The following is a 69,153-nucleotide window of genomic DNA, read 5'->3' on the forward strand; positions in this document are numbered from 1 at the left end:
TATTTTTAGGCCAGTTGCAGAAATCTGTTAATTATTCATTCTGTAACAGATAAACTGTGATTTAAAAGTATTTGAAAATGTACATGTGAAGTGTTCTTTGAATCAATGCCCCATTGAGCACGACAGTCTATCTTAGCATGTTAAAACTCTTAGTAAGTATCATGTCAAATAATGCAACAAGGTTTCTAGTTGCATCTGTAATGGCAATATAGAAAGCACACATTCAAAAAATACTGGACATGAAGGAAAATGGTGTTTCTTTAAAATTATGTGATTTCCCGTATTTTTCATCAAGCCCAGCCCAGCCAGCTAGTCAAGGGAGGTGAAAGTCCCACTCTACACCGTGCACTCCAGTACGGTGTGCAGTTTTGGGCGCCTCAGTGTAAGAAGGACATCAGACTGTATGTGTCCAGAGGAGGGTGACCAAGGTGGTGAAGGGTCTCAAGGACAAGACTGACAAGGAGTGGCTAAGGTCACTTGGTCTGTTCAGCTTGGAGAGAAGGTTGAGGGGTGACTTCATCGCAGCCTACAACTTCCTCAAGGGTGTAGCAGCAGAGGGAGGGGTGCTGATCTCCTCTCTCTGGTGGACAGTGACAAGACACAAGGGAATGGAATGAAGCTGTGTCAGGGGAAGTTCAGACTGGACATGAGGAAAAGGTTCTTCACTGAGAGGGTAGCCGGCCACTAGAACAGGCTCCCAGGGAAGTGGTCACAGCACCAAGCCTGCCCAAGTTCAAGGAGCATCTGGACGACATTAGTCACATGGTTTGGTTTTAAGTAGTCCTGCAAGGGACAGGGAGTTGGACTCAGTGATCCTTATGGGTTCCTTCCAACTTGAGATACTCTATGATTCGTGCACCTAATGCTGATTTTCCCCAGCACAGAGCCTGGTGCCTGCAGCAGTGGTCTCTGCATGAGCATCCCCTGGGTCCCTGCCATGGGAACTGCTCGGATCCCATCAGAGACCTTCTGCAGGTCAACACAGAAAGCAGATGAATGGGAACCTGCACCTGGCAAGTGGCTGGAGGCTGGCAGTGCCTGTGGCTGGGGTAGCAGTTCCTGCACAGAAGCCTGCCACCCAGGTCTGTGCACAAGGGTCTTGGTCTGGCAAAGGCTCTGCCCCAGCATTCCCCACCTGCTGCCCTGCAGGTGCCGCAGCAGCAGGGATGGATTGGGGCAGAAGCAGCAAGATCTGCCTGCAAGTCCCTCTTCCTGCAAGTTACAATGTAGGAACATCCATGACAGTGTTTCCAGCCTCTCTCCAGGTGCCTTGGATTGCCTCATGCACCAGGCCTGTGCGTGCTTCCCAGGATGCTGCCAGGTGATTTCCAAGGAGGCCCCGTTTCTTTTGCTGAAAATAAACCCACCCCCCAAAAAAAAGACTGATGCCTTCAGCTATTTACAACTCATTTTGGCTTGCCAAAACCACATCTCACCCACATGACTTGCCATTATTTCAGGCACAAGGCTCACCAGGTTGATGGACTTCACTGATTAACTGGGATTCAAGGGAAGCAAAGCAGATCAGCGCCACGGCCATCCTACCTGCAAATCCTGGCAGGAACCAAACCTCCCCCTCTCACTCCGAGATGTATAAACGCATGAAAGATGAGGAGGAAGGCAGGCACCCAAATCACTGTCCCTCTGTATTACGTACTGAACTGTGAGGCTGACATACAGTTGTGTACATGGTAGGTGTATTGAAAGTTGCAGCTCCTTAGAATAGCTCCCAATACAATCCACAGTGTCTGAAAGACATCAGAGGGACCGCAGTCTGCATGAATGCCTAGACAGGAGCCTCGCAGGCAATGTCAACACAGCAAAAACCTCTCTCAAGGTTTCCAGGCTCCAGAAAAAAACATCAGTAAAACTTTATTTACATGCTCACAAATGCTGAGAACTGCTTAGGGTTCCTGACACGGGAAGTTTTCCCAAATTACTCAGTATGAAAGAAGTGGGGGAGAGGCTGCAGAAGGACTTAGGGAGACACTCTTTCACATGCACAATGCATATAAGTGCAGGGATGTTCTTGCAGCTTCCCAAGAGAGGGACTGGAGGTCACCAGCAGCAGGGGAGAGCACTCCTGGCAGTAGGGCTCCTGGCACCTGTGCCTTTCCTGGCATGAATTACCAGCCTCTGAGAAAAATCTAACGGCAGCTTGAAGAGCTCAAGCTTGGGTGTGCTTTCAGTTTGCCTTTTCTTTCTTTATGCTTTTCTTTTATGGTTACAATGCCCCTATCTTTTTTTTCCAGGAAAATTATATTTCTCCTTTTAGGCTCACCCACCCTTTCAAGTAGAGGGCACAAACCACATTTCTCCTTCAGCTGCTGGGGATCAGGACAAGCTGAGGTCAGTTACTTGGTGCACCTTCCCATGCTGCCTGGCTGAGCAATTTGCTGTGCACAGCTGCAACTTGAGTGGCAAGTGCTGCACAGGGCTGGGCCCTTTGTGTCCCTGCTTTGCAAAACTTAAGGAGGAGGGCAGAGTGGACTAAGATGCTCCTGTTCTCAGGTGTCACCAGTCCTCTATGCACCACCTCCTTGAACAGGTGCTATCTTGAGGACAGGAGACCTCCCCTCCCCTCTCCTCTCTCCTTTTTTTTTTTTGCATGGAAGACTGGCATCTTTAGTGAGGAGAGCTGAAGTATCACACTAACCTGCTCAGAACATAATTACAGGTAGCCATACTGCTTCCATGTGCTGTTCCTGTCTTCACTAGGGTGCTGGCACTGAGGTGGCTAACAGAGAAGCTGCAGGACTGAACTTCAAAGAGTTCTCGTCTGGGTGTGAAGACACAACTTGCCTCTCTAGCCTTGGGGTCACTCCCAACCACCAGCCTTCATCTGGCTTTGCATTTTCCAGCTCAGCCCTGCGATGGACATTGCAAACACACTTCTCCACTGCATGTGCTCTCTTTGTACAAAATGTCTGTTTCCTACCAGTGTACTCAGGTGTGGCATCAAATCATGCCATGTTTCCTCCCTGCCAAACTCTCATACTGAGCCCTGAGGTCTCCCGCTGCACTTGTTTGTGTCTTTCTTTCCACCAGGAGATGGGCCCAGGGCAGCGCACAGGCATTTTGCAGATTTCTCAAGCTGGAGACCTGGGCAAATAAGCTGGGGCAGCCCAGTGTGGCAGGTGAACACAGGGAGACAGCAACAGCTCAATATTTAACTGTCTGCATTACTGATTACAGTGAAGGGCTGGCAAGGTAGGATGAGGTGAGCTGCAGCGAGCAGTGGAGCCTGAGTGCCCTGCCCCTGCCCTTGTTGGACCTGGACCCAGCCAAACTGCAGCGGTACCTGGCTCTGGGCCCTGCAGACTCTGCTTGAACTGAGCATTTATTTATTCCTCATTGAACTGAAGACCCCTGACATACATTCAACGCCCAGTGCTACAGAAGACAGATGCCAGGGGAATATTGGTTTCCTGACGAGGGTAACTACTTCCAAGCAGACCAGAGCTCACGTGCTGCTGTCTGGTGCTGAGCCTAAACACCAGCGACGGAAGGAGAGAAGGTGCCTTGCGCAACAGGCTGGAGCACACGCTAGGAAGGCCTTTGCTCTTCGGGGGCAGCCTCGCTGACAGCAGCCAGGACACTGCCAGGGCAAGCTAAAGCCTTTCCGTTCTGCACAGCACTGCTTCGTTTGTGTATGTACTGTGCAAGAAAGGGTTCCCCACTTACTGAGACCTAAACGGTGCGCTAGCCAGTCCCTTACAGGGAGAACTGCTAGAAAAGAACCCTCATCTCACCCATCAGAGGAAGACGACAAAACAGACAGCTGCTGTACTGGAAACCACTAAACAAGCAACTAATGCGAGCCAAACTGAGACTGCAACCAGAGCAGGAACTACACCGGCTGCCCTGCTAGTGCCACCGTCCAAGGGAACTGCACCAGGAGAGGCAGCCTCCCTACCGCAGCTTTGGTTTGAAGTCTCCCACAACTGACCAGAGGCAACAGTTTCAGAATCAAGGTCACTGAGCAGAACGGAGTCACAGTCCCAAAGACATTCAGTTGCTCATATTAGCGCTGTGGGTTATGAGCGTGACACAAGTGGGGCTTCTCACTGAGAAGCTTTAGGATTGCTCCTGCTCTTCTTCTAGGGCTTTACTTCCGGCCTCGCTTGCGGCTGGTTTTTGGAAATTTGGCTCTCCGTGAAACTTGTGGCTGCCCCTCCTCACTGCTCACGCTCTCATTGTCCACCCGCCGGGGACGACCTCTCTTACTTCTCGTTTTTTCAACTCCAGCAACGGGGAGCTTCTTAGCAGCCAGGGTCCCAGTACTCTTCTTTTTGCCCCGGGTCAAAGGATGTTTCTTCCGTTGCTTCCTCTGCTCTTCTCTCTGGCGGATTTTCATTAGCTTCTCAAAGCTTTTGGTGGTAGTTGTGTTCACATCAAACCAGTCCTGGAGGGTTCAGAAGGCAACAGGTTGGTACCCATGGCGAACATACCGTATAAAGCCTATCAGAGCTTATAACAAAAGCTGCCTCCTGGGACAAGGGCTTCCTGAAACCTGAGATCTGGAAAGGCAGCTGCCTAACAAAGATCTGCTTCCCGGTGTTCCTCCTCAGGTGTTGCCCTGTCTCAGAGGATTCAGGCTTGATTTGGCAACTGCCTGGCTAAAGGCATGGAAAAGGCTGAAGAGCTGAACCGAGCAGCAGCAGCTTGGGACAAGACACGCGAAGCAACACGCCTGTTCCCCAGACCAATGCGTGTTTAAGCAAACCAAAGGCCCCGCCAGCCTAGGACCCTGTCCCTAGCAGTGAGCAAGGAAAAAATAAAACAGGGCAAGCATCCAGCATTTCCTTCCCAAGACACCCTCCCCCCCTCCGACAGCCTGGGGTCGGAAGACTTCCATTCTGCCTCTTACCTCAGCATGCACAGAGTTGATGTGATACTTGACCCCACTCTCTGAAACGAACTCCTTCTCACACAGGAGACACTTGTATTTACCAGCCACAAAGTCTCCCTGGCACCAAAACAAAAAAATCCATCACCACTTGCTGCCAAGAAGGCTGACGCGCCTATATATTGTATTTGACTCTTGCTCAGATACAACCCAGTAGTAAGAAACTCTTGCTCGTACCAGACAATGCTTTAGCTACAGGAGCGCTGACCTTATGCGCCGGCTATGCCCACAAAGCGTACGACTGCTCTGTGAGATGTTACAAGGTCTCTGGCACCGTACCTGGAAAAAATGCTCTTGTAGCTGTGAATCTACAGCTAGGACTGCGGTTTCACTAAAAGGCAGCCCATTAAGATGCCTCCTCCTTGCCTCAAGCAGTGCTTGCAATGGCAACCCCGTTAGCACACAGCAAAGCCCTCAAACTGTGAGGAACTCGGATCAGCAGATGGCTGGGCAACAGCTTCAACAAGGAGACAGCTGAAGCACAGGGACAGTCCGGCTATCGGTATAACAGACAGTGAGGACAGGAAGGCTACCAACCAAGGTGCACGTGCCGAGGTGAGATTTGAGTCCCGAGACGCTGCCGTATACAGACTCACAACCCTGAAACGGTAAAAAAAGGGCACGTCAGCAAAACTCAAGTTAAGAAATCACTTCTTCCCACGCAACAAAGTCTTGTTCTCCAGAAGACAATTCCAAAAGGGATAAGAGAGGCAGGGGGAGGGAGACACCGAGTCCTACAAAGCCAGGATGTTTCTGCTAAAAGGACCATCAAAAGAGACATAAGCTTTCAGCAAGTGAAGTGTTTCTGAGCGCATTTCGACATCTCCAAGAGACTCCTGTCACAGTTACTTTCGCCCTCTATTAAAGCCTGAGTGCAACGACAGAGTTTGCATTCTGCCTAAAGTGCAGCAGAGATTAATTTCAGGCAGAGCACAGGGGCAAGAACAAGACGCTTCAACCTCTCCTGCCCTGCTCACGTCCCTGGGGGCACTGCATCCGCATCAGCGGTCTCAGCTAAAGGGCAGCTTTGCAGGCCTGCCCCGCGTGGAGCGTTGGGCATCACCCTCGGGATACTCGGTCCCATGCAGCCGACATCCCAGGCACTGAAACAGGAGGGAGGTGCAAGACATGCTTCTGCGTTACCCGCCGGTGAAACAGGACAGCTGCTTTCTGGAGACAGCTCCATACACAGCACCATGTTGCAATTCTTACACTTGGAAATGACGCAAGGCTGAAAATTGGGGAGAGAGTGCTGGCGATGGGGTAGGGCAGGGGGACGGCATTGTTTCTACATCCAAACCTGGATGGAAGCCGCCACTTGGCTACCTGGCAGCGGGTGTCCCCTGTATCACATCTACCACCGTCTCCACCAATGGGGACTTTTCTTCTCAGTGGATCTGACTGGTGGCTGGTGCGTGGGATTGTAAGAGACCAAGTGCACATGCATAAGCGTCCCTAGAGCAGGACAACAGCGCCATGCAAGAGTCTTCTGTAGCTCGTTTCCAGCTTTCAAAAGAAAACTTAATTGCTGTGCCAGACACAGCTCCTCTACTCTTACATTTCCATCTCTACTCCTTCCTGCTTCCGTACTTAGGTTTAGTGCACCTGCTAGGCAGGCAGGGGCCTGACATTTTGCTACTGCTCAAACCTCCAAAGGGGCCGGCTCCCAGCTGGATGGGAAAGCTGTCCAGTCTGACACCAAGTTACTGGCCCTGAAGCAGACAAACACATCCCCAGAGGCATCACCCCTCCAGCAACAGTCCAGACAGCGTCTTGGTGACACTAACCAACCGTGGAGCAGAATTTGTCGCCCACAGCGAGACAAACTGCAATGTCAGGGTTCTGGAAAGCTGTTGGCTCACACAGACCTGAGATCTGTCCCCTTGGAGGCTTCAGAAACACTTCAGGATTACCTGATTTGGGCAGTGGACTCTTCGGTACATCTTTATCTCCGTTTTCCATTTGCACAGCACGTCTTGACTAAAGGTGGGCAGTCCGGGACGAGTGTATTTCAGCTGAGATAAAGAGATGGACTTGAAAGCTGGAAGCAGCGTTGGCTACGCAGAGTGCCAAGTATGGCCCTTTCTCTCCCAGGCTGTGAGACAGAGGTGCTATTTCTTGTCCTGCGCTAACAGCCAATCCTTTCCTGTCTCACTGACTCTCCACAAACATAACTGAACCTGGAACAGCCCCCACCAAGGCCAGAATCCCCAGACTTTGACTACAACCATCCCTCTAACTGTACGTACCCCGCCCAAATCATGAACCACCCTTTACCCTTGGGTTTCTCCTACAGCCTAAAAGACGCTCCTGGAAACTCTGCTGCCTGAAAAACTACGAACTATCACTGCAGGGCAGCAGCGACCTGTAGCCTATGACTTGCCAGCAACATACTGCCTACAACTGCCTTCATTACTTGTGCCCACTGAAACTGACAGCGATACGCCTGGGAAGTCATTATAGCCTGCCTGGATGAAATACTTACACCACAGCAACTGCTGCTGTAGCCACACTGTCATCTAAGACCAGGGACAGCAACACCTGATCCCTCCCACAAGACAGTACTTCTTCAATACTTGCTTTCCGTGGGCCACTGAACACTGGCAACACTGGGTAGATGCCAGCGCAAGACTCATCCGATGTGAAGAAAGACTCAGACCCCAGACAGCATTTCTACCTTCCGGTCATCTGGAATCAAGTCCTGCAGAACTTTTCTCTTCGGCCACTCTCTGGCCAGCTCTTCTCCAGCTAGCTCATGGAGATAGTAGATTGCCGCCTTTGCAGATCTCCTCTGAACTCTGCCCGTGTTGTTTGGCTCACCTTTGATTTCCTTCAGGCTCTCTGTTCTTCTCTCCTCATGGAGGAAAGGGACCTGCAATGAGGGCCAAAGAAGGTGAGCCTCCTTCGGTAGTTCCCACTTCAGTTACACTAAAGACTGCCAAGAAATATTCTGCCAAATCCCTCACAAAAATGCTGCTGCGGCTGTGGTTCGCTCTCACAGGCACAGGACAGAAGTGCACCCCTCTAGCGAGACAGAACCCCAGATCTACTCAGAGGGGTCACAGCACTAAGGCTCAAGCAGACAGTTTCATGCAGCCGCTGGTCTTGAAAGGATCGCACCGTTCCCTCTAACGCCCTCATGGACAACAAGCAGAGTACTGCCTGCTCCGCTCCAGTGTTGGGTCTTCCAAGAGCAAAAGAAAAGCACCTCACAAGTTACACATGTTGGCGCCATTCTTCCATGGAGCAACAGTCAGGCTGGGGAAAGTTTACTGCTGCCACGGTGATTCACTATCAAAAACTTCATCCTAGTCACGGAACAGCAACAGCTGCTGCTAGAAGGAAAGTGTCAAGGACACAATACTCCAGAGAGACAGAAAAACACAAAGATTTGCCAGGCCTAAGTACCCACCCGACCAGCAGACAAACGCCTATGTGCGCTGCACGTCGGGATGGCTCAAGCACCACCAGGCTATCGGGATAACTATGGCCATTTGCACTTACCGGCCCATGCTTAGATCGCAGATGGTAGACAAGTCCTGCCTTTGATTTGTATGCTTTTCCACAGTGATGGCACTTCATAGCCATTTTCTCCAGCTCAGAAGCAGCCTTCCCACATTTTTTAACATGATACAGGTATCCCATTATGGTCGTGAAGCTGCCTGTGCAGCCCTGCCAATGCAGAAGAAAAAGGCATGGAAGAAAAATGCTCGCCAAGTGATCACATGCCCACTGTGCATAGGATCCACAGCTTGCTCACCGAAGTACTGGCACTTTTCCTGCCACACCAGAGACCATGAGGTAGCAAACCTTAACGTTCACCTGTTCAGACAGACAAAATCTGGGAGAAAGAATTGGCTCAGATGGGAGAAACTGTTTCTTACAGCTTCTTTGTAGGTAGTGCGCAACAAAAAATGTCAGGATGCGGACTGAAGAAGCAAGGTGTAAAATGAGGATGCACAAAACGGGAAGATTGAATTCAGATACAAATGCGGGAGGTGGGCAGAAAAAGAGGGAGCTTTTACACTTGCTTGGCCGGCCAGACTGTCTAGAGCAATAGCAACACTCGGGTAATGGTAAATAAAACTTTCAGCTCCTCCCAGGATACAGCTATTGCCTCCTGCTGCAGTGGAGGACAACAAAAACCCCCAATGGCTCCAGCGGATGTCACTTACTAGAGGATCTCCTGACACTGAATCCAGTGATCAACTTGACACTGAGCTTGGGAACAGAACAAATCAAACGTGCATCAGCCAGGTTTTAATATTCTTAGATGTATCCATCTAAGGGAGGCCTCCATCCCCTTCTCTAGCTGTAGCCAGTCTCAGTACTTTCAGAAACCAGAGACACGCTCACACAGTTAATTATGTGTAAAACCATCTTCCCAGCCATCACAAACAACTGAGGAAAGAGCAGAAGCACACATTCATAAAATGTGTTTGGTGCACACGAGAAACAATGCAGTGTCCTCTCGATCCCCCTTGAAGACACCAACACATGAGATACCCAAAGAGCTCCAGCTGACCCCGCTTGAGCACAGGGGTTGAACTAGGTGACCTCAGCCGGTTCCCTTGCAGCCTTAACGATCACGTAATGCTGTCAGCAGTTTATAATACTGTTGCAAGTTAACACGGTTCTCCTTTAACTTCTTCCTCCCTGACGCATTCCACTGAACGCATTTATAAAGTCATACCTTTGCTGAACCTACATTTACAGGCAAGCAGACAAGGCAGCAGAACAGAGCTCCAGGTCTTTGAGGACCCCTTCCACAGAGTGCAAGAGCTCTCGATCGCCAGGTGTAAGGTGCCTGGTTGTGTAGGGTTAGGGTCAGGAAAGCAAAGACGTGGCCAGAGCTGAACTTGGCAAAGGACACAAAAAAGAAGAAGGGCTACTCTAGGTATGTCAGCCAGAACACAAAGGTCAAAGAAAGCGTAACCCTGCGATGAACACGACCAGCAAACTGGCAACAACAGACAAGAAGACGGAGGTACTCAGCAAGTTCTCTCTCAGTCTTCACTCCTGCCGCACCTCTCGAGCGGATGGACCTCAAGGCGAGGACTGGCGCAGCAAAGTCCCTCCCGCTGGAAGAGAAGATCTGAGAAGGTCTGAGACCACCTGAGGCACCTCGGCGTACCTAAGTCTACGGGACCTGATGAGACGTAGCCCAGAGTCCTGAGGGAACTGGCTGATGTAGTTGCCAAGCTGCTCTCCCCGACACCGGAAAAGGCATGGCAGTCAGGTGAAGTCCCTGGTGAGTGGAGAAGGGCAAAACCCCCATTTTTAAAAAGGGTAGAAAGGAGGACCCTGGCAACTACCGACCTGTCAGCCTCACCTCTGTGCCTGGCAAGATCACGGAACTGATCCTCCTAGAAGCTATGTTAAGGCACATGGAGGACACGGAGGTGATTCCAGACAGCCAGCACGGCTTCACCAAAGGGCAGTCCTGCCTGACCAACCTAGTGGCCTTCTGTGATGGAGTGACCACACCAGTGGACAAAGGAAGAGCTATGGATATTACCTCTGTGGAGTTCCGTAAGGCCTCTGACACGGTCCCCCCACAACATCCTTCTCTCTAGATTGGAGAGATACGGACTTGGTGGACTACTCGGTGGGTAAGAAACTGGCTGGAATCTCACATCCAGAGAGCAGTGGTCAACAGCTCAGTGCCTGGGCAGAGATCAGTGACGAGTGGAGTCCCTCAGGGGTCCGCACTGGGTCCGCTACTGTTTAATGTCTTTGTCAGCGACACAGACAGTGGGATCGAGTGCACCCTCAGCAAGTTTTCAGACGACACCAAGCTGAGTGGCGCGGCTGACATGCCTGAGGGATGGGATGCCATTCAGAGGGACCTGGACAAGCTCAAGAAGTGGGCCCTTGCGAACCTCATGAGGTTCAACAAGGCCAAGACCAAGGTCCTGCGCCTGGGTTGGGGCAACCCACGGTATCAGTACAGGCTGGGGGATGAAGGGATTGAGAGCAGCCCTGCCGAGCCAGACTTGGGGGTACTGGTGGATGAAACACCGGACACGAGCTGGCAGTGTGTGCTTGCAGACCAGAAAGCCAAGCGTATCCTGGATGCCATCAAAAGAAGGGTGGTCAGCAGGTCGAGGGAGGGGATTCTGTCCCTCTACTCCACTCTGGCGAGACCCCACCTGGCGTGCTGCTCTGGAGTCCTCAGTATAGGAAAGGCATGGACCTGGTGCAGCGGGTCCACAGGAGGTCCATGAAAAATGATCAGAGGGCTGGAACACCTCTCCTAGGAGGGAAGGCTGAGAGAGTTGGGGCTGTTTCACCTGGAGAAGGGAAGGCCCCGGGGAGACCTTACTGCGGCCTCTCCATACCGAAAGGGGGCTTACAAGAAAGATGGGGACAGACTTTTCCGTAGGGGCTGTAGCAATAGGACAAGGGGTAACAGCTTTGAACTCAGAGGGTGCCCTCTGACTAGACTGAAGGGAAAAAAGGCCGGTGAAGCACTGGCGGAAGTTTCCCAAAGACCTGGTAGGTGTGCCATCCCTGGAAACATTCAAGGCCAGGTTGGACAGGGCTCTGAGCAACGCGGTCTAGTTGAAGAAGCTCACTGCAGGAGGGCCGGACTAGATGACCTTTAAAGGTCCCTTTGAACCCAAATCATTCTACAATACTCTGTCTTAAAACATACCTAGGATCTTGAAATAAATCCAGCTTTAGCCAGCCCCACAGCAGACCCAGCAGAACTCTCTTAATGTTTTATATTCATGCATCTGCCGCTGTTTAATTCAGGATACTTAGCACAATGCAGCTTACCTCCCTCGTACACTTGAGTTTTCCCATACGCTTCAAAACCTTCCGAAGGCGGTCTCGCTCAAGCTGCTCATCCAGTTCTCCTCCCTCCTTCACAACTGGCTAAAGCACAGCAGAAAGATGAAAGAAAAACATAGGGTGCTCAGCATTTACAGCTCTTCTCACAGGGAATTCACTAGTCAACACACAACTGAAGGAAAGCTTCCAAAACAATTACATCTCTGCAACTTAAGATTTTACAAAAGTGTATCTAATACAATGATCACGGTCTGTCTATATCCCAGAACAACCGAATTACCTTTAAAGGGAGTAAACTGCCTGAAAACCACTTTGCAGATAAGCATTCTAACATTTAGATAGCTATCTAGGAACAAAACCTTGCTAAGAAATGGTCCCAAGCCACAGCTGCTGGGAAGGACAAAGGTATGTATTTCCATAATTACTTTGGTCCTCTTCTGCCTGTGGGAAGTACTTACTCATCTCTGTCACGCACCTTTAACATTTCCTGGGCCTGCCATTTCCACTTAGCCCAACTAAAGCTAAGCCGACTAACTACCTGTAACGGTTATTCACCTGTGCGAAACTATAGCTCAAGTTCTTGTCTGTTCTCTCTCCAATGGTTACTGTTTATTATTTCCTACACTACCTAATAATAATATTACACTTGGACTGAAGAGAAAGTTAGAACAGAGTGACAGACCTATTCCTCAGGGTCAGAGCGTGATCCCTGGCCTATTATGTTTACTAATACAGCTGTAGGTTCAGAAACCACAGTACTGAGAACCACATAAAAAAGAACAGTAACCAATTATCTAACCCAGGGGTCCTCAAACTACAGCCTGTGGGTCGGATACGCCCCCCCAGGGTCCTCAATCCAGCCCCCGGTATTTACAGAACTCCCCCGCCCGGGGTTGGGGGGGGAAACCAAGCAGCCGCAGATGGCTTCCTGCCACTTCATCCACGCGCCGGCCCCCTGGTTAAAAAGTTTGAGGACCCCTGATCTAAACCCTACCCAAACTTCCCAGTGACCTTTTCAAAAGTTCTAATTCTTCACAACTGCAACAGGAGACATCGCCCTCTTTAAAGTAACAGCAAAGAGGAAAAGCAGACTGTAGCATTCCTATCTTTACAGTAAACACAGACAAGAACTAAACTGCTGTTTCTGCTTTTTTACCTTTCAACTTGTAAAACACTGAACTCTAGTCTGCTCTGGATGTAGAAAAACGGCTTTCTAGCACAGGACTGAAACTCGCAGCCTAATGAGCAATCATTTTTTTTCTCATTGAGAATGCCGTTTACCTGTGACCGTATAACCAGCCTAAACAGAAATTCACCCCCTCTTTCTAAGATGCAGGACGGCTACCATCTCTCCTAACACTCTACTGTTTTTTCAGATGTTAAATCTCACAGGAAAAATAACAGGCAGAGAAGACTGGAGCAGCTACATCACAGGAAAAAGCCACCATGCTCTGATACTGTGTGTGCCGGGGAAGGAACCCAAAACTCTCTTGCCTGCAGGGTTTTTAGATGCACAGCAGTCATGTTACCTGATTGTTATGGTCTGCCATGACATGGTATTTCATCCCTCCTAAAGACTTCAGCTGCTTCCCACAGTGATGACATGTGAACATTTCCTAGAAACAAACAAGGACACGGTGCGTGCAACTGTAAGCTAACCAAAGCAGTGGGAGACGCTTTGGGGGAAAGGAGCAGGAGAGCAGAACATTTTGTTTGTGCCTGGTAACTGCCCATCAAGAACAGAAGAGATTTTAGGGAGCCTAACATTCAGGGGAACAATAAAATAGCTACACCTTTGTTCACTACCCCAAACCGCCAGCAAAAGGCTAAGCCAGAAGCACCAAGCGCAGCCTCTTACATGTGTACAAAGGACTCTCGCTTAAAGACGTGATGATGAGAGGAAACCGGTTCTAAATGCAACACAAAACAGCGTGCAGGCAGCAAGCTGAAGAGGATTAAAGAACACGTTGCTCATCTCTCCTGTTCCTACCTGCCTGCAATTTACCATATGTTTCTTCAGTCCTTCTACAGTCTTCCTCACCACAGCCCGGCATGTTGGGCAGGTAACTCGGCCTTTGTCCTGAATTTCCAAAGACCACCGCTCTTCCATACTACCTGCCAAAACAAAAGGTTTGCAACAGAACTGCAAACACAGCATCTTTTTTTTCCCCTTCCACTTGCACAATGAATCCTAGAAGGAAACAGGTCACACGCTACCAAACTCGTGTCCAGCGACACTTCAATAGCTTTAGCTCATTTGCAGCTTCCAGTGTGTCATGGGACGAGGCACACGTCACTCCTTTTGGGAGACCGTTCAATAAAAACTCTTTAATCCTACCATCTCCTTGCAAGGAATGTTCTTCCACTTGTGCAGCAGAGATTTTTCATCCATTCACTTGTATTTTACACAATTACTTCAGCATGCAGAGTAAACTCTCCTTCTGGCAAAAGGGTTTCCACAGTAGAAGCAGCCACAGGTGTGACCAAACAGTTTCAGACAAAGTCCACGGTTCGCTTCTACTAACCAAATCTTTAGCACGCCACTTATGTTAGCCAGCCACCTTGGCACCAAAAGTGAACAGAGCTACACCACCGGGCCAAGATCCTCAAGAAACAGCCAGGGAAAAGTACCCTGTGTGGCACACTCTCCAGTTCCTGGCCTGTTTGTGAAGGGCCATACGCCACAACAAGGGTTATAAATTACTGAAAGGGGTTCTGGGAAGAAAGTGGCTTAGCAGCCATCTGCCCAAAGTCTTATCATCAAAAGATCTAAAGGCTTTCCCCTTGGCCCAGTAGTATCAGGGAGGGGCTGCCCCTCCCCAGGTGGCTGCGGGAAAAGCCTGTGAATCAGACAGCACTGGGCAGAAAACTGGGCTATTTCACGAGTGCTGTGAGCAACACATCCCACGTCATTCCACCTGCTGAGCCAAGGCTAACGCTGTTCTCCTAGCACGGACTGCTTGAGTCTCTGCCTGCCAGGTCACCACAAGAGGTGACTTGGCAGCAACAGCGACAGAGTTTTTCCTGCAAACATACTCTGCTGAGTAAAAAAGTATACATATTTTTGCAAGCTGTAGAGTTGAAACTATTTCAACGGGCTTTTGCTCTCTTCAGAAAGCAATTCCCCCTTCACCGTCCCACTGTGCAGGGGTAAAACCACCTGGAACTACACTATTAGGCAGTATGCAGTCCCTCCAGTCTTGCTCTGCAGTACTGACACAGCGCCAGAAGGACAGCAGCCAGTTCTTCCTTGTCAACAGTACAGTGAACAACAAGATGGAAACACCCGAAGCGCAGCTGTTGCTCAGATTCAAATCCTAGAAAGAATCACGTTTATCTTTCGGATGCCTCGAGGTTTAACCCCAGCCGGCGACAAAGTACCACCAAGCCACTCGCTTCCACCCCGGCCCCACCCAGGGCTGGGGAGGGGAATCGGGAAAAGGGTAAACCTCAAGGGCTGAGATAAGAACAAGTCAGTAACTGAAAGAAATTAGAATAAAAACTAGAATAAGCATAACAACTACTGGAAGGAAAAAGAGGGAGAAGCGGAGAGGAGTAAAATCCAAAGGGAGGGAAGTAAGAAATAGCTCTCAACAACCCCCAAACAAGCGATGCTCACCACCCGCTGACGAATGCCCAGCCAGCCCCCGAGCAGCACTGAGCAGGCCCCGGCCAACTCCCCCCAGTTTATGTACTGAGCACGACATTCTGCGGTGTGGAATATCCCGTTGGCTAGCGCGGGCCAGCTGTCCTGGCCGTGTCCCTTCCCAATTCCTTGTGCCCCTCCAGCCCTCTGGCTGGCAGGCCCCGAGGAACTGAAAAGGCCTTGACTTTGGGATAAACACTACCCAGCAACCACTGAAAACATCAGTGCGTTATCAACATTGCTCTCTCACCAAAGCCAAAACACAGCACTGTACTAGCTCCTAAGAGGGTAAGTGACTCCATCCCAGCTGAAACCAGGACACGCTGCTTCATTAACAGTTCTGAGCAACTGCTGCTGCTTCTTACCTGGGCCATAGGTTTCTGGTTCTTTCTGAACACAGGGGCCTTTCGCTCTGGAGTTCTGTTGCGTTCCAGCTTGCTGGTTTTTTCCTGTTAGAACACAAACAAGAAAGACCGGAAGACTTAATTTCGCGAGCCTTGTTACAAAAAAGCAGAGTCTTTTTGCTAGGATGCTGCTACTCAGCCTGCTGTCTCAAAGCTACTCATTCAGAAATGTTCAATGGTTTTTTTGGTGGTTTTTTTTCCTTTGAAGGAACGTCAAGATTATGTTCCCTACTCCCTCTCAAAATCCATAGCTACTTACAGCTGCAGGCATTAGCCCCATCCAGATATCTGCTATCTGTACGGTTGTGCATACACACAGCTCAGGGGATGGGAACTCTTCACACTGAAACATCCCCTGTTCACAGTATGGCTGAGCCAATCTAACGACTTGTTGGCAACCAAATGGGACAGTCCCGTTCCTCTACTCATTCCTGTCTTCTTTAGGCTAAACAACTCTTATTGTTTCAGGATTTTCTCACGGGGTTATGTTTTTTTGCTCTCTTCTCCCTGGTCTCTTCAGCTGGTCCACACACTTCCTGAACTGCAGTGTCCACTGCTGAAGCAGCACTCCAAGTGTGACCCTGCATTAGAGCACAAGAATTACTTCACATGCCTGACAGTCTGCATCTCTGCCCAAACACCTCAGCACGACATGTGCCTTTTCAGGAACAAGTATGACGCTCTTGGTCCTTATTCAACATTTGAGCTGTTATAAATCTCAAACCCTCTTCTGAAGAACCGACACCTAGGATGTCGCTCTTTGTCTTTCAGCTGCACTAATACTTCTTCCCAACTACAGCGTCTTTAAGTTTACACACTATATTATATTCCATTCTGTTTTTCAGACTGCTTCTCTAACATCAAGACCGCTTTCAATTTCAGCCTTTTCTCCACCGCACTTGCCATCCCTTTCGGCTTTGTGCTGTCTACATATACTTCCAGGTCCTTGGTGACAAAAACAATGGTTAGAATCGAACCTAGGACAGACAGACTGCGAACCATCATTCTATACTTGTTTCTGTTTCACAGCAATCACAGCGATGTTATGGCTGGAAGGGACCTCCTGAGATCACCTAGTCCAACCCCTCTGTTCACGCAGGGTCAGCTAGAGCAGGCTGCCCAACAACACGTCCAGTCAAGATTTGAGTACCTCCACTGATGGAGACTCCACAACCTCTCTGGGCAACCTGTGCCAGGGTTTGACCACCCTCACAGTAAAAAAGTCTATCCTTGCCTTTGGGCAGAACTTTGCGTGTCTTCATGTGTGCCCGCTGCCTCTTGTTCTGTCAGCGAGCCCTACAGAGAAGAGTCTGGCTCCCTTCTCTTCATTCCCTCCCACCAAGCCTTGATACACACTGGTAAGATTCCCCCCGAGCCTTCTCCAGACTGAAGAGTCGCAGCTCTCTCAGCCTGTCCTCATAGGAAAGATATTCCAGTCCCTCGATCATCTTTGCAGCCCTGCACCAACCTCTCTTTTGTATCAGGTAGCCCAGAACTGGACACGGTACTCTGGTGCTGAGCAGAAAGGAAGGATCACCTCCCCTGACCTGCTGGCAACGCTCTTCCTAAGGCAGCCCAGAATGCTGTTGGCTGCCCTTGCCACAACAGCGCGTCTTGCTGGCTCAAGGCCAGCTCGCTGTCCTTCGGGACCCCGACGTCCCTGTCTGCAGAGCTGGTTTCCACAAAGTTAGCCCCCAGCATATGCCGCTATGTGGGGTTATTCCTGCCCAGCTGCAGGACTTCACACTTCTCCTTGATGAACCTCAAGAGATTCCTCTCTACTTAAGTCTCCGGCCTGTCCAGGTCCCTGTGAACAGCAGTACACCCCTCTCATGTACCACCGCTCGTATCACGTGTGTACGTGCTGAGGGTGCACGCTGTCCCACTGCCCAGGTCATTAGTGAAAATCTTAAACAGCACTGGCCCCAGCACCTACCCCTGGCGTACAGTGCTAGTGATGTGCCTCCAACTCGACTTTGTGCTGCTGACCACGACCCTCTGGGCCTGGATTTTAAGCCAGTGTTCAAACCACTGGACTGTTCATCTATCTAACCTGTACTTGGCCAGTTCACCGCCGAGGATGTCGTGCGAAACAGCACCAAAAGCCTTACTAAAGCTGAGGTGAACAACATCCACGACTCTCCCCTCATCCGCCAAGCTAGTGACCTCGTTGTAGAAGCCTGTCAGGCTGACGAAGCAGGATTTGCCCTTCGTAAATCTATGCTGACTACTCCCAATCACCACCTTGTCCTTCATATGTTTGGAAATGATTTCCGGGACGATTCTCTCCATCGCCTTCCCAGGGACTGAGGTGAGACTGACCGGCCTGTAGCTCCCCAGCTCTTCCTTCTTTCTGTCCTTGAAGACAGGAGTGATATTTGCTCTCTTCCAGTCTTCAGGAACCTCTCCCAGGTGCCATGACCTTTCAAAGATAATCAAGAGTGGCCTCACAATGACATCAGCCAGCTCTCTCAGCACTCAGTACAACCTGTCAGGCCCCATGTAACTTCGAATCATACAATCACAGACTCATTTAGGTTGGAAAAGACCTGTCAGATGCATCGAGTCCAACCGTTAACCCAGCACCGCCAAGCCCACCGCTAAACCACATCCCCAAGCGCCACATCTACAGGTCTTTCAAATCCGTCCAGCGGTGGGGACTCCACCACCTCCCTGGGCAGCCTGTTCCATACTTGACCACCCGTTCGATGAGGAAACTTTTCCCAATATCCAATCTAAACCTCCCCCAGCGCAACTTGAGGCCCTTTCCTCTTGTCCTGTCACTTGTTACCTGGGAGAAGAGACCGACCCCCGCTGGCTACAGCCTCCTCTCAGGTAGTTGTGGAGAGCAGTACGGTGTCGTGTGTGTCCCCCGCCCCCGAGTCTCCTCCTCTCCAGACTAAACACCCGCAGCCGCTCCCCATCAGACTGGTGCTCCAGACCCTTCCCCAGCCCCCTGCCCAGCTCTGGACACGCTCCGGCACCTCAGTGTCTGTCTGGGAGTGAGGGGCCCAAAACCAAGCCCAGGACGTGAGGTGCGGCCTCGCCAGTGCTGGGCGCGGTGTGACAATCACGTCCCTAGTCCTGCTGGCCACACTATTTCAGGCACAAGCCAGGATGCTCTCGGCCCCCTGGGCACGCTGCCGGCTCACAATCAGCCGGTTGTCGACCAACACCCCCAGGGCCCTTCGCGCCGGGCAGCTTCCCAGCCACTCTCCCCCAAGCCTGTAGCGCTGCGTGGGGCTGTTGTGACCCAAGGGCAGGACCCGGCACCGAGCCGTGTCCAGCCTCATACCATTGGCCTCGGCCCATCGGGCCAGGTCCCTCTGCAGAGCCCTCGAGCAGATCTACGCTCCCGCCCAACCTGGCGTTGTCTGCAAACTGACTGAGGCAGCACTAGGGCCCCGCATCCAGACCACTGACAAAGATACTCAACAGGACTGGTCCCAGCACCAAGCCCCGGGGAACACCACGCGTGACTGGCCACCGGCGGGTTGTGACTCCATTCACCACCACTCCTTGGGCTCGGCCACCCAGCCAGGTTTTACCCGGTGAACAGGACACCTGTCCAAACCATGAGCAGCCCCTTTCTCCAGGAGAATGCTGTGGGAAACCTTGTCAAAGGTCTTACTGAAGTCTAGGCAGACGACACCCACAGCCTTTCCCCATCCACTACAGCGGGTCACCTTGTCACAGACGGAGATTAGGCTAGGCTAGCCAAGCAGGACCTGCCTTTCATAAACCCACACTGACTGGGCCTGATCATCTGGTTGTCCTGCACGTGCCGCAGGATGCCACTCAAGATGATCTGCGCCATAACCTTCCCCGGCACCCGAGGTCAGACCGACCGGCCTGTAGTTCCCAGGATCCTTCTTCCGGCCCTTCTTCTAGGTAGGCATCGTATTTGCTAACTTCCAGTCAGCTGCGACCTCCCTGGTTAGCCACGATGACGGCTGGTAAATAATTAGGTATGTCCCGTCTGTTTAAGCACTCTAACTTCACCCTCCTTCACCGAATGTAAGGCTCCCTTGCTCAAGACCCTCCCTCTGGTCTCGGGCACCCGGCATTCCTGAAGGATTCCTGTAACTCATCAAGAATGAGGCACAGGAAGCCCCGAGTACCTCAGCCTTTTCAACATCATTTGTCACCAGTTCCCCTGCCCTCTTCAGCAATGCACTCACGCTTTCCCTGGCCTTCCATCTGCTGTTCACATACTTGTAGAATCCTTTCCTGTCCAGATTCAACTACAGGTTGCCCTTGGCTTCCTTAACCTCATCCTTGCAAGGTTGAACGGCAGATGTATACTTCTCCTGCGTCACCTGCTCCTGCTTTCACCACTCGTACACTTCCTCTTGCACGTCACCACTGATTATCAATCCTCTGAAGGCATGAACGACCTATGATGTCCAGCTTTCCCCCACCACCACCCCTGCCCCGGCATCTGTCTCTGCGGTAAAAGAGCATTAAAGTGGTCGGCTTTGGTTTCTCCTCAACAAACCCGTATTGCTGTTATCATCTACTCATTCATCTCCAGAGCTTTACAACTAAGTTCTCTGATTATTTAGTCCAGAATCTCTGGGGAAACTGAAATGAAGCACACTAGCCTGTACTTCCCCTGCTTCCTTTCCTCCCTCCTTTGCTGGACTTTGAAGAGACTGAAATTACAACAATCATCTCCCACTGTAAAATCAAAACTAGCCAACTGGCTCCTGTAGCAAAACACCTAGAATCCAAAATAGAGTTGGAAGACAGCAGAGGATGGCGTTTGGGCATGGAGGAAATCTGAAGCGCCTGGAGGCTTGCAACTAGGAATTACAAGTTATTTGTATTACCAGAAATCTTCTGCTTCTTCTTGGGAGAGTCCGGAAGATCTTCGCCTTCCCCTTGCTCAGACTTCCTCTTGCCTTTCAATAGTACTTCTCCTGCTAACGAGTAAGAACAGAAACGCTTCACTTTCATCATTCACTCTGGCTAACAGCTTTGAGCCTGCTGCTGCCTCAGCTTATCCTCGTATTCAATACTCCAAAAAAAAGGGGGTGGGTGGGGTGGGTGTGTGTGCGGGAAAGTAGATTTTGTAAGGCACCTGGACACCAGTGAGCTAGAGACAGCCTTTGGACTCAGTAACATCTAGGTACTCCACAGCCTGCGATCCTCGGACACAGCAAATATGCAAGAAACAGTGTCACAGCACGGCCTGGGAAAATAACACTCCTCGGGAAGCGAGCCAGAAGGTGCGAGGTTATGTCATAAAAAGCTCGTCTGCGCGCACACACAAAGTAGCACAGAGAAACAACGGCAGGTGGGGAACCCCAGGGAACATCCTGCCTCCCCTCACCCTTTCCAGGCCTACCAAAGGCTTATCTCCACGACCACAGACAAGTACAGAAGCACGACGGCAGGCAGGGGAACACAAATGATGGTCTCAAAGAAACAGACACCTTCTTCCCAGGTCTGTCCCAGGAGACCCACCAGGATGAGTCCCTGGGAACCACCCTCTGCAGCACCCTTTGGGAGCGGGAAGGGAAGGGAGCAGGGAGAGGGGCAGAGTGTGGTGTTAACACCTACGGTTAGGTGACACACGGGATGCCAGCAAAGAACAAGTCAGGGTGACACAGGACTGGGATGTTTAGGAGTGGGATCAAAGGAAGGGAAAGGGTGAGGATTAGCTGATTTGGGGAGGATCAAGTGCGGGAAAGCAGAGGTGTAAGAGGATAAAAAGGACCACTTGCTTGTACAGGTGGTTGGTCTGTACACAAGCCTGCTCATGCCTGACACCAAATCAGAGGGACCAGCGGACAGCAGTGTCTGAGCATGTGAGCCTGTCTGTAAGGAGGTCTACACCAGCGACTGGCGTGGCTCTGCAGGCCTCAGGGGCCAGTATGTCCACGTACCAGCAACTGAGTAGGCCAGGATCCAAAGGCCAGATACAGAGCAGAGCGACTGTTTAAGTCCAGCTACAGGAGAGATCCACATTGCACTTGTGCGTGCACACACAAACATACACATACCTATATACACGCACTTCTTTATAAGCACGTTTTGCATATGCTTCTCTTCTCCCACCAACACATCTTCATCCTGATCAGCCAGACAGGCAAACAGGATGGAGGCTGTTGGGGCTGTTTGTGCGAGTGCTCAGCGCGCCTCTTTGCGCTGGTCCGTGTGGCTGGCTGCGTGTACAGGTGGCAGCCCTGTGTTTGTACCTACAGCAATACACGCTTAGCCTCCTTACTGGTTGGACCTGGGGGGTGTGGGGCTGCAGCAGCCTTGGTTCTATCAAGGTGCCAGATTCGGCTCTCCCCACAACAGGATGGGATACACATCCTGACTTAGAGGCGAGAAGGAAGCACACTAAAGAAGAGCAAAGATTTGGCTCTCCGCCACACGAGAAGGTTGGAAAACAGCTGCCAGGCTGGGAAATCTGAGCATAGGACCCAAACCACTCCAAATCCAAAAACAGTCAGTGACAAAAGTGAGAAAAGAAATGAAAGCATCCTTAATAAAAAAAAACAAAACAAAAACCTACCACCAACCACAAAAACCCATGCCTAATCCAGAATACTGCTGAATGAACCCTCTTCTACATCTTTAGCGATGGTTGTTCTGGTTTTGAAGCTCTCAAAGCATATTCCTGATACGACTGGCAGAACCCTCATACACACCTCTTCTACAGATAAAACTAGGTTCAGCCACAGAGTCATTGATTTCAAGAGACAAGTCACTCAAAAGGAACCGTGTAACCTCAGAGAATTTCACCTATATTTCTGCAGTGGAGGAAATCTATTTCTCCTGATGCATGAGTGGCATTACCAAGCTGGGAATCTGTGGCATGTCTTTCAGAAGTCATCTAAGCTCTCATCAAAGAACCACAGAGAAAAACAGGTTTGCATCGAGCCAGGAGCCACGAGTACCTTTATTTTCTGAAGATTTGTTAATGCTGGCTTTTACTCCTCTCGTTTCCAACCAGTAAGCAGGCCTGCGAATGGCCCGCTTGCTTCTGGACTCTGCACTTCCGTTCACTCGACCCTGTGGTGAGGCGGAAGACACGCTGCTGCCTGTCTCATCGCAGTTACTGCTCAGTCCTAGGACAGTAGTTTCCACCTCCTCAAAGTGCTTAGACCTGGAAAACAACAACTCAAAATCCTGTGTACAGGTATGCATACATACACGCACAACCACAATAACCGGACAGACAACACCCCTCGCATCTTCCCAAGTGCTCTAAAATTCATCGCGCAGTTCCCCGAATCGCCTCGATTTCCTGAACTGAAAAGTGCCACCCCAAATGTTATCTTTCAGGACGTCTTTTTAGAGAATGACATTAAAAAGCTTTTGACAGGAACAGAAAAAATAAATAAATCCATCCTGCCTCAAACCTCCAACTTCGGAAGCAGGCACAAGTTAAACCCCGTTTAAAAATACACAGTTGTCCTTCAGCAACCCGAGGAGAATATAGGACTTCTTCTGCAGCCCAGCGTTACAAAAGAGACTTCTTCCATCCCACAAAGGGCAAGATCTCCTTCAGTACCTATTCTCAGAGCCAGAGCTGACACTACAATTAAAAGACTTAACGCTAGAAAGAATCTGAACCAGCAAGGGCTTTCAGCAATGGAGACAGCCTTACAGTAGATCCTACAAATCGCACTACATGAAGATGAATTTAGATAGACAAGCCAGCAGCCCCGATTTTTCTTCCTCAAGATCAGACGGAACTTGGCTTCGCTAGTCTCAAGTATTTCTCAACAGCCCTGAAATGCCTGGACATTTACACTACCGTAACACGACAGCAAAACCATTAGGCGTCAAAGCAACACAGAGAGTATCTATTCTCTGGGCAAATACCATTAACGGGCGAGAGGAGAGAACAGAAAACAGAAACACTTGCCAACGTATCCCAGTGCTGCCACAATTCACAAACTGAAATAAGTAGATCGCTTAACGATGACAGTGATGGGCGTCCCAGCAATACTCTCCCACGTGCCGGGTTGTGGAGTTCACACGTTTGAACGCATCCGTACTAAAATCAGTAGGTGGGAGGCGTTGATGGTACCAGGTCAGATCAGTATAGACTATGTTTAAGAAGGTACCGCAGAAGGACGGGGAGAGGAATTCTCTTAACTAAAGCCTTTCACAGTTGCAATCACGCTCCAAATACATAGATTTTGGAACACCGCTTGGTCTCAAACATAACGTATTTATCTTCCCAGTGCTAAAACCCTTTTGAAAACAATCAATGAAAGCTCATACCCCTTTGTGAAGTGTCAGAAAAGCACTTTTCCTACAAACCAATGAGCAAAGTCAGTTGAGACGCTCATCACACAAACCAAAATCATCGCAGCTCTTAAAATTCAGAATATCGTGCACAGACCAGATACGGTTTTCCAAGAGGAATCCCTCAGCTTATTTCTTGCCCTCCCACCAAACCACGCAAGAAACATTCACATACCTTTTGTTTCCCAGAGACCTCTTGACCTTCTGTTGCCTGTGATGTCCAGGCCTGCCGTCCTAACAAAGTAAGAACAATTTACATTAGTGGCATCATTTTTCTGCTTTATGCACGTTTCGCCGTTCAGTTAAACACAGTCACCTGCACTCTGAGGACGTGCATACCATCCTTTGAAAAGGAAACCACTGTTTTCTGCAACCAGGAAGCGTTTAACCTGTTCAACTCGCAGATGAATTACGACTGGCATCAAAAGAGGGATGCGCCTCGCTACGCTCCCCACACGAAAGCCCATCCTTCCCCTTGCAACGGGGCACGAGGGAGTGTTCTTTGTCTCCAATGCGTCCAGTGGTACCTGCATTCTGCCCCAGACTTGACCACGCTGTGGGAAAATCCCCTTGAGGGGGGCAATTAGAGAAAATGGGGTCCTGACAGAAGCGCCATACTCCAGAAAGCTTTTTTAGGGTAAAATACAGCTGTCGCTTGCAGGATGCTTGGCATGCACGGAATCTACATCACCACAGCTCCCCAGGCAACACACCCTGCCAGCTCAGCACATGCTGATAAGAGTGACGGAGGATGGAGCAGAGACACCGCGGCCAGGCTCTATTGTGCTATCCCGCAGGAACAGCAACTTGATGGCACCACACAGTTGATAAGCTGCGTACCAGTTGTTGCATGAAGAACCCACGAGATGTCCGCGGCCAGTCAACCACTGTGGCAAAATGACTTTCTTCAGATGAAATAATCTCATCGTAATACTAACGCACACCTCCATCTCAAAGTTACCGGCCTCCAAGGAACTACTACACCTCACTGGGCACCCGATACAAGTTAGTAACCACAAAGTGTATGCCTGGAGTTGCTCAAGCTCCACCGAAATATGACGGAAAAGGGCTAGTCCTGGACTGAAATCAGTCCAGGCGGGGAGGAGGAGGGCAGGGGGGATTGCTGTCTAAACTCCTGGATTACCCGACTCCGATTCAGTGTCCACAAAGCTAGGTCAATCCGACTCACCCTAAAGTTGGTACGAATGAAGGGACTTCTAACCAAGGCAGTCAGCCTTGGGGAGGAAGAGACACACAGAACAGACAGTGCAAAGAACACCGTCACCTAAGTTACGCAGAAGGAAGCCTTCGCATGAGGGAAGTACTCGCTAGGAGAGAAAACAGGACCCGAAGGTGTTGCAGTCCACTGACACCAACAGAAAATTAGCTGAAAGTAAGATAAAGCTAATTGTGGTAGTGGGAGATCATCACCTCCAACTCAAATAGCCCCCCCCAAAAGAGGGCAAAACCCCACCTGAGGAGCCCACGCAGTTAGTAGAGAGCTTCAGCAGTGCTATCTCTGGATGCGTACTAATTTGCATTAGAAGCGAGAAGCTTGTAACCAATCCTATGTACGATAAATGAATACGCAATACACTACGAAGTAAAACAGGTGGGCAGATGAGGGGAGAAGTTAGGGAAGACTTCATCCTAACTTCTGGCATCCGTCAACAGGCTGCACCCGTCTTCTCCCCCACGCGGACGCCAATAATAAGACAAAGTAAGAACTTGACCTTATGCGTGCTAAATAACTAACTCATGCTAGCTGTTATTAGTGATTATAGTTTGCTTGTGTACGACTCCAAGCTCACTTTTGCAGACAGTCTCTATCACCAGCAATCACAAACCCCAACTGGTCACCATCTTATATTAGTAAAGAGCGTTATTCCGGAAGCTGTTAGCGTTAATCCTTTGTGGACGCTAGCAGTAACTGGCAGCGGGCAAAATATTCGTGGGCAGACCCACCAAGGGGTCCCACCTGCTGTTGCTGGCGTGTTCCCCTGAGCAAGTCGCTCAAATCACCCTCCGATCCAGTGGGACTGTTTGCTGAAGGGTCCCTGTAGCGGGATGCTGACGGACTGGTCAGGCACAAGGGTCTCAGCTTTCCTGGGGCGCTGACCTAACACTAGGGGTCGAGAAAAATCTTCCCCCATGCCCCCACGCTTCACGTGACACACACGATGACAAATGGTTTAGATCTCAACTGACTAGCTTTTACACGGCACTTGTTTACATGGCACAAAAATCAATGCCCAGCAGAAGTATATGAAATGCCAAAGACGTAACCTGGGAACAGAGAGTATTTTGCCACATACAGGAACTGGCTAAGAAACTTCGGGGGGAGGCGGGTCAGCAGGGAGAACATGGCTAAACTACCCATCGTCTTTACAGAAAAATGTAATGCACATTATCAACTGGACCATGCCATGAAGTTAGTTGTTAGAAAGAAACGCTACATGTTTTCTGGGGAAAACAGCACACGGGGATATGACAGAATCGGAAGAAATCGTAAAACTGCGATGACTCGTCAGGAGGAGATGCTGACAAACTGCGGGTGCTGCAGCAGAACTAGGGAATGGGCAGCTTCCAGGCAAATGAAACTCACCACTAAAAAAACAAAGGCACTGGGAAAAATATAACTTTGATCTGTCTTTTATGCTCTCGCCATCTCGTCTGTACACAGGAACAAGTAGCAGTTCACTCTTCCCAGGACCACAGTCAGTGAGAGACAGCCCAGCCAACAGGTAAGAAACTCAGCAGACGGCAGCGACATCAACTAGATGAATCCTTAAACCGTGACTACAGAGCGTCAGAGGGTCCTTGGGTCTCCAGCCCCAGAGTCTCTGCTCACGGGAGGAGCAGGAGAGAACGCCACAACTGCTCAATCAATGACTTCACGGTCCTACTCGGTCTTCTCTGGAAGGAAAGGCAATGGGATCTTTGCGCCTGTATTACTTCGAGGCAGTTTATGCGCAGCCAAGAGCGGCGGCTGGGAAACCCCTACATCGGAACCATGGAGAAACCGCGCTGAGGAGCAGCTACAGTAACAAACCAGGCCTGCGAAGCTGTAATGAGAAAACCGAGCAGACGGGCAGGCGCAGCCCGCTGCCGTGAGCCGGCCTCACCTGCCACCTGCGGGACCCGGGTGGCTGACAGACACGGCACATGTTTTAAGGTGCTTTTGTGGGGATTTTTCTTTCTAGGAGTAAAAGACTTTGCATAAAAGCGGAGACCTGTCGGACACGTTTCGCTCCCGGTTAAGGAGAGGCAATCAAAAAGGGAGAGCAGGGATGAGCCGCCGAGGCGCCCTCTCCGGGAAGCTGACAGCCGCAATCCCGAAGGGGCCTCCAGAGACAGCGCCGCCGAGGCCCGCGGGGTTCCCACCCGCACGGCGCGCTGCCCACGCAGCACGCAGAGGCCCGACGCGCACGGGCGGCGGAGCGGCCAAGCGCCCCGCCGCGGCGGGAGGAGGCAGGCAGGCGCTCGGCGAGCGGTCGCTGCTGCGGCCCGAGCGCGGGCGGCGGCTGGAGACGGCCTGCCCCGCCGCAGCGACCGCGGGAGGCGGCGCCGGGCCCCGCACGGCGGCTCCGGCCGAGGCCGGGAGGCCGCCGCGGCTGCCGAGCCCGGCCCCGGCGGCGGCGTCGACGGCAGCCCCCGGTGCTCCGCGCTGCCGCGCCTGTCCCGACCCCGCGGGACACGGGAACGGCTTCGCGCCCTTCGCGGGGCTCCCGGCCCGCGGCCCCACGCGCTGCCGCCTCCCGCGACGGAGACCGTGCGGGCAGCACGTGCGGCTGCCGCCCCGCTCCGGACCCGCCCCCCGGCTTCAGCCTCGGCGGGCGGCTCTCCGGGCGGAAAGCGGGCCTGAACGCCGCCGCCGGCTCTCCGGGCAGCCCGCAGCGAGCCCCGCTCGCCGCCCGGCCACGGGACGGGGCGCGGCCCGCGGGCGGCAGCGGCGCAGACCGGGGCCGCTCGGCTACTCGGGGCCGCGCCGAGCCCACTCTGCGCCCGAGCCCAGCGAGACCCTCGGGGCGAAGCGCCAGTCCCGCCGGCGGCGGCCAGCAGCACCCCGGGCACTCACCGGGCCGCCGCCGCCGCCGCTCCGCATGGTGCCGCCGTCGCCGCCACGTCAGCACGCGCCCCGCACGGCCGCGGGGTCCCGCCCTCCCGCTTCCGGCCGCCTCCTGGCGGCGGCCGCCGGCCCCGGGCCCCGCGGGTGAGCGCTGCCGGCGGCCCGCGGGCCCCGCCCGGCGCGGCGAGGCCGTAACGCGGACCCGGCCGGCAGCGGCACTGGCGGCGGCGGCGGCGCGGCCGCCGGGCCCCCGCGCGCGTCACGGCGGGGCGCTGCCGGGCCGCCCCCGCGCCGTCCTGCCCGCGCCCCGGAAGGACAAGTGGCTGCCGGGAAGATGGCGGCGGCAGCGGCGGCGGCAGCGGGCGCTCCGGTGTGCGTGCTGGTGCTGGGTATGGCCGGCTCCGGGAAAACAACCTTCGTGCAGGTGAGGGGCGGCGCGGGGGCGGCGGGCGGCGGGCAGCGGCCCCTTTCCCCCAGCGCCGCGCCCGTGGCCAGCGGGGCCTGACGCCTCCTCGTGTCCCCTCAGCGCCTGGCGGCCCAGCTGCACGGGCAGCGCCGCCCGCCGTACCTGATCAACCTGGACCCCGCCGTGCCCGGGCTGCCCTTCCCCGCCAACATCGGTGAGCGCGGCCGCCCGGGCCAGCCCGGCGGAGGGGCGGGGGGGCGGGGTACGCGGGGCGCGCGGCCGGGCTCCTTCTCTGCCCTTCCCGAAGCGCCGCTCGGCCGGGCGGGGGCTGGGCTGCTGCTGAGCCCCTTCCTCTGCCGCCGCTCCAGGTGCGCGCGCTGAGGGCCCGGGGCGCCGCGCCGTCCGCCGCTGCCGTCGGCTGGCGGGGCCCGCTGTGCCGCCGTCCCGGTGGGCTCTTGCCTTGCCGGCCGCGAACGTCTGAACGGCTTGGGTCTGGTCCCCGCCGCCGAACAGCGGTAGCCCGCAGTGCTCCCAAAGCGCTGCCTGCCAGCGCTCCGCAGGACGCGGGTTTTTACAGAACGTGCCCGGACAACAGACCGGACCGTATGTTTGGCTGTTCCAAGGGGCTTAGCGATTGCGAGGTCGGTGAGGGTCCTGGGTCTCCAGCTTCCTAACGCTTCCCAGCCTGCCTCTCCGGAGGGTCAGAAAGGCAGCGTGGATACCAAAGCTGGTTTCCTGCTCTTGGGTGAGTAATTGGAGTGTCTGCTCCGGTGTTGGGTCTCTAACGATACAGCCAGATACAAAATTGTAGCTTGTTAACTGACATTGATCAGCTGGGAAGAAAATGCCACCCAGGAGGCGGCTGCTGCTCAATACCTAAATGGGCGGTGTTTCCTGTAAACTGCGTGGGGTTTCCTAAGAGTGTTGAGAGCGTAGCAGATCTGCTAGAATTTATTAATTCTGCTCTGGAGATTTTTCCCGTTGGCGCGAGATCTGTTACCGAGACAAAAGGAGACTTGCTGGTAAAAGAAGGGCTTTCGCCTCTCCGCACGTGGAGGGAGGAGGGTGCTTTAAAAGTGATGTCCTAAAACGGCTCCTATGTCTTCCTCCTCTAGATATCAGGGACACTGTGAAGTACAAAGAAGTCATGAGACAGTATCCTTTTTCTGTTGGAATAATGACATTGGAAGTCCCAGGTTTTGTGAAAGTAGTCTGTTGCTGCTGCACGCCTATGCTGAAGAGGGCAGGAGGTGTTGGGGCTTGCGGTAATGCCGAATGTTGCGTGGTGATCGGAAGGTTTTGACTATGTACTTCTTGCATGTGAGATTAGAAACGTGTGTTCTACAACAAACCTTTGTTTCTTTGGACACAGACTCATAGAATCACTTAGGCTGGGAAAGACCTTCAAGATCATCAAGTCCAACCATTAAGCCAGCACTGCCAAGCCCACCACTAACCCACGCCTCGAAGTATGACATCTACACACTTTTTGAACGCGATGGTGATTCCACCGCGTCCCTGGGCAGCCCACTGCAGTGCTTGACCACCCTTGTAGTGAAGAATGTTTTCCTAATATCCAACCTAAAACTGCCCTGGCATAACTTGAGGCCGTTCCCTCTTGTTCTGTTGCTTGTTACCTGGGAGAAGAGACCAACCCTTGCTGTCTGCAGCCTTCTTTCAGGTAGTTGTGGAGAGCAATAAGGTTGTGAGCCCTCCCCCCGCCCCCCCCCCCCCCCCCCCCCTTTCTCCAGCAGCCCTAAACAACATAATTAGCGTACAGATCTGTATGCATGGAAAAGGATTTTGAAATCTTCGTCTTTAAGCTGACGCTTGGGGCATCTTTACAACATCCATTCCCGTTACCGTTTAAATTGTGCTAAAAATGCATTTGTGCAAGAAATCTTTTAATTATCTTTTGAAGTGTAAATTCTTCACGTTAAGCGCATCCAGGGCATTGTTAAATTATGAGTCACTGGCTGTGTTGTAAATCTTTTTGGAAAGACAAAGATGGCTTTGATGTGTATACGTACGTATGTTTTCTCTGTCCAGAGCGGTATTGCCTGAATAATGGCGAGGGGAAGCCACGGCACAGCCCCTTTTCCTTTTGTCAGTCACGCGTGTTTGGGCAAGAGAGAGACCGCTTAGGATTTGTTATGCTACTGCATCGCTTGGGAGACTGAATTGCGTGTTAGGGGTATTGTCTTTTGCTGCAAGGTGTCCAGTGTGCATTGTACACGGCCAGCTGTTAGAAGGATTGAAAAAGAAGCCCTCTGAGCTCTGCGTAATCATCTGCTTTCCTAAACGAAGCCTCTAGATACGGGCTGGGCCCAAATGGTGGAATAGTGACCTCTCTCAATCTCTTTGCTACAAGGTTTGATCAGGTAAGAGGCTGTTCCTCTGTGATGCTGTGCTGCGAATACTGTGCTGGGAGGCTGCGGGAGGTTTTGTGTATTTTGGAGTCTCCTGGGAGCACTGTGTGTGGTTAGCCTCCTAATACTTCTTTGGAGTTAGAGTATTCTCCATACAGAACCATGTATTTTACAAAGCAGCCAAAGCGCCCTGGCTTTCATATGGGAGATTTCAGGTTTTCAGCTTTTTTAAAAGTAAAATTTAGAAGCCACGTGTACAGAACGTTCTTCAGTGGTTTGTACGTAACTGTTCTGTTGCACTGTGTTCTCTATCGAGTCTTTCATACAAATGCCCCGATTCTGAAGACGGGAAGCTCACTTGTGGGAAAGGGTTAAGTTTTCCTAGGGTTATTTGATAATTGACTGCTCCCTTAAACCCTAAGTGGGAGCCTGTGCGAGGTGCTGAGACAGTGCACAAAAAAAAAAAGTTTGGGAACAACTGCATTTGTTACCCTGTTTCTTCAGTCAGGTCCTGGAACAGAGACCAAATCAAGGTTGTCTCTGACCTGTGCGGTGTCTGAGCATTTTCCACCGCGCCTCTGTAGGGCATTTTCGCACACTGCAGAGCTTAGAGACTGTGCTCTTTTAATACGTGCATGCAGCTGTGCAAGTTGACGTAGTTTCTGTTAGGAAATGAGGATGAAAGTTTCCTGTTGTGAGCCTAAATACAAAGCGTACTCCTCCTTTTTCAATCAGGTGATGAAGTTTATTGAAAAAAGGCAAAACGCATCAAAGTGAGTATGTTCTACCAAGTCCTGCTTTTCTGGGATCAGTGTGGGAAAACCATGTGAAATCCTAAGAAGATTCTCTGTGTGTTTTCTAGTTGTTTTTCACCCTTGGTATAGATTTTTTTTTTTTTTTTTTGTAGAAAAGGGCACAGAATTAGAATAGATAAACCAGGCATTCTTCAGCTACATTGAAGAAAAGTTTGCTGATTCCAGCTCTGCTATTCACAGCTACCGTTAGACGGTCTTTTTTTTTTTTTTTCCTGGCACCGTTCGAACAGGCGACAGTTAATTCTTCTGAAGAGTTTGCAGGAGTAAGTGTCTGTCAAGTGGGTGCCTTCAGCTTTAGTAGAATCCGAAGAGAGTATGTGCTTCTTAGATACAAGATTCACACAGGAGATAGACAGGTGTGCCTGTAAATCTTGTCACTGTTTGGGAAAAGCTTTTCTGATCTGTAACAGAGTCATCGTGTGATGTGCCGTTGTGTGCTTGTGGCGATCTGGTGAGAATGGGCCCTTGTGCTTAACTGATTTTCCCTTACGGTTTGTTGGGGGTGATTTCTTGCCAGGTATGTCATTATTGACACACCGGGGCAAATTGAGGTGTTCACCTGGTCAGCATCAGGAACCATCATAACTGAGGCCTTGGTAAGTGTTTGCTGTGTGACTTGACAGTGAGGCTGTGTGAAGGAAGTGGTTGTTGAACAGCACGGGCTTCTAACTGAAATACCTTTTACTTTTGTGTTTCCAGGCTTCCTCTTTTCCTTCAGTGGTGGTTTATGTGATGGACACCTCTCGCAGTACTAACCCTGTCACCTTTATGTCCAACATGCTGTATGCCTGCAGGTAAGCAAAGCTGAAAACGCGGTCCGTCTGCTTTGATGGTTGCATCTCTGTGATCCTTAATTTTGGAGGGGAACCACAGGATGATTTGGGTTGGGAGGGACCTTGAAAGACCGTCTGGTCCCTCCTTGCCGCTTCCATGGGCGGGCACATCTTTCACTAGATCAGGTTGCTCGAAGCCCTGGCCAGCCTGCTCTTGAGCACCTCCAACAATGGGGCACCCGCAGCTTTCCCTGGGCAACCCGCTCCAGTGCCTCGCCGTCCCCCATCGCGTAACATTTCTTCCTTTTGTCCAGTCTAAACCCATCCTTTTCCGGTTTGACCCTTGTCCCGTCGCTACAGGCCCTGTCAAAAAGTCTCTCTCTCTCTCTCACAAGCCCCTTTTTATGTACTGAAAGGCCGCAGTAAGGTCTCCCTGAAGCCTTCTCTTCTCCAGGCTGAGCAGCCCCAGCTCTCCCAGCCTGTCCCCCTAGGAGAGGCGTTCCGGCCTTCTGATCGTTTCCCTGGCCCTCCTCCGGACGCAGTGCTCCAACAGGTCCGCGTCTGCCTTGTTCCGCGGGCCCCAGAGCTGGACGCAGCGCTCCAGGCAGGGCACCAGGAGAGTGGAGCAGAGGGGCAGAGGCACCTCCCTCAACTTGCTGGCCACGCTTCCTTTGATGCTGCCCGGGATACGGTTGGCTTTCTGGGCTGCATGTTGCACATTGATGCCTCATATCCTCTTAATCCGCTGTTTTGGTTCTTCTTCGTCTTAGTGATTTTCCCATTGGATACGCAAAATGATTTAGGTGCCAGTGGACATCTGGAGGTCATTGGGTCAAAACTCCCACCAAAAGCATGAAATGATGGAGGAGACCTTAGTGTGGTGAAGGCTAGTTACATTCGATCTGACACATTGTCTGTTGCTTGTAACATCATCGATCTAAGATGTATCAAGATAGGCTAGCTTCAGCTCCTTCTTATTCTAAACACATAATATTGTATTCTAGGGGCTTTTTGAATGTTGTTGATCCTTTCAGTAGTTCTTCAAGGTTTGTTTAGAGCTCAGCATAGCATGGCGTTCTTGATTTATTGTCTCCCTCCTCGTACGTGGATTTATCTGCTCTCTCTCGTGTTAAACCGGGGACTAAATACCTGTGTAAAGACCAGCGTATCTAGAGCTGTCATAATTCATGGTAAATGTTGGTAAAAGGTTGTCAAAAAACCTATCAATCCTATTACCAAGGTCAGAAGCGGTATCACTGTAATAGGAATATGCAGAATGTGTCTTATTGCACGCTGCGTTTTCTGACATGGGTGTCGAGCAGAAAATGATAGAATGTGTACACGGTGAAATTAATACGTAAGCGGATGTTTCGAGATAGTTTTGCTTTGTAGATGTTTTGAGTTCTTTGAATTCATTGCTCAGTTCACAAGTAGTACCTCAGAAGCTAAGGTTTGGGTCAGAATAACTAGAAAATGCCAACAGAGTCAAATACTGGGATCTGAGAGTCATAGAAAATAGTAATCAAAATCAACTGGGTGTGTAGAAGGAGATTTTGCATCTTAGAGGCGTGCACTTGCATCTTGGGGGCAGGGGGAGGGGCGTATTTTGTTCAACTACGGTAAGCAGGATCTGGGTGAAAATTCCATTCTAATTGGTGCGGGGGAAAATAATGATCTTTTGAAGGTCAAATGTGTTCAGTTTTGCACAAGTCTTGTCTGCCTTAACGCGTAACTTGTTTTCTATTCTAGTGAGATTTAAATTAATTTTTAATGTTTTGTGTGTGTCTTCCCCTTCCCCCTGCCCCTTCTTCCAGCATCCTGTACAAGACAAAGCTACCTTTCATTGTTGTCATGAACAAAGTAAGTTAAAAGTATGGTTTCCGTGCCCTAGGGGAACATTGTTCTGCTTAGCTTGCTTTGCTGTAGCGTCTTTGTCTCACTACAGTAATGGGTTTTCCGGAAAAGAGAGGCTGGGAGGGAGCTGCAGGCTGAAACCGGGTCTGAAGGGGGTCTTCAGTCTGGTGTACAAAGGCACAAGAAGGATCAGGGATGAGCAGTTACACCCGAACATTCAAGCTAGAGATGATCCTAACCGTTTGAAAAATGTTTTGCACCTTAACCCTAGGCTATAAGGCCACTTAACTTTGTAACATAAGGGTAAGTTCATTACTGAATCTGCTCTTACAGTCCCCTGCTTCCTCAGAACAATCGCCTTCATCGTTAATTATTTCTACTCAGCAGCAGGCTGATGACTCACAGTGGGAGCTGTGTAACACCTGCCTGTTTTGAGGAAGGAGGCCCATGCATTGTAGCAGGCAAAACTTCACAAAAGGCGTCCTGATCAGTGTCACTACAAATATGCCAGTGTTTGCCAGCAAGCAGAAGCAGATACTTAACTAGCCCAAGGATACAGCTTCGCTGTTGTGTCAGGTACCTGTAGCCTCAAAGGAATGCTTTTGAACTTAAGGGCTAGCTGGCTCTTGAAAGGCAGCAATTTCACATGTTAACAGAATCCCATTCGATTTTTGGTGTGAGTGCTCTTCCTCTTCCCCACAGACATCCTTTGTGTTTAAGGAATCGCTCCCCAACATAGCAGGGTTTGCACGTGCGCGCACAAATATCCCATACGCTTCCTCTGGAAGACCCGTGCTTTGGATGTGAAATTTCACCTCACACCAGCCAAGCAGGATTAGTGTCTGATGTGCTCCGACGGCACGCATCTTCCCAGTGACCCAGACCGTGCCTGTCTTTGATAATGCGCTTGCTTACTTGGCAAGTTTTTGTACACTGTTTTTTTTCCAACTCTGGACAGTAATTTTAGAATAAGCTGTAAAGCTTTTTCTGTAGAAGAAGGCACGAGAGGTAGGGAAAAACATTTTTTGAAAGGCTGGCAGAAATGGGACTTCATCAGTATACGTAAGGAAAGGTGGACCCAAGGCTTAGGATTCGTAACTTTACGCTTCGTTTCGATCTGATGTTTAGCCTTCAGTGAAAAGTAAAGCTAACAGCATCTGAAGAATTTTTAACAAGCATTTTGGAATTGACTCTTGATAAGAATGGAAGAATCTCAAGGAACTGGTAGGTGTGCAGTGGCAAACACATAGATTTAAGGAACGTTACGATTTGCAGAGGAGAAAAAATAATGCCACTTTCTTGTCAACGAGTTGACTTAATGTTATTTATAGGATTTAATCAAGCTAGCTCTAAATAGTCGGGCTTTGACCCTTGATGCATTCAGTTCGGTCTCTAACCCCATAAGTAATCCTAGGCGATGCTTCCTTTACCCGTTTTCCTCCTTCCCATTGGTGCTGGGAAATGAAACGTGTCAGAGTTTTAGATGCCTCATATTGCGATAATAGTGGATACACATGTGGTAAAATATGTTTACAAAACTCTTTAATAATTAGACTGTTTGCATAGCACTCCATGTAAAATTAGAAAGAATTCATCATTATTGCTTCTGAAAATTTTCTCTTCTCCTTCCAGACTGACATAATTGACCACAGTTTTGCGGTAGAATGGATGCAGGACTTTGAGACTTTTCAGGATGCCCTGAATCAAGAGACATCCTATGTCAGTAACCTGACTCGTTCGATGAGTTTAGTGTTGGATGAATTTTACAGTTCACTGAAGGTAGGAATATGCCTTTTTTTACTAACTCGCGTAAAAGCTGGAGAAGGGGAAGCTCGAGGAGGATATTATTGATACACCTGGTGGGAGGATGTGAGGAAGGCAGAAGCAGGCTCTTGCAGTGGTGCCCAGTGAAAGGACAGGGGGCAACAGACATGAAGTGAAACGCAGTAAACTATGCTTACAGAGAAGGGGAAGAAACAATTAATGTAATTTTACTAACTGAGCACTGGAACAGATCGTCCAGGGAAATGATGGAGCCTCCATGCTTGGAGATACTCAAAAGGCACTCAGACGAGATCTTGAGCAACCTGTTGTAGTTAATCCTGCTTTTTGAGTAGAAGAGGTTGGGCTGGACGATCTCCAGCGGTACCTTCCCACCTCAACCGTATTGCCTGCCCCTCTGTAAAAGGGCTTTGCGCTGGCTGCCCTTTTGAACTGGCATCTGTTGATGAGCCTTGCGCTGGGGGTGAGGCTTTGCTGGTGTGAACATCAAGTAACCGTAGTTGCGTGTCACGCTGAGTGGCAGCCTGAATCATTTAATGCCGAATTGTGATTAATCGTCAGGGGAAAGCTAAGAGAGGCTGGCAAGGGGTAACATTCTGTGTCGTAGTGTCTCCCATCTGAGATAATTTTCCTTGTTCTGAGGGTGTCAGGTGCAGCTGGGCAATTCAGTATGTAGGGAGACTTTCAAAAACGAACAAAAAAATGCTGGTGTGCTTGCTGACACAAGAAAAAGTGGGTTTTTTTTTTCCACTTACCAGGTTTTGAGAGGACAAATCCATTTGGTTTCTCTGGAAGCACTGTACCTAGGAGGGTGTTAATGATGCATGCCATAGGCTGCGCTAAAAGGGTTCAGCTAATTGTGGTTTCGTCAGCTTTTACTTGAGAAGGAAGCAAGCCGAGGGCTTTACGGGTATTACACGAAAGGCAATGAAAATAAACTTAAGTGATACCATTTGTATAGGTAATGATAATTTAGCCAAAATAAAAATACTGTAAGTGCCCTATGGGGAGCAATATACAGTCTTTCAAAAGAGATTGTACTGGTGCCGTATACGGGACTAACGTACTTCCTAGTCCTGATTTGCTAATCGACTGTCTGTATACATGTCATATCTTCAGAACAGTAGACTGGAGAACAGGACATACGCAGAGGATTATAGAGCAGAAGGCAGCTTGTACTTAAGGGCAGTGAAAGTATAAATATTAGTATATATTGGCACAGCCCCTGGACTAACGCTTGAAATCCTTTGGACTGCTTGATTGCATGTTTACTGTACTATTGATAAAATGCAAGGTTGTCCTGGAAAAAGTCTTCCGTTTGAAAGTGAGTACTTGAGATGGCTTGCTTATGAAAAAGAGGGAGAATTTTCACTAGAAGATGTGAGCTTCTTAAGGGTCACCAAGTATGGGCTAGTACTAGTCTGATTAAAGGGGTTTTTAGATAATTGGTTTAATAAAAGCAGAACAAATGGCCAGAAGTGCAGTGACAGACAAGTTCAAATTAGAAAGCAGATGTGCATTTTGAACATGCATTGCCGTAGTAACTGATTCAATTCTCCATCTCTTGCGGTTCAGGGAGCTGGATTGAGTCTCGTGGCCTATTTTGCTCTTTAATTCTAGTACGCTGGTATTGCAGCAGTCCTACTAACCACTTAGAAGACTAGGTTCAGCACGAGAACGCGGACTATTAACGGTGAAAGACTTGATCTTCCTTTTGGATTGCCCTATCTTGTTCATTAAGGTTAGGCACTGTATTGCCTTAACCGTGTTTTTTGTGAGGTATTGGGATTGGAGGTACAGGGATGGGTGTGGAGTCAGGCTTTCCGTGGTTTTTTGTCTTTTTTAACTGTTGCTTTTCCCCCTCTCTGCTCTGTGGTAGAACTTGCAAAACAGACAGGAAAACCCAGGTTCCCGAGTCAAATAAGAGGGAGGGAGGGAGGAAGGAAGGAAGGAAAAACCCCCTCAAACACCACCCCCACCCCCTCCAAACAACCCAACCAAACAACCCCAACGCCCAAACAAAAAACTGGAGGTAACCAACATTAATAGCGGGGCGGGGGGGAGCGGGGGAGGGAGAGAGGTCGAAAGTAGGAATGACCAAAGCTGGAAGTATTACTGCACACGCTTGTGCCACTGTGATGATGTCGTGGTTTAACCCCGGCCGGCAACCAAGCACCACGCAGCCACTTGCTCACTCCCCCCCAGACCCGGAGGGGTGGGGAGGAGAATCAGAAAGGAATGTACAACTGGAGGGTTGAGATGAGAACAATTTAATAATTTAAACAGAATCAAGAGGTAAGAACAACAGTAATGACAATAATAATAATCACAGTTAGGATGGAAAGGTGGGGAAAATCCAAAGGAAAAGGGAAGAAACCCCAAGTGATGCACAGCACAACTGCTCCCCACCTGCTGACCGATGCCCAGCCAGTCCTCGAGCAACGATCCCCGCCCCCAGGTTTATATACCAGGCATGACGTCCCATGGTGTGGAATACCTTGTTGGCTGGTTCAGGTCAGCTGCCCTGGCTGTGTCCTTTCCCAGTCTCTTGCGATGCACCAGCTACTAAGAAGAAAATTAACTCCGTCCCAGCTGAAACCAGGACAGACATTAGTGTTCCCTATTGTTTTTTTTTAGTTCAGGTTGTTTGTTTAAGATACTGCTTAGTCTTTCTAGCTCTGATGATCCATCAGTGAACACTTGGCTCTGTTACTCTCCAGTTCTGGTATGTGGTTTTCTTTTGTAGGTGGTCGGTGTTTCTGCCGTGCTCGGCACTGGACTGGATGATTTTTTTGTTCAGCTTTCTAAAGCTGTAGATGAATATGAGAGGTAAGGTGATAACCTTTGGTCCCTGACCCAGTGAATACTTGCTGAAGTTCCTGATTTTGTGAGCCCACTCCTTTGATTTGAAGGACTGTACACTTTTCACAGCCACAGTAGTCTAGGGTTTCTAATAAACTCCAGTGCAAGAGTCAGCGTAAAAAGCAGCAGTCAAAAGGAGCTATTCAGTGGTGAATTTTTGCGCTGAGTGTTCAGTGAAAAAGCAAAAGCTATCTGTGCCAGCAGATCTGTATCTAGGTTTGAATTGTCGTCAGGGAGCTAACACCAGTTTGGCAGACCGAATAGGCGAGCAAGTTGAAAATCAGTTGAGAATTTGCTCCTTGCTGGATTCCTCCCCGTGAAATGCTGCCAGGCTGCTCTGTAACAATAGAAAGGGAATCCGGTAACTTGGATTGCTTGGAAGTACCTAAACCAGGCCATAGACTATTGTTAGAGGGAAGTGTATCACGCTGGATTGGATAGCCAGGGAGGCTGCTACAGCCTCACACTCCCAGGTCTGATTAGTCTGGCCTGGTCATGCCCCCAGGTCTGGTCTCTGCTCACCTGCAAATAGGCCCTTTTATTCCCTTAAGCCTCTCTTGCCCACACGTGTTCCTCCCCAAACCTCCCGAGTGCCTCCCTTTTCCCGCCTTGGGTTCCTCCCCTAAACATCCCATAATAAACCCTCTGCTATCCCCAAATGCTCTTTCCTTGCATCCCATAGTGTGTCCCACACCCCTAGGCAGCCAGACCCCTAGCCTGTGCTCGCAGGGTGATCCAGAGGGCTCCCGATGAGGCACGGTGATGGATTTCACACCTGGACCTGATGGGTGGGGCTGATGGTTCTCCTGGGACAGCCCTGGGAGGGGCTGGGGTAGGGTGTCCCTTCCTCCGAGCCCTTAATTTGGATCCCCTGCCTGCCACCGTGCCCCTGTTCCTCTGGGTTTGTTGAGAGAGGTCTTGGGCGGTTTGGTTGCTCTCCTGTGGTGGGCTGGGAGTATCTGGGCAGGGTATTATTTGTGCTCCCGCCTCGCACCTCCAAATGTGTGTCTCTGCTCTTTGGAGGTGCTGAGGAGTTTTGCCACGTAACCTGACAATTATTCTGGGATACGCTGCCTACATAATGAAACCGCGGTTAAGGGTTTCCCGTAAGCTGCCAGCACGCATTTGCAGCCTGGAAAGGCGACTGTATCCCGGGCAGCATCAAAGGAAGCGTGGCCAGCAAGTTGAGGGAGGTGATTTGTCCCTTTCTGCTCCACTCTCCTGGTGCCCTGCCTGGAGCGCTGCGTCCAGCTCTGGGGCCCGCGGAACAAGGCAGACGCGGACCTGTTGGAGCACGGCGTCCGGAGGAGGGCCAGGGAAACGATCAGAAGGCCGGAACGCCTCTCCTAGGGGGACAGGCTGGGAGAGCTGGGGCTGCTCAGCCTGGAGAAGAGAAGGCCTCGAGGACACCTTACTGCGGCCTCTCAGTATATAACAAGGGCTTGTAAGAGAGACGGAGAGAGACTTTTTGACAGGGCCTGTAGTGACAGGACAAGGGGCGACGGTTTTAAACTGAGAGAGGGCCGATTTAGCCTGGGCGAAAGGAAGAAATGTTACGCGATGGGGGACGGCGAGGCACTGGAGCGGGTTGCCCAGAGAAGCTGCGGGTGCCCCATTGTTGGAGGTGCTCAAGGTGAGGTTGGACGGTGCGGCAAATGAAGAGACGGGACGCAGCTTGATGCAAGCAAACGTCAATTTATTGTACAGAAGCACGAGTTTATATACACTTTCAGAAGCTGCGCGTTTTAAACAGATTGGTTCTTGAAGCTAAGCATTGCATCCTAGGCAATCCCCGATTGGTGGTTAACTACCAGCAATTAACAGCAAGGTGTTACCTTCCCTTGGCGCCATCCGTCCCCCACTCCCCTGTGCTCTGTAAACACGCCTCATCATGTTAATTGTTGTCTAGACAAGCTCGAGCACATTCCCCTCAGCTAACTGATTGCCACGCATGGTCCTAGTTTCCAGCCCGCTCCTGCAGGACGGGGCTTTGAGCAACCTGATCTCGTGAAAGATGTCCCCTGCCACGGCAAGGGAGGTTAGACCAGATGATCTTGGAAGGTCCTTTCCAACCCAGACTATTCCATGATTCTAAGAAGAGGGTATCCGCATCCCCTTTCTCCTTACTTCCTTAAAGAAATGTTTCAGAGGTCCCATCGGGATGCAGTAGTTTGGAAGCCTGTGAACAGTCTTTGTGTATGAGATCCCATTGAACTGTCTCAGGAGGCGCAAGTACTGGCAGAGAAAGTCGTGTCTGTGATGAGAGGAGAGCGACACATCTGCTGATGAGCTGTAGCAGTGAAATGACTCCTCAGTCGAGCTGGTTTAATTTCTTACCCCAGAAGACGGCGTGAGAAAGGTTTGCTATTTCAGTGAAGTATGTTCACTTATTTTGCACCCGTTGGTTTCAGACTCCAAACCTGGATAAAAAGTCCCGTTAGTCTTTCTGAAATGTCTCTCAAACATGAAGCCTAGAGAAAACTTTTTGGGGGTAGAAGCAAGGCTCCACGATGATCCTCACTTAATATAAGTGGTGCATTAGTTCAGCCTGAACGCACTCTTATTTCTCTTTGCAGAGAATATCGTCCAGAATATGAGCGCCTAAGGAAAACACTGGCAAGTATTTTGAACTATTGTACACCTGGGCAGTGTATCTTGGGGTCACTGTTATGTACACAGTTGCTTCCGTGTTGGGAGGGTCTAACAGTTATTCACTACTCATGCTTGTTGCGGAGAAACTGCTGTGCTGAAGCTCGCCGTCTGTCTTTTTTCCCCTGCATTCGGTGGAGCCTATCTCTGAAAAAATAAAGATGTTTTGTAAAACAGAGGTTGCTCAGCGTTTTGGTGCTAATAATTCATTTGGGCAAATGGTGAGAAGATGATTGGGGAAGATTTACATATCTTCCCTTCAGGATGAAGAATAACCTTCCAGATTCATTTGTTGAGGATAGCCGTGTATCTTTCCGCACCAGTGAAGTGCGCTGTTGCAGTACCAAAATCGGTACCGCTGCTCACTTTGAGTTCTGGCTGTCCAAAGGACAGTTGTCTGCCGGCACAACTTCACCGAGTCTGGCTTCCTGATGCTGCTGGAAACGTTCTGGAAGTCCGTTGTGCTGGAGGTTGCTTTCCACCTTTATCCAAAAGTTCTGTGTAACCTTAGTTGTAACGTAAGACCTGCTCACTGACTTCTGCTCTCTGGCTGGGGGACAGGCTGCTGGTATCGGGCGAGAATACTCTTCTGTTGGTGTTTTAAATGCACTGAACATCCCCGTGTAACTTTGTACCTACAGGAGAAAGCTCAAAATAAACAGAAGAGAGAGCAGCTGGAGCACTTGTGGAAGGACATGGGCAGTGTGTGTATGCAGGACAACACACTCGCAGGTACCTTACTAGGAAGATCGAGTTTATTGCAGAAGTTGTCTGCAGAGGCTGCCTTGAGAAGAGACGCAGTGCTTTTCTGTCTTCACAGCAGAAGCGTGAAAGCAGCTTGATGTTAGTAAAGAGGAGTGGGGCTTTAGTTCCTGTGGGGTGGGTCAGGCTTAGCTCTTCTGTGTGTCAGTCAGCGGGGTGAGAAGAAGAAAGGCTGCTGTGTAGATAAAGCAGGGGACACAGTGTAATGAAAGTAATGAAACGCTTTAGCCAAGGTGAGAGAGTCAAATTAGAATGTGAGAAAGCTCTGCTGTTGGTGGAACTGTGGCCTTACGTGAGGGTGACTATGGTGCTGATGCAGCCTGTCATTTGGAATTTCTTTGGAATTCTGAAGCAGCTTTCTGTCCCTTTAAAGTAGGTGTTAATTGCTGTGTTTCTGTGCAAACACAAATTGTCAGGGCACAAGCGACCTGACTTGTTAGCGTGCCCTTTTGTGTATAGCCCTTTCTGTTTCCTTTGAGGGTCTGACGATGCTTCTGCAATGGGTCCCTCTGAGCTGATCCTAACACGAGGAACCCTTGATGAAGAAGACGAGGGGGAGAGCGATACCGATGACATTGACCGTGAAGGTAAGGGAATCGGGGATCTGGTCCGCTCTGAAAGCTGCCTGCCGGTCTAGTCAGGAAATACCCTCTGTATTTCATTAACTGGCGTGCCTGTCAGGAGGGCCTAGAGAACAAGCAGACGCTGTCGCCTAAATACAGGCGTCTGAATCTGTAGCAGAAGCCCAGCTGCAGTGCTTCGTCCAGCGCTGTCGCACTCTGGCCTTTGTGCAAGTTCAGTTGTAAGTTTTCTGTTTGAGTAATTATTTTTAATAGGTGCGTAACATTCATAAACCAGATAACTTGTTACGCTTGGAGCATGCGGTGACCTCTGAAACTGATTAACGCGCAGTGTGTTCCATCATCTCTTTGGCCTTACAGATTCTGCCCCGGGCTCTCTTCCCTTTTCCTGTGACTCTTGGTCTTGCAGCGTTCTTCTAAGTTCTTACATTGTGTCATTTGTCTCTGATACAGCTCAGGGACTTTGTCTTTGTTCTTCCCCCGTTCCGCTGATCTTCAGGATCACTTGTTTCTTTTGCCTTGTAATGAAGTTGAAATACACGTTGCTCTGACTAGCCTAACTCTAACTTTCTTCAGTAACACAAGTAGAACAAGTGCCGAAATAGCGCTGAACTGTGGATTTTTTTTTCTGCCCCAGTTACTGAGGAGAGTCATGAAGAACCAGCCTTCAGAAACTTTATGCAAGAGACGCGGATGAAATACCAGAGAAGCAGCAAGGCGAATGAGTGAGACCTTCAGAAGCAGGGGGTTCGGAATCCCTTGTAATGGACTTACAAGTAAAAGAACAGTGTAAAGGAACTTGCGTGGGACCACGCATGGAGTCATCTATCTGTGAACAGCTTCCTCTGATGTATTTATATCTTTCTTCCCGTGTTGGTCGTATGAGTTGAACGTCTTGTATCCAACTGACTGCACCTTTGGCCACGTGCCAGTGTGACTTCCTGAATACGAAGGAACCAGACAGGCGCTTCCTTTTGCTCCAAATCCTTCACCTGTGCCTGTTGAGAGCCTGGATTTTGAGCTCTGGCAGCATCAGCATCTGTAGAGCACTTCCTGGTCTCCAAACGTGCATTCTGTTCACCTTGTGCAGACAGGTGTCTGCTGCAGCCAGGACACAAGCGAACTCTCTGCTGCATGAAACTTCATCAATCTAGTGTTTGGTGTCTTGGTTTTAATTAAATATATTTTATGTACTAACAAACGTGTGACGTTTAATAGCGGGAGATTTCAGTTCACTGTTCCAATGGGAGACCATTTCCTGCGCCCCGCCCCCCGCTTACAGCCCACCCATATGGATGCACAGCAAATTCATCTTAATTACATTACACAGACACAACACAAATGCCTCCTGGGAAAATCCTGAGTAAGAAAAGTTCCCAGGAGGGAAAGCCAGAAAGAATCAGGCTAGATTTGGCTGAGCACTGAAGTACGCGTGGCTGCATACTGGCTGCATATATCTGTAGGTAATGTAAAAACGAGGACTTGGAGACTGGCTAATGCTCATTTTCCTGGTAGCCACCACGGGCAGAGATTTTCACTTGCTGTTTACCATTCTGAACTCTGGCATCTTTGTTTCCTTTCCCTCCATGCAGTGCTGTGGCCTCACTGCAGAGATTTCTCTGTGGGAATCTGGCAGCACGGTCTGCCAGCACAAGTTCTCTACATTTGTGGAAAAACAGTTTCTGTGACTCTTTAAAGTATAGCTGGGAGGGAAGGGAAACTGACAGCCAGCTGTTACCTGCCAGCTCTGATATGCTTACTGCTTTGTTAATGTAGAGCGCTCCAAGAGTGCAACAATTTCAAATTTAGCTAAACTAGACTGATCCTAGTAAGAAGTATTACCAGAAGGAAAGCTGAAGCAAAGATTTCATAGCATACCGGTAAGCTTAAATAATACGTTTGTTGTTAATCATAGGACGGTTTGGGTGGAAAGGGACCTTCAAAGGCCATCTAATCCAACCCCCTGCCATGGGCAGGGACACCTTCCACTAGACCAGGTTGCTCAGAGCCCCGTCCAGCCTGGCACCGATTGTTCCCAGGGACGGCACATCTACCACCTCTCTGGGAAACCTCTGCCAGCATTTCACCACCCTCACTGTAAACAATTTTTCCCTTCTACCTAGCCTGACTCTACCCTCTTTGAGTTTTGTCATGGTTCAGCCCCGGCTGCTAATGAAGTACCACGCAGCTGCTCGCTTGCTGCCCCTCACCCAGAGGGATGGGCAAGAGAATCGGAAAGGAATGTGAAACTCGAGGGCTGAGATAAGAACGATTTAATAATTGAAACAGAATAAAAATGAAAGAACAATAATAACAGTGACGACAATAACAGTTACAACGAAGAAAGGGGCAGGGGCAGAATAAGATCCAGAGGGAAGGGGAAAAAAACCCCACGTGATACACAATGCAACTGCTCACCACCCGCTGACCGATGCCCAGCCAGTCCCTGAGCAATGATCTGCCCGTGTCGGCCAACCCCCCCAAGTTCATATACCGAGCATGACGTCCTGTGGTATGGAATACCTTGTTGGCTAGTGCGGGCCAGCTGTCCTGGCAGTGTCCCCTCCCAATCTCTTGTGCCGCTCCAGCCCTCTGGCTGGCAGGGCCCAAGGAACTGAAAAGCCCTTGACTTGGTATAAGCATCACCCAGCAGCAACTAAAACCATCAGTGCGTTATCAACGTTGTCCTCACATCAGAGCCAAAACCCAGTACCCCCAAGTCCGGCTCGGCAGGGCTGCTCTCAATCCCTTCATCCCCCAGCCTGTACTGATACCGTGGGTTGCCCCAACCCAGGCGCAGGACCTTGGTCTTGGCCTTGTTGAACCTCATGAGGTTCGCAAGGGCCCACTTCTTGAGCTTGTCCAGGTCCCTCTGAATGGCATCCCATCCCTCAGGCATGTCAGCCGCGCCACTCAGCTTGGTGTCGTCTGAAAGCTTGCTGAGAAGTCTGACGCGCCTATATATTGTATTTGACTCTTGCTCAGATACAACCCAGTAGTAAGAAACTCTTGCTCGTACCAGACAATGCTTTAGCTACAGGAGCGCTGACCTTATGCACCGGCTATGCCCACAAAGCGTACGACTGCTCTGTGAGATGTTACTTAGAGAGGATTAGATTGGAAATTAGGAAACATTTCTTTACTAAAGGGATGGTCAAGCATTGGAATGTACTGCCCAGGGAGGTGGTGGACTCACCATACACACAAGCGTTTAAAAAATGCGTAGGTGTGGTACTTAGTGACATGGTTTGGCGATAGACTTGGCAGTCCTGGGTTAATGGTTGGGGCTGATGATCTAACAGGTCTTTTCCAAGCTAAATGATTCTGTGATCCTATGACTGGAGGCAGCCTTGGCTGCAATGATCATGCACTGGAGGAGTTCACAGTACTGGGGGATATGGGACAGGCAAAGAGTAAAGTCAGGACCCTGAATTTAAGGAAAGCAAAATTGCAGCTGTTCAAGGATTTAGTCAATAGGATCCCCTGGGAAGCTGCCCTCAGGGAGAAGGCAGCAGAACAGAGCTCCAGTCTTTAAGGACCCATTCCACAGAGCGCAAGAGCTCTCAATCCCCAGGTGTAAGAGATCAGGAAAGGAAGGCAAGAGACTGGCATGGCCAAGTTGAGACCTGCTGGTCAAACTAAAGGGCAAGAAGGAAACACACAAGCAGTGGAAGCAGTGACTATCCTGGGTGGAGTACAGGTATCCTGGGAAGCATACAGAGACGCTGCGTGGTTGTGTAGGGTTAGAGTCACAAAGGCCAAGATGTGGCCAGAGCTGAGCTTGGCAAAGGACACAAAAAAGAAGAAGGGCTACTCTAGGTATGTCAGCCAGAACACAAAGGTCAAAGAAAGCGTAACCCTGCGATGAACACGACCAGCAAACTGGCAACAACAGACAAGAAGGCGGAGGTACTCAGCAAGTTTTCTCTCAGTCTTCACTCCTGCCGCACCTCTCGAGCGGATGGACCTCAAGGCGAGGACTGGCGCAGCAAAGTCCCTCCCGCTGGAAGAGAAGATCTGAGAAGGTCTGAGACCACCTGAGGCACCTCGGCGTACCTAAGTCTACGGGACCTGATGAGACGTAGCCCAGAGTCCTGAGGGAACTGGCTGATGTAGTTGCCAAGCTGCTCTCCCCGACACCGGAAAAGGCATGGCAGTCAGGTGAAGTCCCTGGTGAGTGGAGAAGGGCAAAACCCCCATTTTTAAAAAGGGTAGAAAGGAGGACCCTGGCAACTACCGACCTGTCGGCCTCACCTCTGTGCCTGGCAAGATCACGGAACTGATCCTCCTAGAAGCTATGTTAAGGCACATGGAGGACAGGGAGGTGATTCCAGACAGCCAGCACGGCTTCACCAAAGGGCAGTCCTGCCTGACCAACCTAGTGGCCTTCTGTGATGGAGTGACCACACCAGTGGACAAAGGAAGAGCTATGGATATTACCTCTGTGGAGTTCCGTAAGGCCTCTGACACGGTCCCCCACAACATCCTTCTCTCTAGATTGGAGAGATATGGACTTGGTGGACTACTCGGTGGGTAAGAAACTGGCTGGAATCTCACATCCAGAGAGCAGTGGTCAACAGCTCAGTGCCTGGGCGGAGATCAGTGACGAGTGGAGTCCCTCAGGGGTCCGCACTGGGTCCGCTACTGTTTAATGTCTTTGTCAGCGACACAGACAGTGGGATCGAGTGCACCCTCAGCAAGTTTTCAGACGACACCAAGCTGAGTGGCGCGGCTGACATGCCTGAGGGATGGGATGCCATTCAGAGGGACCTGGACAAGCTCAAGAAGTGGGCCCTTGCGAACCTCATGAGGTTCAACAAGGCCAAGACCAAGGTCCTGCGCCTGGGTTGGGGCAACCCACGGTATCAGTACAGGCTGGGGGATGAAGGGATTGAGAGCAGCCCTGCCGAGCCGGACTTGGGGGGTACTGGGTTTTGGCTCTGATGTGAGGACAACGTTGATAACGCACTGATGGTTTTAGTTGCTGCTGGGTGATGCTTATACCAAGTCAAGGGCTTTTCAGTTCCTTGGGCCCTGCCAGCCAGAGGGCTGGAGCGGCACAAGAGATTGGGAGGGGACACTGCCAGGACAGCTGGCCCGCACTAGCCAACAAGGTATTCCATACCACAGGACGTCATGCTCGGTATATGAACTTGGGGGGGTTGGCCGACACGGGCAGATCATTGCTCAGGGACTGGCTGGGCATCGGTCAGCGGGTGGTGAGCAGTTGCATTGTGTATCACGTGGGGTTTTTTTCCCCTTCCCTCTGGATCTTATTCTGCCCCTGCCCCTTTCTTCGTTGTAACTGTTATTGTCGTCACTGTTATTATTGTTCTTTCATTTTTATTCTGTTTCAATTATTAAATCGTTCTTATCTCAGCCCTCGAGTTTCACATTCCTTTCCGATTCTCTTGCCCATCCCTCTGGGTGAGGGGCAGCAAGCGAGCAGCTGCGTGGTACTTCATTAGCAGCCGGGGCTGAACCATGACAAAACTCAAAGAGGGTAGAGTCAGGCTAGGTAGAAGGGAAAAATTGTTTACAGTGAGGGTGGTGAAATGCTGGCAGAGGTTTCCCAGAGAGGTGGTAGATGTGCCGTCCCTGGGAACAATCGGTGCCAGGCTGGACGGGGCTCTGAGCAACCTGGTCTAGTGGAAGGTGTCCCTGCCCATGGCAGGGGGTTGGATTAGATGGCCTTTGAAGGTCCCTTTCCACCCAAACCGTCCTATGATTAACAACAAACGTATTATTTAAGCTTACCGGTATGCTATGAAATCTTTGCTTCAGCTTTCCTTCTGGTAATACTTCTTACTAGGATCAGTCTAGTTTAGCTAAATTTGAAATTGTTGCACTCTTGGAGCGCTCTACATTAACAAAGCAGTAAGCATATCAGAGCTGGCAGGTAACAGCTGGCTGTCAGTTTCCCTTCCCTCCCAGCTATACTTTAAAGAGTCACAGAAACTGTTTTTCCACAAATGTAGAGAACTTGTGCTGGCAGACCGTGCTGCCAGATTCCCACAGAGAAATCTCTGCAGTGAGGCCACAGCACTGCATGGAGGGAAAGGAAACAAAGATGCCAGAGTTCAGAATGGTAAACAGCAAGTGAAAATCTCTGCCCGTGGTGGCTACCAGGAAAATGAGCATTAGCCAGTCTCCAAGTCCTCGTTTTTACATTACCTACAGATATATGCAGCCAGTATGCAGCCACGCGTACTTCAGTGCTCAGCCAAATCTAGCCTGATTCTTTCTGGCTTTCCCTCCTGGGAACTTTTCTTACTCAGGATTTTCCCAGGAGGCATTTGTGTTGTGTCTGTGTAATGTAATTAAGATGAATTTGCTGTGCATCCATATGGGTGGGCTGTAAGCGGGGGGCGGGGCGCAGGAAATGGTTTCCCATTGGAACAGTGAACTGAAATCTCCCGCTATTAAACGTCACACGTTTGTTAGTACATAAAATATATTTAATTAAAACCAAGACACCAAACACTAGATTGATGAAGTTTCATGCAGCAGAGAGTTCGCTTGTGTCCTGGCTGCAGCAGACACCTGTCTGCACAAGGTGAACAGAATGCACGTTTGGAGACCAGGAAGTGCTCTACAGATGCTGATGCTGCCAGAGCTCAAAATCCAGGCTCTCAACAGGCACAGGTGAAGGATTTGGAGCAAAAGGAAGCGCCTGTCTGGTTCCTTCGTATTCAGGAAGTCACACTGGCACGTGGCCAAAGGTGCAGTCAGTTGGATACAAGACGTTCAACTCATACGACCAACACGGGAAGAAAGATATAAATACATCAGAGGAAGCTGTTCACAGATAGATGACTCCATGCGTGGTCCCACGCAAGTTCCTTTACACTGTTCTTTTACTTGTAAGTCCATTACAAGGGATTCCGAACCCCCTGCTTCTGAAGGTCTCACTCATTCGCCTTGCTGCTTCTCTGGTATTTCATCCGCGTCTCTTGCATAAAGTTTCTGAAGGCTGGTTCTTCATGACTCTCCTCAGTAACTGGGGCAGAAAAAAAAATCCACAGTTCAGCGCTATTTCGGCACTTGTTCTACTTGTGTTACTGAAGAAAGTTAGAGTTAGGCTAGTCAGAGCAACGTGTATTTCAACTTCATTACAAGGCAAAAGAAACAAGTGATCCTGAAGATCAGCGGAACGGGGGAAGAACAAAGACAAAGTCCCTGAGCTGTATCAGAGACAAATGACACAATGTAAGAACTTAGAAGAACGCTGCAAGACCAAGAGTCACAGGAAAAGGGAAGAGAGCCCGGGGCAGAATCTGTAAGGCCAAAGAGATGATGGAACACACTGCGCGTTAATCAGTTTCAGAGGTCACCGCATGCTCCAAGCGTAACAAGTTATCTGGTTTATGAATGTTACGCACCTATTAAAAATAATTACTCAAACAGAAAACTTACAACTGAACTTGCACAAAGGCCAGAGTGCGACAGCGCTGGACGAAGCACTGCAGCTGGGCTTCTGCTACAGATTCAGACGCCTGTATTTAGGCGACAGCGTCTGCTTGTTCTCTAGGCCCTCCTGACAGGCACGCCAGTTAATGAAATACAGAGGGTATTTCCTGACTAGACCGGCAGGCAGCTTTCAGAGCGGACCAGATCCCCGATTCCCTTACCTTCACGGTCAATGTCATCGGTATCGCTCTCCCCCTCGTCTTCTTCATCAAGGGTTCCTCGTGTTAGGATCAGCTCAGAGGGACCCATTGCAGAAGCATCGTCAGACCCTCAAAGGAAACAGAAAGGGCTATACACAAAAGGGCACGCTAACAAGTCAGGTCGCTTGTGCCCTGACAATTTGTGTTTGCACAGAAACACAGCAATTAACACCTACTTTAAAGGGACAGAAAGCTGCTTCAGAATTCCAAAGAAATTCCAAATGACAGGCTGCATCAGCACCATAGTCACCCTCACGTAAGGCCACAGTTCCACCAACAGCAGAGCTTTCTCACATTCTAATTTGACTCTCTCACCTTGGCTAAAGCGTTTCATTACTTTCATTACACTGTGTCCCCTGCTTTATCTACACAGCAGCCTTTCTTCTTCTCACCCCGCTGACTGACACACAGAAGAGCTAAGCCTGACCCACCCCACAGGAACTAAAGCCCCACTCCTCTTTACTAACATCAAGCTGCTTTCACGCTTCTGCTGTGAAGACAGAAAAGCACTGCGTCTCTTCTCAAGGCAGCCTCTGCAGACAACTTCTGCAATAAACTCGATCTTCCTAGTAAGGTACCTGCGAGTGTGTTGTCCTGCATACACACACTGCCCATGTCCTTCCACAAGTGCTCCAGCTGCTCTCTCTTCTGTTTATTTTGAGCTTTCTCCTGTAGGTACAAAGTTACACGGGGATGTTCAGTGCATTTAAAACACCAACAGAAGAGTATTCTCGCCCGATACCAGCAGCCTGTCCCCCAGCCAGAGAGCAGAAGTCAGTGAGCAGGTCTTACGTTACAACTAAGGTTACACAGAACTTTTGGATAAAGGTGGAAAGCAACCTCCAGCACAACGGACTTCCAGAACGTTTCCAGCAGCATCAGGAAGCCAGACTCGGTGAAGTTGTGCCGGCAGACAACTGTCCTTTGGACAGCCAGAACTCAAAGTGAGCAGCGGGTACCGATTTTGGTACTGCAACAGCGCACTTCACTGGTGCGGAAAGATACACGGCTATCCTCAACAAATGAATCTGGAAGGTTATTCTTCATCCTGAAGGGAAGATATGTAAATCTTCCCCAATCATCTTCTCACCATTTGCCCAAATGAATTATTAGCACCAAAACGCTGAGCAACCTCTGTTTTACAAAACATCTTTATTTTTTCAGAGATAGGCTCCACCGAATGCAGGGGAAAAAAGACAGACGGCGAGCTTCAGCACAGCAGTTTCTCCGCAACAAGCATGAGTAGTGAATAACTGTTAGACCCTCCCAACACGGAAGCAACTGTGTACATAACAGTGACCCCAAGATACACTGCCCAGGTGTACAATAGTTCAAAATACTTGCCAGTGTTTTCCTTAGGCGCTCATATTCTGGACGATATTCTCTGCAAAGAGAAATAAGAGTGCGTTCAGGCTGAACTAATGCACCACTTATATTAAGTGAGGATCATCGTGGAGCCTTGCTTCTACCCCCAAAAAGTTTTCTCTAGGCTTCATGTTTGAGAGACATTTCAGAAAGACTAACGGGACTTTTTATCCAGGTTTGGAGTCTGAAACCAACGGGTGCAAAATAAGTGAACATACTTCACTGAAATAGCAAACCTTTCTCACGCCGTCTTCTGGGGTAAGAAATTAAACCAGCTCGACTGAGGAGTCATTTCACTGCTACAGCTCATCAGCAGATGTGTCGCTCTCCTCTCATCACAGACACGACTTTCTCTGCCAGTACTTGCGCCTCCTGAGACAGTTCAATGGGATCTCATACACAAAGACTGTTCACAGGCTTCCAAACTACTGCATCCCGATGGGACCTCTGAAACATTTCTTTAAGGAAGTAAGGAGAAAGGGGATGCGGATACCCTCTTCTTAGAATCATGGAATAGTCTGGGTTGGAAAGGACCTTCCAAGATCATCTGGTCTAACCTCCCTTGCCGTGGCAGGGGACATCTTTCACGAGATCAGGTTGCTCAAAGCCCCGTCCTGCAGGAGCGGGCTGGAAACTAGGACCATGCGTGGCAATCAGTTAGCTGAGGGGAATGTGCTCGAGCTTGTCTAGACAACAATTAACATGATGAGGCGTGTTTACAGAGCACAGGGGAGTGGGGGACGGATGGCGCCAAGGGAAGGTAACACCTTGCTGTTAATTGCTGGTAGTTAACCACCAATCGGGGATTGCCTAGGATGCAATGCTTAGCTTCAAGAACCAATCTGTTTAAAACGCGCAGCTTCTGAAAGTGTATATAAACTCGTGCTTCTGTACAATAAATTGACGTTTGCTTGCATCAAGCTGCGTCCCGTCTCTTCATTTGCCGCACCGTCCAACCTCACCTTGAGCACCTCCAACAATGGGGCACCCGCAGCTTCTCTGGGCAACCCGCTCCAGTGCCTCGCCGTCCCCCATCGCGTAACATTTCTTCCTTTCGCCCAGGCTAAATCGGCCCTCTCTCAGTTTAAAACCGTCACCCCTTGTCCTGTCACTACAGGCCCTGTCAAAAAGTCTCTCTCCGTCTCTCTTACAAGCCCTTGTTATATACTGAGAGGCCGCAGTAAGGTGTCCTCGAGGCCTTCTCTTCTCCAGGCTGAGCAGCCCCAGCTCTCCCAGCCTGTCCCCCTAGGAGAGGCGTTCCGGCCTTCTGATCGTTTCCCTGGCCCTCCTCCGGACGCCGTGCTCCAACAGGTCCGCGTCTGCCTTGTTCCGCGGGCCCCAGAGCTGGACGCAGCGCTCCAGGCAGGGCACCAGGAGAGTGGAGCAGAAAGGGACAAATCACCTCCCTCAACTTGCTGGCCACGCTTCCTTTGATGCTGCCCGGGATACAGTCGCCTTTCCAGGCTGCAAATGCGTGCTGGCAGCTTACGGGAAACCCTTAACCGCGGTTTCATTATGTAGGCAGCGTATCCCAGAATAATTGTCAGGTTACGTGGCAAAACTCCTCAGCACCTCCAAAGAGCAGAGACACACATTTGGAGGTGCGAGGCGGGAGCACAAATAATACCCTGCCCAGATACTCCCAGCCCACCACAGGAGAGCAACCAAACCGCCCAAGACCTCTCTCAACAAACCCAGAGGAACAGGGGCACGGTGGCAGGCAGGGGATCCAAATTAAGGGCTCGGAGGAAGGGACACCCTACCCCAGCCCCTCCCAGGGCTGTCCCAGGAGAACCATCAGCCCCACCCATCAGGTCCAGGTGTGAAATCCATCACCGTGCCTCATCGGGAGCCCTCTGGATCACCCTGCGAGCACAGGCTAGGGGTCTGGCTGCCTAGGGGTGTGGGACACACTATGGGATGCAAGGAAAGAGCATTTGGGGATAGCAGAGGGTTTATTATGGGATGTTTAGGGGAGGAACCCAAGGCGGGAAAAGGGAGGCACTCGGGAGGTTTGGGGAGGAACACGTGTGGGCAAGAGAGGCTTAAGGGAATAAAAGGGCCTATTTGCAGGTGAGCAGAGACCAGACCTGGGGGCATGACCAGGCCAGACTAATCAGACCTGGGAGTGTGAGGCTGTAGCAGCCTCCCTGGCTATCCAATCCAGCGTGATACACTTCCCTCTAACAATAGTCTATGGCCTGGTTTAGGTACTTCCAAGCAATCCAAGTTACCGGATTCCCTTTCTATTGTTACAGAGCAGCCTGGCAGCATTTCACGGGGAGGAATCCAGCAAGGAGCAAATTCTCAACTGATTTTCAACTTGCTCGCCTATTCGGTCTGCCAAACTGGTGTTAGCTCCCTGACGACAATTCAAACCTAGATACAGATCTGCTGGCACAGATAGCTTTTGCTTTTTCACTGAACACTCAGCGCAAAAATTCACCACTGAATAGCTCCTTTTGACTGCTGCTTTTTACGCTGACTCTTGCACTGGAGTTTATTAGAAACCCTAGACTACTGTGGCTGTGAAAAGTGTACAGTCCTTCAAATCAAAGGAGTGGGCTCACAAAATCAGGAACTTCAGCAAGTATTCACTGGGTCAGGGACCAAAGGTTATCACCTTACCTCTCATATTCATCTACAGCTTTAGAAAGCTGAACAAAAAAATCATCCAGTCCAGTGCCGAGCACGGCAGAAACACCGACCACCTACAAAAGAAAACCACATACCAGAACTGGAGAGTAACAGAGCCAAGTGTTCACTGATGGATCATCAGAGCTAGAAAGACTAAGCAGTATCTTAAACAAACAACCTGAACTAAAAAAAAACAATAGGGAACACTAATGTCTGTCCTGGTTTCAGCTGGGACGGAGTTAATTTTCTTCTTAGTAGCTGGTGCATCGCAAGAGACTGGGAAAGGACACAGCCAGGGCAGCTGACCTGAACCAGCCAACAAGGTATTCCACACCATGGGACGTCATGCCTGGTATATAAACCTGGGGGCGGGGATCGTTGCTCGAGGACTGGCTGGGCATCGGTCAGCAGGTGGGGAGCAGTTGTGCTGTGCATCACTTGGGGTTTCTTCCCTTTTCCTTTGGATTTTCCCCACCTTTCCATCCTAACTGTGATTATTATTATTGTCATTACTGTTGTTCTTACCTCTTGATTCTGTTTAAATTATTAAATTGTTCTCATCTCAACCCTCCAGTTGTACATTCCTTTCTGATTCTCCTCCCCACCCCTCCGGGTCTGGGGGGGAGTGAGCAAGTGGCTGCGTGGTGCTTGGTTGCCGGCCGGGGTTAAACCACGACATCATCACAGTGGCACAAGCGTGTGCAGTAATACTTCCAGCTTTGGTCATTCCTACTTTCGACCTCTCTCCCTCCCCCGCTCCCCCCCGCCCCGCTATTAATGTTGGTTACCTCCAGTTTTTTGTTTGGGCGTTGGGGTTGTTTGGTTGGGTTGTTTGGAGGGGGTGGGGGTGGTGTTTGAGGGGGTTTTTCCTTCCTTCCTTCCTCCCTCCCTCCCTCTTATTTGACTCGGGAACCTGGGTTTTCCTGTCTGTTTTGCAAGTTCTACCACAGAGCAGAGAGGGGGAAAAGCAACAGTTAAAAAAGACAAAAAACCACGGAAAGCCTGACTCCACACCCATCCCTGTACCTCCAATCCCAATACCTCACAAAAAACACGGTTAAGGCAATACAGTGCCTAACCTTAATGAACAAGATAGGGCAATCCAAAAGGAAGATCAAGTCTTTCACCGTTAATAGTCCGCGTTCTCGTGCTGAACCTAGTCTTCTAAGTGGTTAGTAGGACTGCTGCAATACCAGCGTACTAGAATTAAAGAGCAAAATAGGCCACGAGACCCAATCCAGCTCCCTGAACCGCAAGAGATGGAGAATTGAATCAGTTACTACGGCAATGCATGTTCAAAATGCACATCTGCTTTCTAATTTGAACTTGTCTGTCACTGCACTTCTGGCCATTTGTTCTGCTTTTATTAAACCAATTATCTAAAAACCCCTTTAATCAGACTAGTACTAGCCCATACTTGGTGACCCTTAAGAAGCTCACATCTTCTAGTGAAAATTCTCCCTCTTTTTCATAAGCAAGCCATCTCAAGTACTCACTTTCAAACGGAAGACTTTTTCCAGGACAACCTTGCATTTTATCAATAGTACAGTAAACATGCAATCAAGCAGTCCAAAGGATTTCAAGCGTTAGTCCAGGGGCTGTGCCAATATATACTAATATTTATACTTTCACTGCCCTTAAGTACAAGCTGCCTTCTGCTCTATAATCCTCTGCGTATGTCCTGTTCTCCAGTCTACTGTTCTGAAGATATGACATGTATACAGACAGTCGATTAGCAAATCAGGACTAGGAAGTACGTTAGTCCCGTATACGGCACCAGTACAATCTCTTTTGAAAGACTGTATATTGCTCCCCATAGGGCACTTACAGTATTTTTATTTTGGCTAAATTATCATTACCTATACAAATGGTATCACTTAAGTTTATTTTCATTGCCTTTCGTGTAATACCCGTAAAGCCCTCGGCTTGCTTCCTTCTCAAGTAAAAGCTGACGAAACCACAATTAGCTGAACCCTTTTAGCGCAGCCTATGGCATGCATCATTAACACCCTCCTAGGTACAGTGCTTCCAGAGAAACCAAATGGATTTGTCCTCTCAAAACCTGGTAAGTGGAAAAAAAAAACCCACTTTTTCTTGTGTCAGCAAGCACACCAGCATTTTTTTGTTCGTTTTTGAAAGTCTCCCTACATACTGAATTGCCCAGCTGCACCTGACACCCTCAGAACAAGGAAAATTATCTCAGATGGGAGACACTACGACACAGAATGTTACCCCTTGCCAGCCTCTCTTAGCTTTCCCCTGACGATTAATCACAATTCGGCATTAAATGATTCAGGCTGCCACTCAGCGTGACACGCAACTACGGTTACTTGATGTTCACACCAGCAAAGCCTCACCCCCAGCGCAAGGCTCATCAACAGATGCCAGTTCAAAAGGGCAGCCAGCGCAAAGCCCTTTTACAGAGGGGCAGGCAATACGGTTGAGGTGGGAAGGTACCGCTGGAGATCGTCCAGCCCAACCTCTTCTACTCAAAAAGCAGGATTAACTACAACAGGTTGCTCAAGATCTCGTCTGAGTGCCTTTTGAGTATCTCCAAGCATGGAGGCTCCATCATTTCCCTGGACGATCTGTTCCAGTGCTCAGTTAGTAAAATTACATTAATTGTTTCTTCCCCTTCTCTGTAAGCATAGTTTACTGCGTTTCACTTCATGTCTGTTGCCCCCTGTCCTTTCACTGGGCACCACTGCAAGAGCCTGCTTCTGCCTTCCTCACATCCTCCCACCAGGTGTATCAATAATATCCTCCTCGAGCTTCCCCTTCTCCAGCTTTTACGCGAGTTAGTAAAAAAAGGCATATTCCTACCTTCAGTGAACTGTAAAATTCATCCAACACTAAACTCATCGAACGAGTCAGGTTACTGACATAGGATGTCTCTTGATTCAGGGCATCCTGAAAAGTCTCAAAGTCCTGCATCCATTCTACCGCAAAACTGTGGTCAATTATGTCAGTCTGGAAGGAGAAGAGAAAATTTTCAGAAGCAATAATGATGAATTCTTTCTAATTTTACATGGAGTGCTATGCAAACAGTCTAATTATTAAAGAGTTTTGTAAACATATTTTACCACATGTGTATCCACTATTATCGCAATATGAGGCATCTAAAACTCTGACACGTTTCATTTCCCAGCACCAATGGGAAGGAGGAAAACGGGTAAAGGAAGCATCGCCTAGGATTACTTATGGGGTTAGAGACCGAACTGAATGCATCAAGGGTCAAAGCCCGACTATTTAGAGCTAGCTTGATTAAATCCTATAAATAACATTAAGTCAACTCGTTGACAAGAAAGTGGCATTATTTTTTCTCCTCTGCAAATCGTAACGTTCCTTAAATCTATGTGTTTGCCACTGCACACCTACCAGTTCCTTGAGATTCTTCCATTCTTATCAAGAGTCAATTCCAAAATGCTTGTTAAAAATTCTTCAGATGCTGTTAGCTTTACTTTTCACTGAAGGCTAAACATCAGATCGAAACGAAGCGTAAAGTTACGAATCCTAAGCCTTGGGTCCACCTTTCCTTACGTATACTGATGAAGTCCCATTTCTGCCAGCCTTTCAAAAAATGTTTTTCCCTACCTCTCGTGCCTTCTTCTACAGAAAAAGCTTTACAGCTTATTCTAAAATTACTGTCCAGAGTTGGAAAAAAAACAGTGTACAAAAACTTGCCAAGTAAGCAAGCGCATTATCAAAGACAGGCACGGTCTGGGTCACTGGGAAGATGCGTGCCGTCGGAGCACATCAGACACTAATCCTGCTTGGCTGGTGTGAGGTGAAATTTCACATCCAAAGCACGGGTCTTCCAGAGGAAGCGTATGGGATATTTGTGCGCGCACGTGCAAACCCTGCTATGTTGGGGAGCGATTCCTTAAACACAAAGGATGTCTGTGGGGAAGAGGAAGAGCACTCACACCAAAAATCGAATGGGATTCTGTTAACATGTGAAATTGCTGCCTTTCAAGAGCCAGCTAGCCCTTAAGTTCAAAAGCATTCCTTTGAGGCTACAGGTACCTGACACAACAGCGAAGCTGTATCCTTGGGCTAGTTAAGTATCTGCTTCTGCTTGCTGGCAAACACTGGCATATTTGTAGTGACACTGATCAGGACGCCTTTTGTGAAGTTTTGCCTGCTACAATGCATGGGCCTCCTTCCTCAAAACAGGCAGGTGTTACACAGCTCCCACTGTGAGTCATCAGCCTGCTGCTGAGTAGAAATAATTAACGATGAAGGCGATTGTTCTGAGGAAGCAGGGGACTGTAAGAGCAGATTCAGTAATGAACTTACCCTTATGTTACAAAGTTAAGTGGCCTTATAGCCTAGGGTTAAGGTGCAAAACATTTTTCAAACGGTTAGGATCATCTCTAGCTTGAATGTTCGGGTGTAACTGCTCATCCCTGATCCTTCTTGTGCCTTTGTACACCAGACTGAAGACCCCCTTCAGACCCGGTTTCAGCCTGCAGCTCCCTCCCAGCCTCTCTTTTCCGGAAAACCCATTACTGTAGTGAGACAAAGACGCTACAGCAAAGCAAGCTAAGCAGAACAATGTTCCCCTAGGGCACGGAAACCATACTTTTAACTTACTTTGTTCATGACAACAATGAAAGGTAGCTTTGTCTTGTACAGGATGCTGGAAGAAGGGGCAGGGGGAAGGGGAAGACACACACAAAACATTAAAAATTAATTTAAATCTCACTAGAATAGAAAACAAGTTACGCGTTAAGGCAGACAAGACTTGTGCAAAACTGAACACATTTGACCTTCAAAAGATCATTATTTTCCCCCGCACCAATTAGAATGGAATTTTCACCCAGATCCTGCTTACCGTAGTTGAACAAAATACGCCCCTCCCCCTGCCCCCAAGATGCAAGTGCACGCCTCTAAGATGCAAAATCTCCTTCTACACACCCAGTTGATTTTGATTACTATTTTCTATGACTCTCAGATCCCAGTATTTGACTCTGTTGGCATTTTCTAGTTATTCTGACCCAAACCTTAGCTTCTGAGGTACTACTTGTGAACTGAGCAATGAATTCAAAGAACTCAAAACATCTACAAAGCAAAACTATCTCGAAACATCCGCTTACGTATTAATTTCACCGTGTACACATTCTATCATTTTCTGCTCGACACCCATGTCAGAAAACGCAGCGTGCAATAAGACACATTCTGCATATTCCTATTACAGTGATACCGCTTCTGACCTTGGTAATAGGATTGATAGGTTTTTTGACAACCTTTTACCAACATTTACCATGAATTATGACAGCTCTAGATACGCTGGTCTTTACACAGGTATTTAGTCCCCGGTTTAACACGAGAGAGAGCAGATAAATCCACGTACGAGGAGGGAGACAATAAATCAAGAACGCCATGCTATGCTGAGCTCTAAACAAACCTTGAAGAACTACTGAAAGGATCAACAACATTCAAAAAGCCCCTAGAATACAATATTATGTGTTTAGAATAAGAAGGAGCTGAAGCTAGCCTATCTTGATACATCTTAGATCGATGATGTTACAAGCAACAGACAATGTGTCAGATCGAATGTAACTAGCCTTCACCACACTAAGGTCTCCTCCATCATTTCATGCTTTTGGTGGGAGTTTTGACCCAATGACCTCCAGATGTCCACTGGCACCTAAATCATTTTGCGTATCCAATGGGAAAATCACTAAGACGAAGAAGAACCAAAACAGCGGATTAAGAGGATATGAGGCATCAATGTGCAACATGCAGCCCAGAAAGCCAACCGTATCCCGGGCAGCATCAAAGGAAGCGTGGCCAGCAAGTTGAGGGAGGTGCCTCTGCCCCTCTGCTCCACTCTCCTGGTGCCCTGCCTGGAGCGCTGCGTCCAGCTCTGGGGCCCGCGGAACAAGGCAGACGCGGACCTGTTGGAGCACTGCGTCCGGAGGAGGGCCAGGGAAACGATCAGAAGGCCGGAACGCCTCTCCTAGGGGGACAGGCTGGGAGAGCTGGGGCTGCTCAGCCTGGAGAAGAGAAGGCTTCAGGGAGACCTTACTGCGGCCTTTCAGTACATAAAAAGGGGCTTGTGAGAGAGAGAGAGAGACTTTTTGACAGGGCCTGTAGCGACGGGACAAGGGTCAAACCGGAAAAGGATGGGTTTAGACTGGACAAAAGGAAGAAATGTTACGCGATGGGGGACGGCGAGGCACTGGAGCGGGTTGCCCAGGGAAAGCTGCGGGTGCCCCATTGTTGGAGGTGCTCAAGAGCAGGCTGGCCAGGGCTTCGAGCAACCTGATCTAGTGAAAGATGTGCCCGCCCATGGAAGCGGCAAGGAGGGACCAGACGGTCTTTCAAGGTCCCTCCCAACCCAAATCATCCTGTGGTTCCCCTCCAAAATTAAGGATCACAGAGATGCAACCATCAAAGCAGACGGACCGCGTTTTCAGCTTTGCTTACCTGCAGGCATACAGCATGTTGGACATAAAGGTGACAGGGTTAGTACTGCGAGAGGTGTCCATCACATAAACCACCACTGAAGGAAAAGAGGAAGCCTGGAAACACAAAAGTAAAAGGTATTTCAGTTAGAAGCCCGTGCTGTTCAACAACCACTTCCTTCACACAGCCTCACTGTCAAGTCACACAGCAAACACTTACCAAGGCCTCAGTTATGATGGTTCCTGATGCTGACCAGGTGAACACCTCAATTTGCCCCGGTGTGTCAATAATGACATACCTGGCAAGAAATCACCCCCAACAAACCGTAAGGGAAAATCAGTTAAGCACAAGGGCCCATTCTCACCAGATCGCCACAAGCACACAACGGCACATCACACGATGACTCTGTTACAGATCAGAAAAGCTTTTCCCAAACAGTGACAAGATTTACAGGCACACCTGTCTATCTCCTGTGTGAATCTTGTATCTAAGAAGCACATACTCTCTTCGGATTCTACTAAAGCTGAAGGCACCCACTTGACAGACACTTACTCCTGCAAACTCTTCAGAAGAATTAACTGTCGCCTGTTCGAACGGTGCCAGGAAAAAAAAAAAAAAAGACCGTCTAACGGTAGCTGTGAATAGCAGAGCTGGAATCAGCAAACATTTCTTCAATGTAGCTGAAGAATGCCTGGTTTATCTATTCTAATTCTGTGCCCTTTTCTACAAAAAAAAAAAAAAAAAAATCTATACCAAGGGTGAAAAACAACTAGAAAACACACAGAGAATCTTCTTAGGATTTCACATGGTTTTCCCACACTGATCCCAGAAAAGCAGGACTTGGTAGAACATACTCACTTTGATGCGTTTTGCCTTTTTTCAATAAACTTCATCACCTGATTGAAAAAGGAGGAGTACGCTTTGTATTTAGGCTCACAACAGGAAACTTTCATCCTCATTTCCTAACAGAAACTACGTCAACTTGCACAGCTGCATGCACGTATTAAAAGAGCACAGTCTCTAAGCTCTGCAGTGTGCGAAAATGCCCTACAGAGGCGCGGTGGAAAATGCTCAGACACCGCACAGGTCAGAGACAACCTTGATTTGGTCTCTGTTCCAGGACCTGACTGAAGAAACAGGGTAACAAATGCAGTTGTTCCCAAACTTTTTTTTTTTGTGCACTGTCTCAGCACCTCGCACAGGCTCCCACTTAGGGTTTAAGGGAGCAGTCAATTATCAAATAACCCTAGGAAAACTTAACCCTTTCCCACAAGTGAGCTTCCCGTCTTCAGAATCGGGGCATTTGTATGAAAGACTCGATAGAGAACACAGTGCAACAGAACAGTTACGTACAAACCACTGAAGAACGTTCTGTACACGTGGCTTCTAAATTTTACTTTTAAAAAAGCTGAAAACCTGAAATCTCCCATATGAAAGCCAGGGCGCTTTGGCTGCTTTGTAAAATACATGGTTCTGTATGGAGAATACTCTAACTCCAAAGAAGTATTAGGAGGCTAACCACACACAGTGCTCCCAGGAGACTCCAAAATACACAAAACCTCCCGCAGCCTCCCAGCACAGTATTCGCAGCACAGCATCACAGAGGAACAGCCTCTTACCTGATCAAACCTTGTAGCAAAGAGATTGAGAGAGGTCACTATTCCACCATTTGGGCCCAGCCCGTATCTAGAGGCTTCGTTTAGGAAAGCAGATGATTACGCAGAGCTCAGAGGGCTTCTTTTTCAATCCTTCTAACAGCTGGCCGTGTACAATGCACACTGGACACCTTGCAGCAAAAGACAATACCCCTAACACGCAATTCAGTCTCCCAAGCGATGCAGTAGCATAACAAATCCTAAGCGGTCTCTCTCTTGCCCAAACACGCGTGACTGACAAAAGGAAAAGGGGCTGTGCCGTGGCTTCCCCTCGCCATTATTCAGGCAATACCGCTCTGGACAGAGAAAACATACGTACGTATACACATCAAAGCCATCTTTGTCTTTCCAAAAAGATTTACAACACAGCCAGTGACTCATAATTTAACAATGCCCTGGATGCGCTTAACGTGAAGAATTTACACTTCAAAAGATAATTAAAAGATTTCTTGCACAAATGCATTTTTAGCACAATTTAAACGGTAACGGGAATGGATGTTGTAAAGATGCCCCAAGCGTCAGCTTAAAGACGAAGATTTCAAAATCCTTTTCCATGCATACAGATCTGTACGCTAATTATGTTGTTTAGGGCTGCTGGAGAAAGGGGGGGGGGGGGGGGGGCGGGGGGAGGGCTCACAACCTTATTGCTCTCCACAACTACCTGAAAGAAGGCTGCAGACAGCAAGGGTTGGTCTCTTCTCCCAGGTAACAAGCAACAGAACAAGAGGGAACGGCCTCAAGTTATGCCAGGGCAGTTTTAGGTTGGATATTAGGAAAACATTCTTCACTACAAGGGTGGTCAAGCACTGCAGTGGGCTGCCCAGGGACGCGGTGGAATCACCATCGCGTTCAAAAAGTGTGTAGATGTCATACTTCGAGGCGTGGGTTAGTGGTGGGCTTGGCAGTGCTGGCTTAATGGTTGGACTTGATGATCTTGAAGGTCTTTCCCAGCCTAAGTGATTCTATGAGTCTGTGTCCAAAGAAACAAAGGTTTGTTGTAGAACACACGTTTCTAATCTCACATGCAAGAAGTACATAGTCAAAACCTTCCGATCACCACGCAACATTCGGCATTACCGCAAGCCCCAACACCTCCTGCCCTCTTCAGCATAGGCGTGCAGCAGCAACAGACTACTTTCACAAAACCTGGGACTTCCAATGTCATTATTCCAACAGAAAAAGGATACTGTCTCATGACTTCTTTGTACTTCACAGTGTCCCTGATATCTAGAGGAGGAAGACATAGGAGCCGTTTTAGGACATCACTTTTAAAGCACCCTCCTCCCTCCACGTGCGGAGAGGCGAAAGCCCTTCTTTTACCAGCAAGTCTCCTTTTGTCTCGGTAACAGATCTCGCGCCAACGGGAAAAATCTCCAGAGCAGAATTAATAAATTCTAGCAGATCTGCTACGCTCTCAACACTCTTAGGAAACCCCACGCAGTTTACAGGAAACACCGCCCATTTAGGTATTGAGCAGCAGCCGCCTCCTGGGTGGCATTTTCTTCCCAGCTGATCAATGTCAGTTAACAAGCTACAATTTTGTATCTGGCTGTATCGTTAGAGACCCAACACCGGAGCAGACACTCCAATTACTCACCCAAGAGCAGGAAACCAGCTTTGGTATCCACGCTGCCTTTCTGACCCTCCGGAGAGGCAGGCTGGGAAGCGTTAGGAAGCTGGAGACCCAGGACCCTCACCGACCTCGCAATCGCTAAGCCCCTTGGAACAGCCAAACATACGGTCCGGTCTGTTGTCCGGGCACGTTCTGTAAAAACCCGCGTCCTGCGGAGCGCTGGCAGGCAGCGCTTTGGGAGCACTGCGGGCTACCGCTGTTCGGCGGCGGGGACCAGACCCAAGCCGTTCAGACGTTCGCGGCCGGCAAGGCAAGAGCCCACCGGGACGGCGGCACAGCGGGCCCCGCCAGCCGACGGCAGCGGCGGACGGCGCGGCGCCCCGGGCCCTCAGCGCGCGCACCTGGAGCGGCGGCAGAGGAAGGGGCTCAGCAGCAGCCCAGCCCCCGCCCGGCCGAGCGGCGCTTCGGGAAGGGCAGAGAAGGAGCCCGGCCGCGCGCCCCGCGTACCCCGCCCCCCCGCCCCTCCGCCGGGCTGGCCCGGGCGGCCGCGCTCACCGATGTTGGCGGGGAAGGGCAGCCCGGGCACGGCGGGGTCCAGGTTGATCAGGTACGGCGGGCGGCGCTGCCCGTGCAGCTGGGCCGCCAGGCGCTGAGGGGACACGAGGAGGCGTCAGGCCCCGCTGGCCACGGGCGCGGCGCTGGGGGAAAGGGGCCGCTGCCCGCCGCCCGCCGCCCCCGCGCCGCCCCTCACCTGCACGAAGGTTGTTTTCCCGGAGCCGGCCATACCCAGCACCAGCACGCACACCGGAGCGCCCGCTGCCGCCGCCGCTGCCGCCGCCATCTTCCCGGCAGCCACTTGTCCTTCCGGGGCGCGGGCAGGACGGCGCGGGGGCGGCCCGGCAGCGCCCCGCCGTGACGCGCGCGGGGCCCGGCGGCCGCGCCGCCGCCGCCGCCAGTGCCGCTGCCGGCCGGGTCCGCGTTACGGCCTCGCCGCGCCGGGCGGGGCCCGCGGGCCGCCGGCAGCGCTCACCCGCGGGGCCCGGGGCCGGCGGCCGCCGCCAGGAGGCGGCCGGAAGCGGGAGGGCGGGACCCCGCGGCCGTGCGGGGCGCGTGCTGACGTGGCGGCGACGGCGGCACCATGCGGAGCGGCGGCGGCGGCGGCCCGGTGAGTGCCCGGGGTGCTGCTGGCCGCCGCCGGCGGGACTGGCGCTTCGCCCCGAGGGTCTCGCTGGGCTCGGGCGCAGAGTGGGCTCGGCGCGGCCCCGAGTAGCCGAGCGGCCCCGGTCTGCGCCGCTGCCGCCCGCGGGCCGCGCCCCGTCCCGTGGCCGGGCGGCGAGCGGGGCTCGCTGCGGGCTGCCCGGAGAGCCGGCGGCGGCGTTCAGGCCCGCTTTCCGCCCGGAGAGCCGCCCGCCGAGGCTGAAGCCGGGGGGCGGGTCCGGAGCGGGGCGGCAGCCGCACGTGCTGCCCGCACGGTCTCCGTCGCGGGAGGCGGCAGCGCGTGGGGCCGCGGGCCGGGAGCCCCGCGAAGGGCGCGAAGCCGTTCCCGTGTCCCGCGGGGTCGGGACAGGCGCGGCAGCGCGGAGCACCGGGGGCTGCCGTCGACGCCGCCGCCGGGGCCGGGCTCGGCAGCCGCGGCGGCCTCCCGGCCTCGGCCGGAGCCGCCGTGCGGGGCCCGGCGCCGCCTCCCGCGGTCGCTGCGGCGGGGCAGGCCGTCTCCAGCCGCCGCCCGCGCTCGGGCCGCAGCAGCGACCGCTCGCCGAGCGCCTGCCTGCCTCCTCCCGCCGCGGCGGGGCGCTTGGCCGCTCCGCCGCCCGTGCGCGTCGGGCCTCTGCGTGCTGCGTGGGCAGCGCGCCGTGCGGGTGGGAACCCCGCGGGCCTCGGCGGCGCTGTCTCTGGAGGCCCCTTCGGGATTGCGGCTGTCAGCTTCCCGGAGAGGGCGCCTCGGCGGCTCATCCCTGCTCTCCCTTTTTGATTGCCTCTCCTTAACCGGGAGCGAAACGTGTCCGACAGGTCTCCGCTTTTATGCAAAGTCTTTTACTCCTAGAAAGAAAAATCCCCACAAAAGCACCTTAAAACATGTGCCGTGTCTGTCAGCCACCCGGGTCCCGCAGGTGGCAGGTGAGGCCGGCTCACGGCAGCGGGCTGCGCCTGCCCGTCTGCTCGGTTTTCTCATTACAGCTTCGCAGGCCTGGTTTGTTACTGTAGCTGCTCCTCAGCGCGGTTTCTCCATGGTTCCGATGTAGGGGTTTCCCAGCCGCCGCTCTTGGCTGCACATAAACTGCCTCGAAGTAATACAGGCGCAAAGATCCCATTGCCTTTCCTTCCAGAGAAGACCGAGTAGGACCGTGAAGTCATTGATTGAGCAGTTGTGGCGTTCTCTCCTGCTCCTCCCGTGAGCAGAGACTCTGGGGCTGGAGACCCAAGGACCCTCTGACGCTCTGTAGTCACGGTTTAAGGATTCATCTAGTTGATGTTGCTGCCGTCTGCTGAGTTTCTTACCTGTTGGCTGGGCTGTCTCTCACTGACTGTGGTCCTGGGAAGAGTGAACTGCTACTTGTTCCTGTGTACAGATGAGATGGCGAGAGCATAAAAGACAGGTCAAAGTTATATTTTTCCCAGTGCCTTTGTTTTTTTAGTGGTGAGTTTCATTTGCCTGGAAGCTGCCCATTCCCTAGTTCTGCTGCAGCACCCGCAGTTTGTCAGCATCTCCTCCTGACGAGTCATCGCAGTTTTACGATTTCTTCCGATTCTGTCATATCCCCGTGTGCTGTTTTCCCCAGAAAACATGTAGCGTTTCTTTCTAACAACTAACTTCATGGCATGGTCCAGTTGATAATGTGCATTACATTTTTCTGTAAAGACGATGGGTAGTTTAGCCATGTTCTCCCTGCTGACCCGCCTCCCCCCGAAGTTTCTTAGCCAGTTCCTGTATGTGGCAAAATACTCTCTGTTCCCAGGTTACGTCTTTGGCATTTCATATACTTCTGCTGGGCATTGATTTTTGTGCCATGTAAACAAGTGCCGTGTAAAAGCTAGTCAGTTGAGATCTAAACCATTTGTCATCGTGTGTGTCACGTGAAGCGTGGGGGCATGGGGGAAGATTTTTCTCGACCCCTAGTGCTAGGTCAGCGCCCCAGGAAAGCTGAGACCCTTGTGCCTGACCAGTCCGTCAGCATCCCGCTACAGGGACCCTTCAGCAAACAGTCCCACTGGATCGGAGGGTGATTTGAGCGACTTGCTCAGGGGAACACGCCAGCAACAGCAGGTGGGACCCCTTGGTGGGTCTGCCCACGAATATTTTACCCGCTGCCAGTTACTGCTAGCGTCCACAAAGGATTAACGCTAACAGCTTCCGGAATAACGCTCTTTACTAATATAAGATGGTGACCAGTTGGGGTTTGTGATTGCTGGTGATAGAGACTGTCTGCAAAAGTGAGCTTGGAGTCGTACACAAGCAAACTATAATCACTAATAACAGCTAGCATGAGTTAGTTATTTAGCACGCATAAGGTCAAGTTCTTACTTTGTCTTATTATTGGCGTCCGCGTGGGGGAGAAGACGGGTGCAGCCTGTTGACGGATGCCAGAAGTTAGGATGAAGTCTTCCCTAACTTCTCCCCTCATCTGCCCACCTGTTTTACTTCGTAGTGTATTGCGTATTCATTTATCGTACATAGGATTGGTTACAAGCTTCTCGCTTCTAATGCAAATTAGTACGCATCCAGAGATAGCACTGCTGAAGCTCTCTACTAACTGCGTGGGCTCCTCAGGTGGGGTTTTGCCCTCTTTTGGGGGGGGCTATTTGAGTTGGAGGTGATGATCTCCCACTACCACAATTAGCTTTATCTTACTTTCAGCTAATTTTCTGTTGGTGTCAGTGGACTGCAACACCTTCGGGTCCTGTTTTCTCTCCTAGCGAGTACTTCCCTCATGCGAAGGCTTCCTTCTGCGTAACTTAGGTGACGGTGTTCTTTGCACTGTCTGTTCTGTGTGTCTCTTCCTCCCCAAGGCTGACTGCCTTGGTTAGAAGTCCCTTCATTCGTACCAACTTTAGGGTGAGTCGGATTGACCTAGCTTTGTGGACACTGAATCGGAGTCGGGTAATCCAGGAGTTTAGACAGCAATCCCCCCTGCCCTCCTCCTCCCCGCCTGGACTGATTTCAGTCCAGGACTAGCCCTTTTCCGTCATATTTCGGTGGAGCTTGAGCAACTCCAGGCATACACTTTGTGGTTACTAACTTGTATCGGGTGCCCAGTGAGGTGTAGTAGTTCCTTGGAGGCCGGTAACTTTGAGATGGAGGTGTGCGTTAGTATTACGATGAGATTATTTCATCTGAAGAAAGTCATTTTGCCACAGTGGTTGACTGGCCGCGGACATCTCGTGGGTTCTTCATGCAACAACTGGTACGCAGCTTATCAACTGTGTGGTGCCATCAAGTTGCTGTTCCTGCGGGATAGCACAATAGAGCCTGGCCGCGGTGTCTCTGCTCCATCCTCCGTCACTCTTATCAGCATGTGCTGAGCTGGCAGGGTGTGTTGCCTGGGGAGCTGTGGTGATGTAGATTCCGTGCATGCCAAGCATCCTGCAAGCGACAGCTGTATTTTACCCTAAAAAAGCTTTCTGGAGTATGGCGCTTCTGTCAGGACCCCATTTTCTCTAATTGCCCCCCTCAAGGGGATTTTCCCACAGCGTGGTCAAGTCTGGGGCAGAATGCAGGTACCACTGGACGCATTGGAGACAAAGAACACTCCCTCGTGCCCCGTTGCAAGGGGAAGGATGGGCTTTCGTGTGGGGAGCGTAGCGAGGCGCATCCCTCTTTTGATGCCAGTCGTAATTCATCTGCGAGTTGAACAGGTTAAACGCTTCCTGGTTGCAGAAAACAGTGGTTT

General features: G+C 50.5%; 4 protein-coding genes across 14 annotated transcripts in view; 2 read left to right on the forward strand and 2 right to left on the reverse strand.

Moving 5' to 3' along the window:
* Positions 1-1,847: 1,847 nt before the first annotated feature.
* ZNF512 (zinc finger protein 512) lies at positions 1,848-28,277 on the reverse strand. Its single transcript, XM_055811211.1, is given in 15 exon segments — positions 1,848-4,113; positions 4,115-4,405; positions 4,871-4,969; positions 5,447-5,509; positions 6,823-6,924; positions 7,587-7,781; positions 8,414-8,581; positions 11,693-11,791; positions 13,237-13,323; positions 13,698-13,822; positions 15,719-15,802; positions 20,590-20,679; positions 22,669-22,877; positions 24,204-24,262; positions 28,107-28,277. Coding segments are annotated over 15 exon segments (1,734 nt in total). The 5' UTR covers positions 28,134-28,277; the 3' UTR covers positions 1,848-4,077.
* An 88-nt stretch (positions 28,278-28,365) lies between these two features.
* On the forward strand, positions 28,366-44,151 carry LOC106112960 (GPN-loop GTPase 1-like). 6 transcript variants are annotated; one of them, XM_055811212.1, is made up of 14 exons: positions 28,366-28,521; positions 28,624-28,717; positions 29,619-29,658; positions 30,818-30,884; positions 31,608-31,645; positions 32,205-32,283; positions 32,387-32,481; positions 34,275-34,320; positions 35,947-36,093; positions 38,843-38,925; positions 41,535-41,574; positions 42,249-42,339; positions 42,849-42,956; positions 43,588-44,151. In XM_055811212.1, exons 1-14 carry the CDS (start codon positions 28,432-28,434, stop codon positions 43,677-43,679), a joined length of 1,110 nt encoding a protein of 369 aa, XP_055667187.1. In that variant the 5' UTR covers positions 28,366-28,431; the 3' UTR covers positions 43,680-44,151. The 6 variants fall into 6 exon arrangements, with proteins under 6 accessions (XP_055667187.1, XP_055667192.1, XP_055667191.1 ...); XM_055811217.1 differs by lacking the exon at positions 28,624-28,717 and having other exon boundaries at positions 28,417-28,521; XM_055811216.1 differs by lacking the exons at positions 28,366-28,521; positions 29,619-29,658 and adding an exon at positions 29,876-30,184 and having other exon boundaries at positions 30,718-30,884.
* Positions 44,152-49,386: 5,235 nt separating this feature from the next.
* Positions 49,387-65,147, reverse strand: LOC101919860 (GPN-loop GTPase 1). 6 transcript variants are annotated; one of them, XM_055811242.1, is made up of 14 exons: positions 65,016-65,147; positions 64,820-64,913; positions 63,879-63,918; positions 62,656-62,722; positions 61,895-61,932; positions 61,256-61,334; positions 61,058-61,152; positions 59,219-59,264; positions 57,446-57,592; positions 54,614-54,696; positions 51,965-52,004; positions 51,199-51,289; positions 50,582-50,689; positions 49,387-49,950 (listed from the first exon to the last, which is right to left on the reverse strand). In XM_055811242.1, the coding sequence occupies exons 1-14, from the start codon at positions 65,103-65,105 to the stop codon at positions 49,859-49,861; spliced, it is 1,110 nt and encodes a 369-aa protein (XP_055667217.1). In that variant the 5' UTR covers positions 65,106-65,147; the 3' UTR covers positions 49,387-49,858. The 6 variants fall into 6 exon arrangements, with proteins under 6 accessions (XP_055667217.1, XP_055667218.1, XP_055667223.1 ...); XM_055811243.1 differs by lacking the exon at positions 64,820-64,913 and having other exon boundaries at positions 65,016-65,120; XM_055811248.1 differs by lacking the exons at positions 63,879-63,918; positions 65,016-65,147 and adding an exon at positions 63,353-63,661 and having other exon boundaries at positions 62,656-62,822.
* Positions 65,148-65,388: 241 nt separating this feature from the next.
* Positions 65,389-69,153, forward strand: part of LOC106112958 (zinc finger protein 512-like) — a 25,848-nt gene continuing 22,083 nt past the window's right edge. Inside the window, 1 exon segment of the mRNA XM_055811240.1 lies at positions 65,389-65,429. Within this exon segment, the coding sequence (XP_055667215.1) occupies positions 65,403-65,429 (27 nt within the window). The 5' untranslated portion in view covers positions 65,389-65,402.

This window comes from Falco peregrinus, chromosome 7 (assembly GCF_023634155.1).
Source record: "Falco peregrinus isolate bFalPer1 chromosome 7, bFalPer1.pri, whole genome shotgun sequence".
Lineage (NCBI taxonomy): Eukaryota > Metazoa > Chordata > Aves > Falconiformes > Falconidae > Falco > Falco peregrinus.

Bases quoted from the DNA above. Each gene is read 5' to 3' on its own strand.
- LOC101919860 (XM_055811242.1), bottom strand. From the start codon at position 65,105: ATGGCGGCGGCAGCGGCGGCGGCAGCGGGCGCTCCGGTGTGCGTGCTG. The intron at 63,919-64,819 runs GTGAGCGCGGCC...TTCCTCCTCTAG, and splicing joins GCCCTTCCCCGCCAACATCG to ATATCAGGGACACTGTGAAG. The intron at 57,593-59,218 runs GTAAGTTAAAAG...TTCTCCTTCCAG, and splicing joins TCATTGTTGTCATGAACAAA to ACTGACATAATTGACCACAG.
- LOC106112960 (XM_055811212.1), top strand. From the start codon at position 28,432: ATGGCGGCGGCAGCGGCGGCGGCAGCGGGCGCTCCGGTGTGCGTGCTG. The intron at 28,718-29,618 runs GTGAGCGCGGCC...TTCCTCCTCTAG, and splicing joins GCCCTTCCCCGCCAACATCG to ATATCAGGGACACTGTGAAG. The intron at 31,646-32,204 runs GTGAGTATGTTC...ATTTCTTGCCAG, and splicing joins AAAAGGCAAAACGCATCAAA to GTATGTCATTATTGACACAC.